This window comes from Dicentrarchus labrax, unplaced genomic scaffold (assembly GCF_905237075.1).
Source record: "Dicentrarchus labrax unplaced genomic scaffold, dlabrax2021, whole genome shotgun sequence".
In the NCBI taxonomy this organism is placed as follows: domain Eukaryota; kingdom Metazoa; phylum Chordata; class Actinopteri; family Moronidae; genus Dicentrarchus; species Dicentrarchus labrax.
Genome location: NW_026136722.1, coordinates 2,667,882 through 2,725,983, shown reverse-complemented (window position 1 = coordinate 2,725,983; position 58,102 = coordinate 2,667,882). Strand labels below are relative to the sequence as shown.

Here is a 58,102-nt window from a genome sequence, read left to right as displayed (position 1 = left end):
TAATTGCTTTTCCTTATATTCTGGGAAATGTAACTGACTGTATTTTTTCAATTATTTCATTTTTCTACAAAACAGAATTGCAGAAAATAGAAGAAAATATTTTAGTGCTTAAAGTCATACATTTATAACTCGACCTGACTGCAACGAACACTATTATAAAATAAATGGAGATCTATGTGGGTATAATGTGTGAGAAACACTTGATCTGTGTGGCTGTGGCTACTGTTGTTTTGTCTGTTAGCAGGATGCAGATGCAGTTTCACATGTGTTTTTTAGTGAACCCCAGAGGAACTATGACTATGTATGGCAAAGTACACGAGAACCACTCGCACACACAAATAAAACATGGCAACAAGACATGGCAGGCGAGAGCCAACGGCATTATCAGTTAGAAAGCTTGCAAGATTATCTCAAATAATCTTTGATTTATAAACAAATAAAACAAAAGAGACCTACTTTAATAAGTGAGTCAGTTTTTTGGCATTTGCCTTTGATTGTACAGTAGAGTGAGACAGGAAAGGCATGGGAGAGAGAAGGGATAACGTGCTCTCGGGTTGGCGTATGGGAATGTGTCCCTAGCAGTGGACTCCCCAGTTTCCACATTATGTATTATGTATAAAGGAAAGCTGCGCAGGACTTGGTGTATTCCTGGTTTTATACATGTGGAAATTTCAGTGCATATGTAGTTCTCAAGTTTTGTGAGTACAATATCTTTCTGAATGAAAGCTGCAGTGTCTTTTATACATGAGGCCCCTGGGCTGGACTCAAACTCAGGCTGCTGTGGCAAGGACTCAGCCTTGGTATGCACTATGGATGTGCTACCCTAATAGTTTGATTTAAAAAAAAATACGCTGAAGGTGATTTCAGGTTTGGTCATTTATTTTAGAAATCTGTTACAGCAAGTACATATATATTTCCAAAACAATTGTTTAGAACATATGAATAATCAAATGAACATACTAATTGACAATCAGGAATCAACCTCTACATATTATGTTGTCACTGATTTTCTGTAGATCAGGATTATCTGAGATACTCAGGTCATAATTACATCTGGTCAGTAAAGAAAAGGAAAACCCACCATGAGTCGAATGATACATTTTGCTTGCAGCTTTTATGTATTTTTTTTTATGAATTCACATTTTTACATTCACTAGACGTGCTAAAAACAAAACAATGCATCTACATGGCTTCAAAGATTTTCATCTCCATACAGTCTTCTCATTTCAAATGTGGAATGATTACAATCAATGAGAAAACAGAATCAAATGAGAAGCTGGATTTTCATACTATGCTGATGATCCTGTGCTTTGTATTTAGAGGACTAAATCCAACTGATGGTACCATCATTTGACTTAATACTGATTCACTGTAACCAGGGATAGTGACGGCCAATAGATCCACAAACACAACTCAACGCAACAAAAACACTCTTGGAAGGGAATGGTGTTTGGCACTACTACTTGATTCATAACATGATCTCAGATTTAACTTTCCCAAATACTCAGACAAATGAGCTATTTACTTCTGCTGGAGTAATGTTTAGTAAAAGCTACTGTACACAGCTGTTGTAGGTGTAAGTATACATTTGTGATTTTTAAAAATTCAAATCTTCAGTATGAACCAGTGGGCTTGTCACTTAGAACCAGAGGCTGTGTAATGACGAGAGTATTGAGAAACAGCGTAACGCATTGTGGGGTTTTGTAGACAAGAAATAATATTGCTAACTTTATCTTTTAAGATAAACATTTACAATTGCCTTATATCAATTTTATTAATTATCCCTCAGGGATTAGAAAGTGTATTTATCTCAGCTAAAGTAAGTGTTATATCAGTGCAAACTTAGACCCAAGTGCTTATACATACACTTAGACCATTCATCATTATAGAGCTGTAATTATTTCTAAATATTCACTTTATTACATCGTGGAACTAGTCCATATTATATCACAATTAAATGATCATTGAAGATGTTGAGATAATTCTGGCAGGCTTTTTGGTGAGTGTTGTGAAATTATTAATGGTAATAGCTTTCCTATGTGTGTTTCTTTCTCAGTCAGTCAGTAATTTCTGCCACACTCATCATGTGACCTCTCTCAGTGTTCTGGTCCAATATGGCTGCCTTCTGAGTGAGTTCAGGTGGTGCTCTGCTCCTCTGTCACACGGTTGGAACAGTAGTCCTTAATACCTGGCGGAGGAGAAAGGAGAGTAGTGTGACGATGATGAAGGGGTGTTTTAATGGACTTGAAGATTTACAAGGACACAAACATATCGGTTATTAAAAGGTGTATGTGATTTTTAATGAATGTCTGCAAACAAAGTAAAACTGTGACACAAACCACTCCTCAACCATAATCTCATGATGCAAGTACAATTATTGAATTTCAACCTCTCCTTCTTCCCCTTTAGTTAGCTGCTTCCCATTTGTAAAGCGATCACTTCTTCTTTCAATACATTTAATCAGGAATTGGGACAGCAAGTAAACCTAGTCATCAAAAATAAAGAAAGGACTTCGCTGGAAAACTCAAAATATGTCTGTGTACGTATCATCTGCGAGTGCATCATCCCTTACTTCCTTACTCAGGAATTTCACAAAACCAATTATATTATAGATCCTGGAGTTGCTTACGTACGTGTTCCTAGAAACACTCACTTTGCACAATATTCTGATAGACTTCAGCAGAAGGAGAGTCAGGTACTTCATTGAGGAAGGACTTGCCCTCGTCACAGCTTCGTGCTATCCTTGGGTCTAGCGGTACCTTTCCTAAAAGGGGTAGATTCAGATCAGCACACATTCGCTCTGCGCCCCCAGTGGTTGGGGGGAAGATCTGCGACGTGTTCTACAAGAGAGGAAAAAGACAAATCTGAGTTATGTATGCATTTTCAGATTCTATGGACTCTAAATTACATGGGATCTGTACTACTCTGTTATTGAAATCTATCATAATCTTGCATATTTTTTCTATAATTTTGTTATAGTCAGTTTCAACACTTTCCACACTTTCTTCATGCTGAAAATTAGAGCTAAACTAAATCATTTGACTCATCTGCAAGAACGGGACTGGAAAATCAGTCCTGTCCACCATCTGCCACACTTCAAATTAATATATTTTAATAACATGTTAATTGTTGTGTAAGAAGGAGGCTGATCAAGAGGTGTCCCACCAAGAATACCATGTTAGGGAACAAAAATACACCTGCATGTGGATGAAAACCTGCGCACTGCATGCTCACGTTGGGGCTTTTTCAGACTGAAAGGGAAAAATTTGAATATGTTGATAGCATCAACCTTGCGGCAATTTAGCTTGCAACTTCTGCTCCTCTTCGCTGTGTGTTCTTTAGTTGTTTGGCAAAACAGTGCAGACAAAGGATGACAATTTCTGTGACAGATGCACCGGAGCTCTACTCTACTCTCTAACACGTACGCACGCACACACGAGGATGAAATCTGCAACCAGTTTATGGAAACATTGTCATGTTTGATTGCATTGGCTGCATGTCTGTTTGCATCATTGTTTATGTGCGCAGCTGTCAGTGACCTTGCATGAAGGACAAACGAAGCCACTCATGTTTTCCACCACTCCGATGATCGGCAGCTTGACCTTCTGACAGAACCGGATCTCCTTCCGTACGTCCTGCAACGATACCTCCTAGAGAGAGACACAGAAATAGAAAAGACAGAAAGAAAAAGAAGGGTGAGAGAGAGAGTGAGTGAGTGAGAGAGAGAAAAAATACAAATGAGACAATTAGAAAAGCAAAAGCAAAAGCACTGGCTTAAATAGTTTTCCCTTTCCTCACAACAGTGAGAAAAACAGTAAATAAACTGAGCTGAGTTAGTGGCTGGGAATGTGTTGGGGAAAAAAACCCTACTCTGTTTGACATCAGCCAACAACAGCTTGGCATCAATTAATCAGTCTTTAACAGACTGGCTTTTTTGCTTGGTTCATTCCCTCGTCTGTGGTTAGTGAGACCTGAAAAAAATGAGGAAGTGATTCTGCTGCTGTCTGACCTCACAGGTCTTGGTCTAATTTAAGTATCAGGAAGTGTTTGCTCAAAAGTTAAATCTTTCACCAAACTATAATAAAATAGGATTGAGGGACACAGCGGCTATACAGCCCCAAGAATATGTATTGTATTGTACTGTATTACTTTATAAATCCCACAACGAGGAAATTTCCTTGTCACAGCAGCAATTACTTGAAATAAATAAATACAGATATTAAAAACTATGATAAAGTGGTAACGCTCTGGTATGATGGTAATTTGAAAAACAGAAACTACAACATTGATCAGGTGTTGTAGAGTCTGACAGCGGCAGGGATGAAAGACCTTCTTAACCTCTCCTTCTTACACTGTGGGTGTAAGAAGACCTCAGTCTCCTCAGCAGGTGGAGGCAAATCTGGCCCTTCTTGTAGAGAGCATGGGTGTTGTCAGTCCAGTCCAGTTTTTATCTGAGGTGAACACCCAGGAATTTATAATTATCTACCATTATCTACAGCAATGCACAGTGTGTTCTGTCATTTTTCAATCAAAACCAGCATTAACTGTTTCAGCAGTTTGAGCTACAGCAGCTCGTCTGTTGGATCGGACCACAGCCTTCAGTCCCCACGTGCATCAGTGAGCCTTTTCTTCTGAACAGCTGCTCTGTATTGTATGTACTGTGTGGCTAACATTTAACTGCTTTTACGGTGTCTTGTATAAACAAATAACAACTAAACATGCTGGATTATAACTTTATAAGCCGCTGGCAGCTTGTGCAGTTATGCTGTTGCCACTGGAGCATAGACTTTTTATAGATTTATGATAAAATAGCATCCTCTTTTGGTTGGGCTGTATTGTAGTTGCATTTTGCAGATGAATAAATAACACCATATAAAAAGTGAGAGGGAAACAACAGCTGTGTGGTGAAACACTCTGATCACTTAACTGCCTATCATTCTCCAGCGAATATATATTTATATAACTTTCAGTGTTTCCTCTATGTTGATTTTGGAGTGGCAGCCCGCCGCTGTTAAAAAAAAAAATCCTAGAGGAAACACTGACTTTATACAACCATATTTAGCAAAATAACATCAATTTAGGGGGAACTTAAAGATCATTCTTCAATGTCTCAGACAGAACTTCCATATCATTTGTTCTGTATCTGCAACATGTTGCAAAAATGTTTTGGTTATCCCTACAATACTGACACGTGGTAATTATAATGTGTTGAAGTGTAGGCTGATGAAGCTCTTTGGTTAAGGTTAGTCTGTCAGTCTGCCTCATGTGCTTACACTTCCCAGAATTACTTTCCATAACCCCCCCACCCCAAATGACAAATAGTAACTGTTTAGTAGTGAATTTCCCTGTGGGTTAAACACGTAGGAGGAGAGAAGAAGAAGAGGGGAGTAGTGACAGTCACCACAGTAGTGGTGTGAGGGGTTTACCAGCTGAGATAAAATGAGCTCCAACCACTTTCACTCACTCACACACACACACAAATAACTTTACTGTCTATAAAAACAACATTGCTGGAATATGGCTGTGTCACAAAGAGCCAGAGATACCATTGTCCCCATGGGGATAAGATCATTGCATTATGTTGCGTATTGAGTTTAGGGTGTGTGTCTAGATTTCTAGCCCGCCAGCAGTTCTCATTCTCTGTCTGTTATGTAATATCGTTGTGGCTTTTAGTGTCACTATGACTAACTATACTTGCTAGAGTTAGATGAAAACCGTTGGCTCAACGAACAACTCCAGGTGGTTGCAAGTCATTCTGGGAAATGTAAGAAATCACCAACTGAGGTACAAGTAGTCAAATCAGATACAGTGAAAGCAGACGATATCTAAGGACGGAATTTCCCTTTACAGTTGCAGCAAAGGCTGTTCATGCTACTTATTGCAGCATCATAGGTTATATATCTGAGTGTGCGTTACCTGTGGTGTGGTGATGATGACAGCCCCGTCGACATGGGTGGCGCTTAGGTACTGGACAATTGACAGGTGTTCATCAGAGGTGCCAGGGGGCGTGTCCACGATGAGGTAATCAAGGTCACCCCAGTCAACATCCCTCAAAAACTGCTTGATCATCCCTGATTTTTAGAACAAAGCCACGCAGGTTATATATTATATAAAGAAAAAAATATTTTCACACACACACACACACACACACACACACACACACACACACACACACACACACACACACACAAACACACACACAAATACCATTCTTCTTGGGTCCTCTCCAGATCACAGCATCGTCAGGGCTACTGAGCAGGAAACCAATAGACATGACCGCCAGGTTGTCGTCCACATACTGTAACATACACATACACACACAGACACAGACACATTTATGTTGTATGCAATCTCTTCACAGAATTAAACATTAAAAACTAAACATGGTTTCTATGCCTTCTTAAATACCAAATTCAAGGTCTCTGAGGACTTTCCAGGCCCAGTTTACTCAAATTCAAGGACCCAAAATGGCATAGTTATATGAGTGCGATGCTACAAGCTCCACTGCGGCTCGTGCTCGTAGTACAACAGGGCAATGTGGAATAAAAAAAACAGCACAACAAGCCGCTATTGTCAGTTTTACAAGTATAACCAAATATGTGTTTCATGTTTTAAGATTTTAAGATTTAAGATTTTCTGATGTTTGTTCTTTTGTTTTTGTGAAGCAACAGATTTTAGCACTGTGCCCAAGACAAATTTCCCCCTCCGAGACAATATAGTTTATTGTATTCTAATCCATAGTTTGAGACCCGAATCAAAGTTAATTAGTGTTACAACACTATACATTTATAATGAGAGCTTGCAGGCTTTACAGCTCACGGACGTCAATTAAAAAGAGTGAGGTTTAAAAAAAAAAAAAAAAAAAAACTCGCAATCACATCTTATTACAATTTCTATTCTTGCACAAATCATGCACTTTCAATGACACAGGCCTTGATTTTTCCTCCCTCAAATTCACAACCTTCCAAGGACCTGTGTGAACCATGCAAGCTTGACAAACTTGAACTGACTCACCACAGGAGACCAGCCTGAGCCACTCTGATGAACCTGCGCACAAGAGGACAGATTACACACCCACTCTGAAGCAAAAGGCATAATATGATTGATGTCAAAGAAAGAAATTAAGAAAGATAGATTGATGTTTTTCATACTGAAAAAAGTTTTTTTTAAATCACTGTTTGTGTATCGCTGTCAACATTTCTGACCAAAACTCACCTGTTCTCCCTCTAAGCCCATGATCCTAGGAATGGATGGACCACAGATATCTACATCCAGCAGGGCAACCTAAAAACAAAAGAGAAAGCACTTTTTAGTCTGTGACAGGCTGAACTGATCTTAAACCTAAGATTCAGTTTTGTAATCCTGTACAAATATCAAGCATCCATGGTCTTGGCATTTCTCAAGAGCAACACAGAAGATTTTTTGGCTGCGTGCTACAACGTGAGACTTTATTGCTGGCTCGTGTCGTGACTGTGACCTGAAGTCCAGAGAGGCAAAACTGGACATCAGAGAGAGGGGGAGGACTAGGCTATATCCACATTTGTTGTACCACAGCAGCTACACAGGTAAAGATGGTTTGTCACGGAGGCAGAGTCATTGTGAGGTGTTCAGTCTTCTTGATATGATATGATATGAAAGAAGTAACACAGGTCTATGGTTTACAGTAAGCAGTTTACATGTGGCTTTAACTCACTGAAGTAATAATCAGTAAAACAATGGGCCTCATGCAAGAACCACTCGAACGAACATCTTCGTTCTCAAGAGGCGTGTACGACTGATTTAGGAGAACTTGCTGCATTCACCATTTTCTCTTATTTAAGGAGCGTTTTTGCTGAATCTGTACGAGCACACCACACGGGGAAAAAAAGCAAGAGAAAGTTAAGGTGAGAATAAGAAAAAGTTCTTTCATGAGGCCCAGTGAACGCAATGGCACTCAGCTGTGGTTTAGAGCTGTGGTTCTAGTTAAAGTAGAAGACGTGGGGGTTTAAAACGCAGCTGTATACTAAAGTTAAACCTGATTGCTGAGATAAAAATACACTGGTCACAAAGCGACAGCTGCTGATCTGGGCCAATGATTTCAGCTGTAGAAATCTCAACTGTATGACTTTAAACCTCAGTTAAGCCACGTCTGCAGTGACCTCTAGTGGCGCTTAGTAGATTTCTACCAGAGATATATACTTTATTAATTCCCTATTGGAGAAATTGTTCTTTTCACTATTTTTTATTTTATACACACACACACACACACACAGGCTAAAATGCACACTTCATGTACTTGTGGACATGCAAACAGAGAGAGAGATGGTGGAGTGATAGTGACTGTACCAGTGGCTGTTCCAGGCACAGTCACTGAGTTTCCACTAAACCTCAGGTACAGTGTAAACCGCAGCTTCAAAGAGGTAAAGAGACCACACAATTGCGTTCCAGACAATATTTAAACTCATTTTGAAACTTCTATGCAGCTACCTCTTTTCTCTTTCAGCTCAGAGAAAATATATCACCCTAGCAGTAATATGTGGGAGTTTGGTAACTGTTGGTGTTGGTGTTGCTCTGTGGTTTTATATTACCTCCTTTGTGCTGTCACTCGCCAGAGCGTGAGCCAGGTGAGCGCTGAAGGTACTCTTGCCTACTCCTCCTTTCCCAGACAGCACGAGGATCTTGTGTTTGACCGTCGACAGCTTGGCTCCTATCTCTGCTATGGCTGGAGAGGAGATGGTTTTTGGGGGAGGAGATCAATGACGGAGATGGGTTATTGTGTGAATCAGCGGCACCAAACTCTCAAATGAGACATAAGACATGGATCCACTGAGCTATTTGTTGATTTAAAGCTGCTAACTTGTCTTGTCCAGCCTCATTTTATATATCAGATTATCATAATATCAAGATATGGGAAGAGTCTTACCAGGGTCGGGGGCCTTGGTGGCTCCAGAAGCACACACTTTCTGGTTGGGACAGCCCTCACATGATGAGGACTTCCCTGCTTGCTCACTTGTTGTACCAGGGCAGTCTGACACAATTAAACAGAGATCAATAATCAGTGTGTTTGCTTTTTACCATCTTGAACTGATCAGAACCCCATACATGTTCTGCTGGCTGAAGTTGTGGTGCAGCCATTAAGGAAACATCAAGTCTTGGGTTTAAATATTTCATATATGAAACAATATGCGGCAGTTCATCACATTCAAACGTTCAGTACTGTTTAAGTAGCTTTGTGTCAGTATTAAACCTCTTGTTCAGACACAAATGAGCAGTTTGTGCAATGTCATCTATCCGCTGACGTTTATCTAACGGCTCTGAGGAAAAAACAACTGCGTCACTGAACTTTAACATTCAAGAAGCGTTGAATTTGATCTAAATGTCACCAAAAGTGCCAGTACAGATGAATATTTAATCATATTTGAGCTAACGTATACCCCAACTACCTAATATACAAACAACAACACCCCGAAAACAAACAGGAACAGTGCAAGTAACAGTGTCGCCAACGGTAACAGCAGACGTTAGTTTAACAACCTCACCGTAAAGACAATGACACAAAACGCTACACAGCGAGCTAACTATTCTGTCTTGGAGGTAAAAGTCCCAAATAAATATTAATTTAAAAACTCACGTTCTGGTGCGTTATCGGGTACGTCCGCCATTTTTACACTAGTGTCCCCCAGTTAAAGTCTTCCCCCTTCGAAGGTTCCGGATACGCATTAAGCCATTGATGCAGATTTTCCAACCTACCTGTGTCCACTAGGGTGCGCTGTAGATTGAGTTATGTTAGCAAAAGCGGCATTCACACACACACACACACACACACACACACACACACACACACACACACACACACACACACACACACACACACAGGAAAATGAGACAGAGAGACAGGCCTGTATTCAAGTCTAATACAGCTTTGGATTAAAGCTGCTAAAACGAACAGGTCTGACAATGTATGGTCTCATGCAATGTCTTTTCTGACACAAATTATGTTGTAATCAAGCAAGATTTTGAAGCTTCTCTATCTGGATATATTTGTTAAGTATATTTTCATATTAATGTGACATTTCAGTACATGACACACAATAAAGATAAGTAGTTCAGTGACTCAATGTCCTCACGAAGCATCGACAATGCAGTTGATACGAGTAATACCAGATTGCTGTGCAAATAATTTATATATATGATAACTATTATACAACAACTTTAAAGTGTGGCACCTTGACGTCTTTCTCCATCTCCCTAACCTTTTCTTTCTCTGGGAACACGTGTGTTCCATATATTGTTCCACTGTTTCATTTCAAACACATTCAAACTTTGTGTTTTATTGGCTCACTGGTCATTATGGGAAAAAGGCGATCGGTTGACAGAGTATTATTTGTCTGGCTTTGAAATCAAAGAGCAAGTGAGAGGGCGAAGAGACGTGCATGTATGTGCACTGTGTGTCTGTATAATGTGAGTGAAACATCACTTGATGCATTACTCACAGATCTTATGTTTCCTTGTCAGTCTATGTTTATACGTACATTTCTGTATTTTTTTTAAATAGGTAGGTTTGTGTATTTAAGTGTGTGTGTGTGTGTGTGTGTGTGTGCGCGCACTTGTATGCGTACATGCCTCCCCTCACTGAATTGTTTGCCCTGTCGAGAGTGTGTAATGTGATATTTTCTTTGTGTTGGCCCATCCGTCACTAACTGACAAACTTATTCACACAAACCATTGGCAAGCTTTAGTCACTGCTCACCACTGCTTTCACAAGGATGGTAGGTTGTAGTCAGCCACAATACAGTGTATTAAAACTAGACTGTGCGGTCCCGGCAACACATATTAGGTAAATTACATCAGCAGTTTTCCATAATAATGCATCTGAACTGTATTTGTAGGTACACATGATGAGGTTCTAAATGGACATTGTTACTGATGAGGTAAGATAAAATGGTTCTTTGGTCAGACACTAAGACAGACACATGCAAAGAGTGAGCAAGAGGTGCAGAACAGAAAGAGAGAGAGAGAGAGAGACCAAAGAGCCGGGGTGACATTAGGTGTGTAATTCATCCCTTGAGGCTGAAAGTCTGAGCAGAGAACAACAACAGTGCAGCCGGAGACTTAGTTTGGAAGAGTTGTTTGTGAAATCATATCCTCTTCCTCTTCCCCCTTTGCTATTGCTCCTATGGCTCTCCACGCCCTTTAAAAAGGCTGAATTAGCTCTTTGAATGGAGACAGAAGACACTCAAAGCTGACATTATCCAGTTTACAATGCTCTTGCTAAATCTCCAGACGGAGAAAACAAACTATATATCACCTTTACCATCGTGCGATCACACATTTTCGGATGGATGTGTATATATATATATATATATATATATATATACACATCAGGTGCATACTGCATATTTGTTGACTACAGGAAGAAAGTAAATAAATGACATACTATGAAAGCAAGACTCAAGATTTTCCTCTAAAACAAATGTTTGAAGTGCACCGACCTTGAGTGGTGAGGTGTAAACACATGAAAACCCAGAGGGGAGAAGCAGTGTTGACACTCCAAAGCATAAAACAACATGTATATTTTGGGAAATACTGTTGTTCTTTCTGGTGGAGACTTAGCTGAAATGATTGCCCTTGTGTCTGTATGTTAAATATGAAACTACCGCTTGCTTAGATTAGATATAGAACAAAATCCACCCACAGCACCTCTAAAGCTCACTAATTAACAGTTTATATCTTATTTGTTTAATTCGTACAAATACAAGTTTTTGCCTTTTTCCGGAGGTTATGTGGCGGCCTGTTTCTTAGCTGGGAGGAGGTCTCCGCTGGTTGCCTGGTAACAAAAGTCCCCCTGACCCCTGTCCCCTGTCTCCAGTTTCTGTGCTAAGCGAAGTCAAGGAGCTGCTGGCTGGAGCTGTTTATGTAAAGAGGAGCTTTTATGCTCATTGACTCTTCCTTCCAAACATTCTTATTTATCATATAATGGCTTTTTATGCAGTGACTCTGTTTCACACTTTTTTAAAAATAATTGTCCAACTTCACAGGAGCCTGCCAGGAGCTGCAGCCACTGCTTGTACACACAGCTTCGTCCTCTTGCCGATGTGCCTGACAGCATGACAGATTCAGTACCTTGGACAAAAGCTATACGGGTGGCACTGAACTTGATTAATTTACTGTTTATCAAGCCATGAATGACAAATGTTGTTCTTGTCATTAACCAAAGTATAGACAAATTGAGATTAAACTGATGATGGCACATGATGAAAAGTCCCGAGGGGGTACACAGCCATGGTCATACATTGAGCATCACTTCGATATTTTAGCCGAAGTGATGGACCGACTGACCGACAGACACTGCATTTTTGTCATACAACTATTTTTTTTGTGGAATAAATTACTGATGTATTGCCTGTTATAGAAGAAGAACCACATCATTAACCTTAACTGATGGAGACAATTCAGAAATGTTGAATGTACGTTCATTTAAGCAATGACATCATCTGTCAAATCTCACACACGCACAAAGTCCAGTTGACTAGATAGTCCATCATGAAGTCAGACACATTCTGTCGATTCAGCAAGTATTTCCACACGCGCACGCACACACACACACACACACCACACACACACATACACACACTAATACTGTAGACTCAGGTCAGATTTTGGTCACTGTTACTCAGCACAAAAGATAAGCCTTGACTGCACAAGCGGCCATCATACCGGGAACAATGCCACACACACACACACACACACACACACACACACACACACACACACACACACACACACACACACACAGACTTAACATAACACACTTTTTCTACAAGGATTAACAGAGGGAGTTGTGTGCGTGTGTGTTTTGGAGAAAGAGTGTGGCAGGGCAGAGATGTCATACAACTGGAGAGGAAAGAGGAAGTGGGTCGTTGATGCTGTTAACGAACTGCATATGAAAGATAATGAAGCGCAGAAGGAAACAAAGTGTTTGTGGATTTCACTTCAATTTATAGTTGTAAAAACAAATGTATGGAAAAAGCGCTACAACTTATTCAGCTTGTCAAAAATTGTGTTAATTGTTAGGGCAGTTCCTCATCTCCATAGGGAATGTAGTTTCTGCACACTTCATATGTAGCTGCTGTATTTGTGAAGTCCCTGTGCGTCTCAGTCCTCCAGGTACGCTCCTGCTCCTTTGGAAAAACAATGTGACGGACTACCTTGGTGGGGGTGTGCACGAGGTAAAGTAACTTGAATGTGCGGTTGAACGTATTTGCGATGCAGTAAAAGTTGACAGAGAACTTTTTTTGCAGGACATAACCTGCGTTTTTTTGTTTATGTTCAAGTGACACCGCCTCTGGCTACTAGTGGTTGTAGTAAATATGAATCTAGTCAAAAGCAAAGAAGGAGGTCTTCTGACCTTTTTGTAGAGTTGCATAGTTAGGGTGGATGGATGGGGAACAACTAAAGATTGGACTGGGAGATCCCTGTTTCCTACTAAATGTTCTCAGTCAATCACTCTTTTACCATGTAGTTAGTGTAACCATGGTTCTTTAATGGTAAATTAACCCAAACCGTGATCTTTCCACAAGCCTAACCAAGTTGTTGAAACAGACCTTAACCATATGAGCTCATAACTGACAAATGACAATAGTCACGTTGTTCTGGAGAGCAAAAAAAATATTTTTTTGTTTAATGTGGAGGAGTTGTTGGGCTGCTGCAGGACCCTGCTCTCTAGTTGAAATCAATGAGAGAGTCAGGGTGACCTGGTGGTTAGAGACACTTCACAGACAAGCAGAATGACAGAATGTCACAGGTTCAGTCCTTTGAACAACCAGCGTCTGTGTGGTTTGGGTTCCTCCTCCATCGCTCCTCTGCCTCAGATCCTCCCCTCTTCCTTCCATCCTCCTGCTTTCATTCCTCCTCTTTCCTCCCTCTCTTATGAAATTCTCAGCTGCTACGGTCATGTGGGGTCATCCCCTCAGGGACTATTTTAGCTGTTTTAACTGCACCTTGTTGACCGACACTCTGGTGTCCGACCACATAATATGTATGTGTCTGCGGAGAGTGACAGAGATTCTGGCACTTGTTTGACATTAAAGTTTAATAAACTGCAAACAGTTTCACCTGTTTTGAGAGAGACTTTTAAAGTTCCCATCTCCCCCACAGAAAAAAGAATGTTTGTTACCCAGTCCACACCTTAACGAAAATGCAAAGTAACACCCACCCACACGCATTAAACATCGTATATGCAAAATCATTGCTCACCATCATAAAGAACATATTGTGCACACGCGCATGCATTTGTGTTCATTGTGTGTGTGTGTGCGTGTGTGTGTGTGTGTGTGTGTGTGTGTGTGTGTGTGTTTGCGTGTGGACACTCCCTGAATGATAACACATGCAAATCTCTATTAGTCACCCATCCTGATCATACTTAAGATGATTTGTTTGGTGCTTCTTTTTTCCAGGGAAAACAGTTAGAGAAACAGAAAACTGAATATGCACACAGACAAAGAAGTTATACATTTCTGGATATACTAGGGAAAATGCCGTATATCAGACACTGAGAGTACTGTCAACTGCAAGTTGGGTCACACCCATAACATCCTGACAGTATCATCACAGACAATGAAAACAATGAAATTAAATTAATTTTCTCCTAATTCACAAATAGCACTTAATCTCCATGCTTTCTCTGATATGCGTGGAGTTGCCAGTGACAAGCTTTAAAAGGAATAGTTTGACATTTTAGGAAATACACTTTCTTTCTTTTCTTGGCAAGAGTGAGAAGATCAATAACATTTTCATAATATGAAGCTACAGGCAGCAGCTGGTTAGCTTAGCTTAGCATAAGGACTGGAAGCAGGTGGCCTGGCTCTGGCACCTCTGTTTTTGTACACATAAAAAAAAACATAATGTGATAATTAGTGAACTTTAAAGACTCTAGTAGGTGGATTTCGTGATGTGTCGATCTTCTCATCTAACTCTCAGAAAGAAAGCAAACAAGCATATTAACTATTCCTTCAACAGGAGTAAGTAATGCTTGTAGAAGAATTAATACACACCCGATCCCCCACAAGATCCATTCTGCTGGGAAATCTGCAATATAAAGACAAGATTAAGTTTTAGCCAAAATAATTCAAAAACATTACGATATAAAAACATTCCTGTTAATAAGCCATGTCCAGTATCTTTATATTGAGCAATTGACAGCATATGTACACACACTTGCAGTCCAAATGGAAGAGGAATTTCTAGATACTTCATGTAGTTATTCTGGTTGGGCTACAGCCAAAGCACCAACTCATGCCTCCATCCCCCAGCCTCCATCTCTCTTGACCCACTCACCCAACCCCTCCCACACCCAGCTTTTCCCAAAAAAACTTTACTCAAACCTCACAACTCAACCTCAGACTGCTCGCATGGTTGGTGAACGTGGACTAACATCTACAACATCTGGCAGATGTTCTTAGTCCTGCTCTGTCCTGCTTAATCCCGTCACTTAACTATAAGTAAGACAACACCATCATGTAAAAAAAAAACACAAGATGGTGTGTGTTGGTGCAGGGATAGTATCCTTGCTTGACCTTTGACAGCCAAAGCCTTCATACTTCAAGCAGCCTTCATAGCAATTCTGAAGGCATGGAAGCTTGTGCACATGTGAACAAACACGCACACACACAGTCTTGAAGAGGTCAGAGGTCAGAGGAGAGGTTGCATGTTGGCTGATGGGAGGTATCCCCTGCTCCCTCTCAGCTGTCCTGACTCACTCGCCTGAACAGAATAACCCTAGATAACCATTGTTATCTCTCTGTCAGTGTTTGTTACGTGTTTGTGCATCGGAATTCCCGCCCCCCTGCAGTTCGGATGATGACGAAAATATCTTTGTTCCATGAAGGGAAACCAGTTGTGTGCGTACTTGCGTGGCGGAGTATTTATGTAAAGGAAGGAAGATTAGCTAGCAGCCTATTTCTGGTCACACAGTTTTCCTCCGAACACGAGGAATGTCGTTACATTTCGAAGAAGTCTTTCAGAAATTGACTCACATTGTGCAAGGGTCTATTTTTAGCTCTCACTTCATTGAATGGTCAAAGAACACAACCCTGTGTTATGTCACTCAGGGATGTAATAATTTATTTTGATAAATGTATAATGTAATATTTGACAGTTTTTCTGTTAATTCGAAATTCACTAGTTGTGTTGTATGTTTTGTATGTGGTATGTTTTATTACTATTATTAATCATTGTTCTTGGAAACAATAAACATTTGTAACATATGATGAACACACCTACACACACTTTAGAATCTTATCTTGATCATAAAATATTTAGATTGATGAGGTGATTAAACAGTGTGTGTCTAAATGAGTGCTGAGGCTGGAGCTGTCTGTGTTTGTGTTCATCAGCTGAGAGAAACAGTGCCGATAAACCATGATGACAGTGTAAATTACAGATCCTTAATGGCTGATTTCTTATCAGTGCAATACTTGTGCTGGTGGTCATTTCTTTGTTGACTTGTAGGGTTTGGGTGGCTCTGCCCTCTTTTTTTATGTGTGTGCTTGCAAGAGACAAACCCTGATATTGCAGGGCTCCAGTCGCTCCCAGGTTCTTTTTCTCTTTTCTTTTTAATGTTCGGTCTCATTCCAGTGTGCTTCTCTCTGCCTCTCTGTCCAACATTGTCTCTTGTGACCAGGTGCTTAAGCAAATGAATGAAAATCTGGGGATGCAAATGCAATGGAAAGTAGCGTGTTTGGGTGTGTTTGATCTCTTATCTTTAGCAGATCTGGTCTGTTTACACACGCACACACACACACTCAGCCAGGGGTTGGGGGTGGAGAGATAAGGAGAAAGGGAAGGTGTTGGCAAATGTGGTGAGAGGTGTGCAGGTTTTTTACTTCTTTTTGTTTGCTTGTTAAAACCTTGTGTCTCCCCCAGGCTGTTAATGCAAACACGGATGCCAACTTAATTACTTAGCTAAATAAGTATCGAGTCAATTTTCTTTCATTTTGTTTCTCTTAGACTACTCCCTCTGTAACGCACACCAGTTTTAAAGCATGTCTTTTACACCAAGCATCTCCAAAGTGGATATATTTTTTGAAAGTGGTTTGCTCATTTGAAAGGAAAGCAGTCTTGTATGATTGTGCTGTAGTATTTATGACCTACCTTAAAACCAGTATTTCATATGCAGCAGAAAAAATCTTGCAATGACGATGCCTCTAGTTCATGTTTTGTATGTCAGCGTTTGCCAGAAAGGATTGCATGAAAGCATAAACACACAGATTTCATTACACTATAAATGGAGGAAGGAGAGATTTACATTTTTAAAAACTGTTGCATGTCAGGGCTATTGATTTGTCTGGACCCAGGAGCAGACACACAGACAGGATGGACAGTTTTAAGGGTCTGTATTTCTCACACACACACGCAGACACACGCACGCACGGGGATGAGGGGCAGCCACAGCAGGAACAGGCAGGTGAAATAGCAAAAGAGACCGGAGACACGGAGGCACAGGAGAGCTGACTCTGGAAACTGAACTGCACGAGAGGGTCCCTGGAGCACAGGAGAGGAACGGTCAGACTGAGGGGCAGGCACAGGAAAATCACAAGTAGACTTGTAGTAGTACGGTAAACACTGAAAGGAGCCACAAAAGTTACCACCAAGTTGGCTGAAAACAATCTGGCGAGGAATGGAAGGAAGACTGGGGTTCTTGAGGGCTGAGACTGATGAATTGATTGAGAGCAGGTGAGACAGCGCACAGGTGAGGTGAATGGAGGCCGCACCCTCATCAGATACACACAGGGAAGGAGGAGGAGTAAAGGGAGTAGGAGGGGAGCAGAGTCATGACATTGCAGAGTAAATGGAAAACTTTTTGAAAATGGCCAGAAGAAATTTCATCTATCTGCGCCAGTATGAACACCGCCTGAGCCTCTCCCTCCCGCTAACAGAGGAGAGGAAGGGAGGGAGGAGAGATGTGTAGAAAACAGTTTGACCGCCAGCATTGTTCCACAGTCACATCTTTCTGACTTGGTCACTATCTCTGTTTCTTTGTCTCCCTATTATTTTCTGAATATTTTTTCCTCTTCAATAATATTGCTTTTTTCCTCCACTATCTTCTATCTGGAGTCTTTGTGTGGTTTTTTCCTGTGCTGTTCAATCTGCCTCCTGCTGATTGCCTACAGTAGCAGGCCTCTGCAGAGCGAGCATGGACACACACACACACACACACACACACACACGCATGCATGCATGCTGTGAGAAACAGGAACAGGGGAGGTGGGGGGGTGCTTCCTGTCTGGTTGTAGATCTGTGCGTGTGTTTTTTATGTGTGTGCGTGTGCATGTCTGGCATGCATCCAGGTGGTGGAAGTCAGAGACGGTGGGGGGAGATTTTTGTTTTAATGGTCACAGAGGAGGTGCTACTGTAGATGCAGGAGGGACTCCAGTTATCGCTGGTCTTAAGTTTAAAGGTCCAGTGTGTAACATTTGGGAGGGTCTATTGGCAGGAATGGAATATAATATGCATAGGTATGTTTCTATTAGTGTATAATCACCTGAAAATGAGAATCATTACGTTTGTTAAAATGAGCGTTTTATATCTGGGCGGCTGGGGGTCGCCTTCCATGGAGTCTCCCATGTTGAACTGCCTTGTTTGTTGATTCTTGTTGATGCTGTAGAAATTGTGTATGCCATTTGTCACAGCTCTTTATTTTTTCATCAAGAAAAAGATGCACAACTTGGGCACAATTTTGTTTTTATCATGCAACACACTAAATGATCCATCCAGATGGTTCTTTGAGCTCCACAGACTCTGGTTAGAAGGAAAGTATAGTTATCATATAGAACAATAAAAGTTGTTTTGCAGACGTTATTAAAAGTAGTTAAAGTAGTTCTCAACCAATTACAACATTAAAATGTTTCTCATATGCACAGTATATGATCCTATTTATCTCTAGTATGATAAATATGATAATACAGCAGGCCATTTTGCATAATAAGTACTTTTTATATTCTCCTAATAGTGCCTATGTTCATGTTAAGTAACGTTTTGACTGCACACTTTTACTTAAATAAAGGTTTCGAATACTTACTTACTTACTTACTTACGAATTACCACTGGTAATGTTTGATGTGTGCATGTAGATTTGCAGCAATTGGGCCTCTTCCACTTTTATTATGCAATCCTTCGCCTCTGGGTCATATACTCCAGAAAGGAGAAAACATGTCTAAAACTGTGTTTCACAATCTTGCTTCTGAAACAGAATATATTTATTTAAAAATATAATTTGCTATTTTTGTATGTAGAATGTCCTCCCACCATAGAAGCCATGGTCATACACATGTCAAAATATATATATGTATAATACTAAAATGAGATGTGCTTTATTTGTAAACTACACTTTCTTTTATTTTGGGTGGAGTTCCTCTTTTGATTAAGGAAGAGCTCCCTTCCGCCTTGTTTGGAAGATACACAGATAGAGGTATGGAGTTATATTCAGAATACATAGTGCGGGTAAATACAGAATATCTTGAACGTGAAATCTATACACAATACAGCACGAGGCAGCAATGATTTATTTCTGCCCCAGGTCAGATACGTACTAAAAAAACATATTACAGGCTTTTTGGGTGGAGATGTGTACACCTTATTGTTTCCACCTATAGGTCTATAACAATGGCAGGAAACTGATATGTGTCTACAGTGACATACAGTGTGAGTGTGTCTCTAATGCTTGCAGTGTGTTTACCTGTGCGGTGGACACCTGACACCTGGCATAGAGGTCAAACCTGTTCTCACTACTCCTGCGTGTGTGTTTGTGCACAAAAGTGTGTTTGGGTGAGAGCAGTGTTGGGAGGGATGGGGGGTCAGTTGCCTGAGGAGCTGAGGATGATGGGATTGCTTTGTTGTTTAAACAGGCACTATCTGTGGGTCTATGTGTGTGTGAGTGCTGTTACATGCAGTGATGCCATGTTGAAATGATCAACAGCGGGCATGGACAGAGACACAGTACAGATATATCTGGTGCAGGGATATCTAGTTTTATGATGCTATTCTGCAGAAGATCACTCTGCTTATAAAAATCCAGAATCTAATTAAAAATATTTAGGAAATAAGGTGTAAGCATTCAAAATAGTATTTTTTTTTATTTTGTGCCATTTTGAAGACATTTATTAGTCTTTGGCTGTAATAAACATCAATAAACACATAAAAATATGTACAAAGTATACAGAAAATGCAAGAAAAAATGTGTGTGTGTGTGTGTGTGTGTGTGTGTGTGTGTGTGTGTGTGTGTGTGTGTGTGTGTGTGCGTGCATGCTTGTCATTGTCTACTGGCAAGGAATCTGATGAGGTTAAAACAGAAAGCGAATGAGAGAGAGAGAGAATCCATTGTATTAAGTGTTAAAATGTGGCATCATCAGCTCCACAGACAGATTCCATCCATTCTTCACATGCCTGAACCACACTATATGTGTGTGCGTTCCTATGAGTACGTATATGTCATGTGTATGAGTATGCTGTGTACAAACGTGAATGTGGGCAAACATTCTGAGACCAATTTGTGGTCGAACGAGAATTTTTGTCCATGGTGACCTGCTACACACAGCAACCCGAGCGGGAGTCCTGTGGCTTTTTCAAAGAATCCTAATAGCTTCCCTGCCTGCTGGACGCTACAAGAACATGCATACGAAGAGGGGTCAAGCTGTATCATAGTAACTGACTCTTTTTTAACCCTCAAAGTCTAACATGAATCTTGTTGTAAACTGATGGATTCAGTCCCGTGTTGTGGACGCCTGCAAAACGCAAAAGAATGATGTGCTACACAACAAGCCTTGACAATGCCCTCTTCATTGCCTCGTGCCTGTCCTGACTAACTGTCTCCTTATGACCCCGCAAAAGAATCCCATCCCGTCACAATGGCAACATCGGACCACTGGCCACAAACATCCTGTCATCCTGAGGTCATAATCTAAACTGAGGCCTATAAAACAGAGCTAACTTTTGCATGTTCGCTAAAAGGCCTTTTTCACAGCAGCCATTCTGACATGATAAGTATGGTCAACAATGATACTAATTAAGTGAAACAGAATCAGGGTGCCGCTATTGTGCATGTTGGCTACGCTAAATGGAACAGAACCCTCAAAAAATCCTCCTCAAACATGTATAAAGAAAAGCTTGGAACAATAATGTGTCTCATATGTTCTGCAAAACATTTTTTTTCTGAATATGCACATTTTGTTGATGTCAAATGTTTCCTTGGTAGACACAAGATGTCTTCTACTTCATTGTAAAGTCCATTCTCAGTGTGTGTGTGCACCGGTGGCTTCAAGTTTTACCATCACACCTGTATAAGTTGCATACTGGACCAGGATTGTCTTTCAAACTATTTGTGATGTCACAAATCATGCCTCTAGGCCCCGCCCCTTAACATCTGATTCTCAATCAAACAGAGAAACTTTCCACTTTCAGCAGGTGAATGTGAAAACATTCTTCTAGTGTCAAACGCTGCACATACATCATTCTGCACAATGAAGCTCAAACATCACACTGTAAGAACAAAAAGAACAACATATATTTTACAGGAGGGGGACTTAAGTTTGTATCATTGGTTACACCTGTGTTTGCCCTACTATTTCATGTTAAAAAAATTACGTAAAACATGTCTATTGTTGAGTGTTGATTTTTCAGATATATGTTATTTGCAAACGGCAAGTCTTGATGGGAGAGTTGTTTGTCGACTATGCCCCGAAGCTGATATGTCTTTAGAGATGGGTGTGGCATTGTATAAACACAGGCTTTTTACACCTTCAGCTGTAAATGAATACAAACAAATTTGACACTGGGAACAGTAAAAAAAACTAAACCCTGAGAATTATTCAGAACAAAATGTTCTTCATAATAGCACTGAACAAGGAAATCATTAATCAGATTCTTGCCAGACCTTTATTGTGGCCGGTTGGTCCTAGTGAGACGATTAAAAAGACACAGTTGTCAGAAAGAGGCTTATTTGCTTTATGGTCACAAGTTGAGAGATGAGAAGATTGATATCATTCTATATGAAGCTAGCAGCCACTCATCACCGGAGCGGCAGGTGGATGTTGTAACCTTAGGACAGAACCAGACTACCGGTTTCTCCCTGTTTCCAGTCTTTACGTTAAGCTAAGCTAACCAGCTGCTGGCTTGTATTTACCAAACAGACATGAAAGTGGTATCTATCTTCTTCACCTCACAAGCCTTTTCCCCAAAATGTCAAATGTTCCTTGAACTCGAATCTTGCAGAAAAAACTTACAGAACTTAGACCACAAAACCACATTGGACAATTGCACACCGAGCAAAAAACACAAAGCTGTGACGAATCAGAAAGCACGAGGAGTGGGGTCATTGCAAAGTCTGGAGCACTCTGACCAAATATGTTCTTGTGCGTAACAATGACAGCAGAAAATGCCATAAAATTAATTTAAGTGCAGCAGCTGGTGGGGCTTGACGGGTGAGGGCAGAGGGTAGAAAAGCGAGGGAGACGAAAGTAGAAAAGAGGGACAGAACGCCTCTTTTTTTCCCTTAATATGTTGATTGCTGGAGCCTTTTTGGTGAATGCGTGTTGCTGCAGGCATTGAAGCAAATCACGTGGCATCTTACATGTCTGGCAGCAGTTGTGAAGAGGAAGGTTTTAATTACAATGAGCTGTGACAACCAGCCAAGAAAAGAGTGGCATCTACAGAAAACCCCAAACTTTCTCAACAGAGGATCCAGATGAACCTCTCTTGGTGCTGCCGACCCCTGCCCTGGGAGGCGCTGTGCAGAAACACCTCAACAATAGATAAAGCTGAATATAAGAATGGAGTAGAGCTGTAGTAATGTCAAGGGTTACAAACACAGGGCAGTGACCTCACTTGTAATATCCCTCCATGCTTCCTCCATGCTTTCCCCTTCATGACTTCTCATCCCTTTTCATCTTTTTTAATTTCCTTTCGTCTCCCTCTCTGTCTGACCTCTGCTTCCCTCTGTTTCCCCCGTCTGTCTGCCATGCGGAGGAAACGCAGGCTTTTTTAAACTTCCCCTCTAGCTTCCATAATGATTGTTTTTTTTTTTGTTTTGTTTTTAATAGATAATTTTCCCGCCGAGATAGTACCTCTTGTCACCAATCCTCTCGCGTGCCATTGCTACACACACGCGCACACACACACACACACACACACACACACACACACACACACACGCCTCACCACCCATATTAAATCCGAAACCACACCCAGGTCCAGCTCTCGAGCACCTCCCACGCGCGCTCACGACTGCCGGGGGAACGTGCGTTTCTAACTTTTTTCCCCCTCGGACCGACTACCAGTAAGATTTCCCGGCTGCCGCTTTCACACCTTTGGTGCGGGTTTCTTGCCATACTTTTTCAATTTATCACCCCCCTAATTTCACCTTTCACGTAGACGTACAGTCACGTCTGGAACTCTACGCGACTTTTGTTTTCTTCCAGTCCAAACTCGGTGAGTAAAGTTAGTATTTTTGTTTTTTAGTTTGCATATTGTTTGAATGCTGCACGGGACTTTCTATATGGGGTTCATGCCCCATTCAAATCCAGTGTGGATGTGAAATGCCTCTTTAACACATTAATAACAATATTATGTTGTATAAGTATGTTTGTGCTGAGGTTTTAGCTTATTTACTGCTCTGGGGAGGTTGTAGCTAGCTTTAAATATAAATAAAATAATCCAGTGTCTTTAAAAATGAAGCTGTATTTATTTAGGTTGTTAATTTATCATAGAGTAGTTTTAATCTTGCTGTCGTGTTTTAACCTCTGGATATTTTTACACATATCACAACTTCTGCTGAGTGACTCTAAGTTTCATACGCTGGAAATGAAAGGGGCGTTGTCAGCCACCAGTGTGTGTGTGTGTGTGTGTGTGGGGGTGTGTGTTAATGTATCTGTCTGAGTGCAGTGAATGAATGTTTAGTGCGTTGCGAGGGAAGATAAACTGTTCTTTTTTTTTCAATGGACACAGGAAATGTGTGCGTGCCTGTCTGTCTGTGTGTGTGTGTGTGTGTGTGTGTGTGTGAGTGTCCGGGATTTAAAGTGTAGGCTATTTGCTGCTCCTTAGACCTTTCACATAACATGGCATTAGTTCATTTGTTGCTACATTTATTGAAGTTCACTGGTGTTTATGTAAGTTTTGGAGTGTTTTAAGTAGGAGGAGTGCTAATTATTGAACTGAACAGAATCAGATTATCACAGACATAAAATTTGTTCCCAGCCAAGTAGTCTATTGCACCATATGGCTGACCCCCCCCCTCTTGCATATGTGACTGAGTTGCAATTTAGTTTTGATGGGGCAGTTGCATCTTCCCTTCATGTGGAGAGGCGCCCTCTTGTGGTTTAAATAAACAACTTTGTCTAAGTTTTCCTTTAAGGAAGGCGATTGTTCAGACTGGGCTGCAGGAATGGAGACTCATCCTCATCAGACAGTGTTTGCATGAAGAGTGTGGTCTGAAGGAATCCCTGCCACTTTGGCAATGGTCTAAAGATTAAATGCCATATGAAATGGGGAGGTTACAAATACACAACAGTCTATTGGAAGCAAATTGGCATCCCACTGTTGACATGCAGTTACAAAGTGTCTCTCCCAGTGCATGGAAAAAGGCAGAGATAGATGAAAAAAGTAAAGAAAGGAGATTATACTGACACAGCTGAACATGACAGTGTCATCCACTCAAACACCAATTTCAGAAGTGAGCTTCTTGTGTGTCCTAGATCTACAGGAGAAACTTTGTGAAAACCGGAAATGAACCCCCCCCCCCCAAATCCTTTTTATATTACATTACATCAACTCTGTAAAAGGTCAAACAATATTTATTAAGAATTTTATAAAATGTAACAGGAGAATGAATAGAAAGCCAGTCTTGTCAGTCAAATACTGCAGACCATCTTCTCCCATCCTCTTCCATCTTTTAATCAGACTTTTTATGAAACATAAAGAGTAAAGTAATGTGTGAAGCAACCATGAAGGCAGGCTACATGGATGGATGGATGGATGGATGAATGAATGAATGAATGAATGTTTAAACTCGCTGCATTTAATGCTGCAACATTTTCACACCTGTTTCAAGCTTCAAAGCAGGGCTTGTGGCCTGTTTACGGCCTCTAGTTGAAGTGTGATCCATGCAAATTCTATTTTGCAAAGTCATTTCTCTATCTTTAAGCATTTTCTAAAGCCTTTTGTGCTTTTCCTTTTTCCTGTGACTGTTTTGAATGTGACGTGACACAAGGCCTGAAGGTTTTAAAGGCAGACTGACAGTGTTAATTTGAAAGTATGTTCAGCCGCTGTGAATGCAAAATGGCGAGAGAGGTGTGTGTTATATTTATACGAGGAGGATTATTAAGGGAGGTTAAAAGGCGCTGACAGATAAACTGCCCCTCCAACCCCCCCCACACCATAAAACCATGTTAGTGTCCAACATGAAGGAATTCCTGTGTCAGAGGGACGTCTTTAAACCCAGCAGGAAAACAGTTGTGTGTCTGTGTGTGTCTGTGTGTGCATTTGTAAATGTTTTAGGCTCCTCATTCCTGAAGGAGGCATGTAGTACACACCATATTCCTTTGCGTCCCTGTGATGAACACTGTATGTGGGTACATTCTCCCCTAGCATTCAGCAAAACTTAACATAGCTTAAATATAATGTAGTATAAAGTTGTATTTGTATTTAACTGACAAATACTAACTACTTTTTAAAGTTTTTTGCTAATATGTATTTTACACTTGCTTTGGCAATGTAAACATCTGTTCCCCATGGCAAAATAAAGCCCCTTTGAATTTGAATTTGTATTTGAAATAGGAAATGTTTTATGTTATTAGACTTGTGTTGTCAGTAATAAAACGGTCTCATGACCACGAAAAATGATGTCTGTAAGACAGTGTTGTTGTCAATTTAGGCTCTGAGTGCATGATTTGTATGCTCTTATAACCCAAAAATACGTTTATAATTAAAATATGCACCACCCTTTTCGAGAAAGGGTTTTTCTTTTTTTTCAGTAAAAAGGCTGCATTTGATGAAGACACATGAAACGGGACAGCCATATTTGTGCAATATTTGGTCCAGAAATGTGGACTGCGGTGGATACATCCCCTTAATTGGGACACAGCTGTCATCCTCTGGTGACACCCTCAGGCCAAACTGTCAAATAATTTGCCTTACTAGTGGTGAAGATGTGCAAATAGCAAAGTTGTCTCAGCCTCTTTCATCCAGTTTTGCTTTGTGCTTCTCAAGGCTGCTAGCTGGTTTCAGTGTGTATAGGCAGCTGGTACTTGTCTGTTAATGGCCTTGTTACAGCATGTAAATCTGTAATGTAAAGGGTTATAGCTGTCACTATGACTGTCCACTCATACATTTAAAAAAACAACCTGCGTGTGAACATGTGTGTCTGTGTTTGTCCACTTGGTTCGCTCAGGGAAGATGTGTCACATAGATGTTCAGTTGAGTTTTTATGGATATGGCTCACTGTCAACACATGACACACCTAAAAACTCCAATGCAAAAGAAATTAGCTCGAAAAGGGACAAATTGGACACTTTTATGTGCGGTTATTGCAAATTGTAGCTTTTTATTGTTGTTCTGCAGAGTGTTGAGTGCTTGAACTCAAATCTATAAAAGAGTTATGTACTCATTATTAAAAAAAACAAAACAGTTTTGACCTTATGGAACAAATGTGAGGTATCAGTTAAAAATGTTGCATTAGTTTAAACTTGTGCTATGAATATATTAGAAGGGTTTAGGCAGAACAAAATAATGCGAGACTAGGTATCCCCTGGTAGTTAATCCCAACAACTGTTCCAGACTGAGGGTTTAGAGGAGGAAATGTTGCATATTGAGTCTCGACTGTACGACCTCATAAGGGGCCAGAGGGCTCCACTGGAAGCCTTCTCTCTTCCTCAATCAGTTTTTCCATGGCCAAAGACAGAACGAGAGGGAGAGAGATACAGAAAAAGAGAGAGCGGAACAGTGAGAGAGACGGGGGAGTGAGATTCAGAGGCCCAGTTAAGTCTGCGGCTTTGTGTTTTATGAAAAGAGTAAAAAAAGGACATTAAAAGTCAGCATTTTCCACCAGGCAAGGGAATCAGTCGGCACACACACACACACACACACACACACACACACACACATACACACACTTGCACTCTTGCACTGAGTCCCCCAGCCTCCTATTATAAGGCTGAGTGGAGAGGAGGAATGGCAGCATTTGTGCCTGTTTGTCAGTGTGTGTCTGTGTGTGTGTGTGTGTGTGTCAGGCGAGGTGGCTGGAGTCTGACAGAATCTACCAGCCTACCTATGAGATTACACAAAACTACAGTCTTGTTATGTTGTTATGTTATGTCCATGAGCCGACACAAAGGAAAACAGTGACAGTGAAACATAGGATAATGTGCTCACTGTGCAGTGACATGGCATGTGGTGTAATGCTGCTGTTGGGGAAAACGCTGCTTCAGCTTTACCGTCTTTCCTTCTTTTAGTAAAGTACCACATTTGCGTTGTCACTTGGATATGTAGAATCTGAAGCTGAATCTAAAGCTCCTGAAACACAGATATAAACCCACTTTTTTTAGCTCTGAAAATATTACCCTCACAGTGAAAAATAATAGTTTGCAGGCTCTGTATGTTTACTAATGACCTGATGAATGATGACTATAGGATTGTCACTAACTGGACTGTTTCCCCTGATTGACACGCTACAGCTGAGGAAAATACTCCTCACTGTGCGCATTTGTCTTTGATGATCGATGAGGCATGAAGATCTGTGAAATATTAGTGTTACGCATGCCAGAGTAGCGGGGCTAACATACACAGCATACATGTGGATATGTGCTCTCTCTCTCTGTGTGTGTGTGTGTGTGTGTGTGTGTGTGTGTGTGTGCAGCTGTTGCCTGGTGTCAGAGGTGAGAATCAGCGCTCTCACACTTCACTATCAGCGCTGAGTGAAGCCCCTGCAAGGCAACACCATTCCCAAGGATCCCTGGGGAATACAGGGCTCCACGTTTAAGTCAATGTTTGGTTTATTACTCAACAGCATAAGATACATTACCCATTTAAGAGGATTGTTATTATGTTTAAAATTGAATTTTTATTAAGTTTGTTCAGTAAAATTAAAGTAATGGCCAAAGGGATGATTCAACATCTACACAGAGTTTACTTTACTTCAATTTTTGTCACCTGACAGATGATGACGATGATGAGTAATGACAATAATAAATCAGCATAATTGTAGCTTTTGGATAATTACCCTTTTGTATGATCATTACAGTTGGGATAATGCGAGTAATCTTTTTATAACACAAACACACACAAAGGGGGCATGTATACATTTAATTTGCACGAGGGCTGCTCTGTCACTCACAAGGCTTTCATGTCTGCACTCAACATAGTTTGAAACTTTAATCATCCGAGCGTCTGTCTGAGAGTCTCTCATTTTTTTGTGAGTTTCTTGGCTGGCTAGATGTTTGCGGTTTAGTGTAGTTTATATGTGTGTAGATGAGAGTGTGTGCGCATTTGCGCTCATGTTTTTGTTTTTCTCTCCCCTCCACTTCTCTCCAATGGGGTTCTCTGTCTCCTCCCTCCCTCCCTTTCTCTCTCCTCCCTTTACTCTTCTCTTTACTGAGACAAGAAGGCAGCTGCAAACGGAATCAGATCCAGCTGTGTGTGTTGTGTGTGTGCGTGTGTGTGTACATGTCTGGGAGATTATTTGCTACCTCCAAAGAATGTTCCTGCAGGTCGGATTAGACTTAAAATCCCAAAGACCTGCTTTGTAATTGATGCTGTGAATACTGTTTATCGCTACCATGGCCCGCATGTCTTCCCAACTCTTTCTGACTAATTTTCTCCTCTCTCTCTCTCTCTCTCTCTCTCTCTCTCCTCTCTCTCTCTCTCTCTCGTTGTTCTTTAAGGTCATACCTAAAGGCTGATTGGCCACCCTAAAGCACAGTTATAATAAAATGTTATAAATGCCTGATTTTCTGGGAATTGAATTTAGAGACCACTGAAGCTATAAAAGCCAGACCTCTTAAATGCTGTTGCCTGTCCTAAAAATAAGCTTGTGTCTCACGTTTCCACCCAGTGTGACCTGGCACTCACACACCACTACATGTTCCCGCACATCCTTTACAAAACAATCCACCAGAGTAACATATGTTGTTAAATGTACAGTGGTTGTGTATGCTTTGATATTGTAATCTTTAATGATTATGGCGGCATCCAATGTATGCTAGTTTAGTGAGCTGTGGAGAACATGTGGAGCACTAATCTACTGTATAAACCATATAGCGTAATGTTCTCCTTATAGGCTGCAAAGTGCTGCACGTTGTTTATGTTAGACACATCTTTGCCATATCAAATGCAGGCTGACACGCGCCCGGTTTCAGCTCCAGACGACATTTAGATTTTTCTCTCAGGGTTCAGGTGCAAATTAAAGTGTTTGTTGCCAGGTTATTGTCTTCTTGAGTTTCATTCTCAGAGCAAGATGATCAGGAGCATCTGGGAAGAAAAACTGCTGCTGTTTACATTCCTCTCTAAACCCTGAACCCCACGTCTCAAAGTGTATGGCCCACTTTTGATGTTATCCCACCTCCGTTTTACTATTTACCCCCCTTTTTCCCCCTTCCCCCAACTCAGACAGGCAGGGCCTATCCTCTGGCACACCCCACAGCCGCATGCTCACACACAAAAACTGTGGCCTGCTTCCTGTTGGCGGAGAGGGGCTGTTTTTACTGTGACTCCATTTTGGCGGAGAGGGCTAATTCCTCTGCTGTCTGGCCCCATGTATGCGTGTGTATTGTATGTGTGTGTGCGTGCCTGCATTCACATGTGCTTTTAAACATGTTTGTCTCTGCCTGCTCAGCTTCTGAACTTCTTTGGTGGGAGTTTAGGCAGTCCCTGAAATTAAACTCATATGTGTGCACATGTCATTTTATGTCCATTATGCCCACAGGATGGTTAGGCTGAGTTTGATGTGCACAGCGCGCACGGAGAGCTGACTGCAAGTATAGCGCTGTCAGAGATGTAGTCTTAATTTGGATTCATATTAAGCTGTAAAACAAATGTTAAAGTGGTGACGATTGTTGGAAAGAATTTTATTTGGGATTTCAGTCCTGTGTGATTATTTGTAGCAGTGTGGATATTAAACAGAACGTTGCTGACAAGACATTTTATATGCTGAGCAAAGGAATTTCTTGGTTAAATAAACAAAAGGGTTTCTGGTTGTATTGCCTATTTTTTAATGGAATATTTCCCCACAAGAAGATTCCTAGTAGTAAATGTGAACAAAAAGAAAAAGAAAAGCAACACAAAAACCACACAGAATATGGGATGTTCCTAGGGCTTGATTTTCAAAAACGTCCTCAGCAGACAATCATATCTTAAGCGGAGGCTCATACACGCGCTTGTGATGACTGTCAACACTGTTGTATAAAGCCAAACACTTCTGTATTTAGTTTGTGTCATAATGCTACAAATTCCAAGGTCATGCTGCAAAAAAACAAAGAAATATACTGGAATTTGACCCAGAACCCTAAGTGTCCTTGATTCCTTCACAGTATGTAAACCTGTAAAATGTAGCTATGACAATGCTCCAGAATGCATGATAAAATGTATGGTGGTTTATGTCACATTTCCCTGGTGGCTGGGCCTGGTTGGGCTGACACTTGACCTTTAATGGGTCATTTCTAGCATCTGAATGCTAGCATTCTTGGCACCAATGGATGAAATTGTCTGCTAATGCTGCTATGCTAATACAGCATGTTATATTCCGGTCCGTCCTGACCGAACAGAGCGCAGACTGCCCAATTTGAAGATGTAAACTGTCGACTCCACGCTTCTATCAACAAGACGTAGTCAGGATTAGGCCTTCAGTCACTGTAAACACCACACACCCACATACGGTCCACACTGCCTAACACACACACATGGTTTGGAATACATATAGACTTCATCTCACATCTCAGTAGCATTTTGTGTCATTTGAGGGGAGACTTTGTGACTGAAAATATTTCTCTGGCTGGTTTCATTAACCCTGCATTTCTCTCAGCCGTTTGGAAATGTCTTATTTTGGTAATTGGTTGCAGAAGTCTGAAGTCTGCATATATGCTGCATTTATCTTAGATATTCAACAAGGTTTTTTTTTTAACAATGCAGTGCTCTGGGGGTCAGAAATACTGCAGCAAAAACATTCAAACTGCACAAAGAAAGAAATCTATAATATGTATATATCTATTTATTATTACATCTTACACTTTAAATATAACTGATTTAAGGGTGTTTCTTCACAGTATAGTCATATAATTCAGTTTGCAGCTCATTTTAGGGTGGAGTACCGCTCTACACTACACTTGTACTACTTACTTTAAAGGTCCAGTGCGTAACATTTTTAGGCATCTATTGACAGAAATGGAATATATACTATATATATCATATATAGGTATGTTTTTATTAGGGTGTTATCACCTGAAAAGTATTCTTGTGTTTTTGTTACCTCCATGTTCTATGTTGAACTTCCATGTTTCTACAGTAGCCCAGAACAGTCAAATCACACACTGGTTGTAGAGAGGGCCTTCTCATGTTTTTTACAGCCAAGGTAGTTTCTCCTATGAGCTTGGAACGGGAGAGTAAGGTGAGGGGGTTGTAATCTGCAGCTACTGCATGCTGCATGTATTTGTGTGTGTTATTAAAGTACATGTATATTGCTCCCAACAGACAGTTTCTTCTGAAGGACCTTGATCCACCCCTGATTATCAGCCTGCAGACCAGCCTGTGTGACAACCAGCATTCACACACACAACTGAAACGTTAATTCTGCACAGTGACATTCAGCTAGTGAGACACAGACAGCCACTGAAGCAGCCTGTGAGATAGTTAACCGGCCTGATCAACGGGCAAACAACCAGCAGACAAGTTAACCAGACAGAAGGGCAGCCATGTTGATCATCTTAGCTTTCATCATCCTCTTCCATCTGGCTGCAGCCATCCTCCTCTTTGTTGCAACCATTCACAATGTGAGTATAAACCAAGAGGGAGCATACAAGTGCATGGCAGTACAGGACATTTTCACAGTCTTTTGTCCCCGCATCATGTAGGCGTGGTGGAGTGTGTCGGTACCCGGACGCGATACGATCTACACTGACCTGTGGTACTCCTGTAACGCCACCTGCTTTCCTGTGGAGAACAGCCATACTGCTGATGCAGGTAACACAGTGTGCAACTATGTATGTGTGTGTATATACTGTAAATTTGTGTATGTAACACCTCCTCTCTTCTCTCTCCTCAGCCTACCTGCAGGCCGTCCAGGCCACTATGATCCTGGCCACCATTTTATGTTGTGTTAGCTTCTTCGTCTTCATCCTCCAGCTCTTCAGGCTCCAACAGGGAGAGAGATTCATTTTCACCGCTATCATCCAGCTATTGGCCTGTGAGTGACACACACACTTCATTTCCATCGTCTCACTGTGTTAATATGAAGCTGCAGCTAGAAGCCAGTTAGCTTAGCTTAGCTTAGCTTAGCGTAAAGACTGCAAACAGGGGAGAACAGCTAGACTGGCTCCGTCCAAGGGTAACAAAATCCACCAACCAGCACCTCTAAAGCTCACTAATTAACAAGTTATAGCTGTCATTAATTGGTTCAGAATTAGTTGTAAAAACAAGTTCTTGGCTCAGAGCACTTCCTGGGGTCACCTGGTTGCCTGGCTACTCAGATATAACGTGTTAATTTCTTAGCTTTATAGGTGCTGGCACCAACTGGTCGCATGAGAGGACTTTGAAATGGAGTATTTCAGAGTGTGAATGAACTTTTGAGTGAAATTTCCATCTTCCTCCTCCTCTCTCCTCCCAGCTCTATGTGTGATGGTCGCAGCATCCATCTACACGGCTCAGAACAAGAGCTTTCACGTGCCCAGCCTTCAGGAAGGCTCCTACGGCTCCTCCTACATCCTGGCCTGGATCAGCTTCCCTGTGACTCTCGTCAGCGGCCTCATGTACCTGGTGCTCAGGAAACGCAAATAGATGTGACGGGCTTGATGCACAGGCATGGCGATATTCAAATATATAAATAGGAACACTTGGACACAAATGCATAAAGACATACACTTTTCCTCAACCTACATACATGCACACATTGTCTTTCTAACCGTTAGATTTTATGAAACCATGGAGGTAAGGACATACACCACAGTTCCTCACTAATGTCAAGCCTCAGGTTTAGAACCAGACAGTTCACCTATAAAGCATTCAGCAGCACATTTCTGTCCACCCTACACACTCAAAACCCCAAATAATCACACACCCTCCTCCTTCCTGATGGTACATTGTTCTCACTGAATGTAGCAAAGATGCCCAACTGACATTTTGTTTTTTGTTTTTTGTTTTTTGTTTTTTTTGTCTATTTACATGTGTGACAGCTACAAAATGTTTCTTGAAACATTTAAGGTGAGAAATACACTATTTACATTTGATGCAATACCTAGTTTAAAAAGTACTAGATCTATGCATTTGCATGAAGTTCAGATCAAATCTACAAATACAGATCAGCAAATGCACCGGACATGCGCCTTGCTACGTTCATCACTCATTCAGTGCTCTGCACAGCAAGGGCTCCTGAGGCTTTCTTGCTGCATTTAGTGAGAACATACCTTCACTATCCTCTCCCCATCTTTCCCTTTAGCCACTACACAAGACATGAGCAGTGTCCCAACATACTGATATGTCTCCTCCTCGTTTCATTGTGTCCTGCTTCCTACCATCTCCATTCATTGAAACCCTTCACAAAGGATAAAAGTTGAAGACAAGTGGGGAGATTTGTCTTACTGGGACACAGCCCCCAGGACTTTACAAAGGGTCCATACTTTTTTTTTGTGAATCTCTAGTCAATGGAATTTTTTTTGTACATATTTGCTGTGTATGTATAGTTAAGGTAATTGCAAAAAAACGTATTTTGAAGACTGAAATACAAAAAGTATATATGAAAAAGATAAAAACTAAGAATCTTATGTTAACCATAGCTTACAGGAAGTGTAGTGAAGTAGTAGTTGAGTTATAATATGTAGGATTTTAACCCTGTTCTTTGTATTCTTATGTACTGACTTGTGTTTTAATGGTGAGAAAGGAACCAATGATGTGCTGTGATGTTTGGGATTTCAAATGACAACATAGAAACATGCAAACTTGAAATAAGAATTTCTTCGTAATTGTTATGCTTTATTGTTCACAGCTTCACTGAGAAAAAAGACAAACTCTATTTATTGTTAAAAAACCACTGTTGTGTATTTTAGCATCATGTGACTGAGGATGTATGAAGTAATCAAGTCTTGCCATGTTTTTCCCTCTCTGGCCGCCTGGCTGCTGTTTATTTGGTCCAAACATTTCTAACACCTCTTATGCACATGCTATGCACTTGTGCTCCGGCATTTAACAACAATAAATTTACTGTATTGTACCTGCTACCAATTCCCAGAATTTCTTCTACTTACAGCTTGAGTGGAGGTATTGTTTGATCTCACAATAGCACTGTGAAAACTGTTTTTATATTCCTCTTTCTTTGAAACAGTTAAGGGAGGCCATCTGGGTATTAACTTTGTAGCTGCTAGAACATGAAACATTTCCAGGACACAAATAATTGTAAAGAATTAACGTGTCATTTCAGCTTGGACTTGTTGGCTCCTTCAGAGGTGCATTGGGTTGTTTTGTTGTAGGAATATGTTCGTGTCGAGCAGCGTTTGGACCACAGAGCCTGGTCTGGTCTGGACTATCTCACCGAATTATGAAGATTCAGGGAAAAGACATGGAAGTGAAGATGTTGCTCTGCTATCTTAAGATGATACTTGAAAATGATCAAAATAACATATTGGAGGCCAGGATTGTGATGTTTGTTGTTGTGAAGTTGTCATCATAAGAGTGTTTCACTAAATAACACTCATGTTTGCATGCAAGTTCTTGTCTTTCAGCAAATCCCTTTAACTTATATTGGGTTGAAAAGTTAAGTTATTGCAGTACAAAAGGCTGAAAAATGTTTTTTTTTTTGGTGGAACACTGTTTATTATAGATTATGTAAAGTTTGGATGTATTTGAATGGCTTTGTTGACTTCAAAACAGATCTGAATTTAGAATTAACTAAGTTTTGTGCAAACTGAATTAAAGAGAAACCACAGGAAGTACCACAGTTTAGTTATTAGAGTCACTCTTGAGTTGGGATTGGAAATGTTTTGGTTTGTGTTTGTGATCATTTCCCAGTAGTGTGTTTTATTAATGTAGTTTATCAGTGTCAATGTAGATGTACCGTATCTTGTAGCTCTATACAGATAACCACAGGACCATAGTGATGAATAATAAAAATCTAAATAATGAGTTGTTTAAGCTAAAACTGTATTCATGGGGAATTGTTTTTTTAAACATTTTTTTGCAGTTGGAATATTTCTAATGCTTCAAGAAGTATTAACTCCACATTCATTGAGAGGCTCATGATGCTTAATGGAGACATGTTGAGATGGTCAATGTTTTCAGAACCTTAAATTAAAACAATAATTTTCCTTTTATAGGATTCATCCAAAGGTCTTATATGTATGGGTTTATATGTCATGTTAAATGGGAGTGTTTCTGCCTGTTAGATGCTCCTTTATTTTTTCATATTTTAGGGAAATTCAATAACAACATGCTATTCATTTTGACCTCTATTGCAACATCTGTGGCAGTTTCAGTCATCTGTAAGATACAGTGTTTTCATGTACTCACGTCATCAAACTAAAGTGTTTGTCTGCTATTGACACCCAGTGGACTGAGAGAAAACTACACAATGTTTATGTAGCTGCTAGTTTTATAGTTTCAGGTAATCTGCTCTAATCTCAGAACAGATTGGGCAAAAAAAAAAAGGACTAATTTCCCCTGCAAGAATTTATTGGTGCTTATTTTTTCTTTTTTCTTGTTGCCCCCACTCATCAGATGTATATCTCAATAAATGTATTTTACAATAAATACATTTTCTTTGTGTGTGCCAAATTTGTCCATCTTTACTTGTTATACACGGTTAGAGCCTGCTTGCCCTCTTCCCCCTCACTGCACTGCAACATTACTGCTTTACTTATTTTTAATTTTTCAAAAGCTACTATCTAAAATCTGGTAATGGTCTGGCTGACATAGTCCATAATTACACTTACACTGTAACAAGACTAATTAATGAGGAGTTTTACTATTTATGCCATTCTCTCTATAGGTCCATTATCTTTGATCTCTGAGCTTGCTTTGTTTGTTTTTTTATCATGTAAATGTGTTTCGATGTTGTGAAAGAAAAACCGGTGATGTGCTGAAAGTAAAAGCAACAATCAAAAAAGCTGTCACCATTGTACAGTGTGGCAGGTTTTGAGGGCCTGTGTTTTTTTGTTTTTAATTTACACAGCTAAAGACAACAGTTTATTGTGGGAAATGTATGTTTGCCATACTTTGTTATAGCAAGGGCTCTACGGCAACACTGGGGAGACATACCCAAAAGAATGACCTGATGCCAAAAAAAATCTCTCTCTCTCTCTCTCTCTCTCTCTCTCTCTCTCTCTCTCTCTCTCCCCTGTACACATCAGCACATGCCAATTGCGTTACAACTACATTATAGAAAAGTAACGGCAACAATTTGCAACATCGTGTACCAAAAATATATAAAATTAAAGCTGCAAGCAGCGTTGGGCGGGACCTCGCGCTCCACGCAACTCGGGGCGTGCTGCGGCTGCGTCACGTGCCGTCGTAACACATTCGGACCACAACATGAAATTTTCACGTCATCCAACTCAAACCCTCACCGCCAGAAGCTGAGGGAGAGCACTCTACGTTGTCACACGTTTCAGACACTGCAAAAGACTTACGCTTTCATAGAAACTCTTCACTGCGAAAGGTGGAAATTCTGCGCCACGCCACGGACACACAGTTCAGTTCACACAAAAATCTGTAGGAGTTAGTAAAAATAGAAGCCCTGAAATGCCGGAAATGGCATCACAGTGGCCGACTTTGACGGCATGCCATGGACACGCCCTTCAACGTACAGTCACAAAAAGCACAACTATTAATCAGCAACATTTTTCAAGTGTACTGTCCAGTTTTGAAGCAGATCCGATAAATTCCCTAGGAGTTCGTTTGTTCAAATACAAGACCACAGAATTCAAAATGGCCAACTTTGACGGTACGCTTCAACGTACAGTCACAAAAAGCACGGCGTTCAGTCAGCAACATTTTTTGACTGTACTGACCAAATTTGAAGTCAAGCCGATAAAACCTGTAGGAGGAGTTAATTAAAAGAGAATGCTGAAATGCCAGTAATGGCATCACAGTGGCCGACTTTGAGGACATGCCACGGACACGCCCTTCAACGTACAGCCACAAATACCACGGTGTTCGGTCAGCACTATGTTTTGACTGTACTGACCAAATTTGAAGCAGATCCGATAAATTCCCTAGGAGTTCGTTCAAATACAAGGCAAAAATTCATCAAAAATGACCATGGAAGTCAAAATGGCCAACTTTGACGCCACGCCACGGACACGCCTTTCAACGTACAGTCGTAAATAGCACGGCGTTCATTAAGCAACATTTTTTGACTGTACTGACCAATTTTGAAGCAGATCCAACGAATTACCTAGGAGGAGTTCGTTCAAATACAAGCCCAAAAAGTGAAAATGACCACAAAATGGACGCCGTGAGTGAAAATTAAAAATGAAAATAGCCGACTTACTGTGGGTTTAGGGCATGGATCCAAGAGGCTTTTTTGTACGTCTCGGCACGTTACACATGCCTACCGAGTTTCATACATATCGGCGAAACGTGGCACCGGGGCTGCTTTTTAAAAATCCTGTAGGGGGTGCTACAAACACGACAAACACGATTTTTGGAACGTGACCTACAAGCACCAGTCTACACGTGTCCTGTGAATTTCATATTCATAACTATTACGGTTTCCGCAGAGTGATTTATCCGGCCTAGTGGCGTGATTTTTTTTCCTTTTTAGGGGAGCCTCAGGGAGCAATGGGCAAGCATCGTACCAAGTTTAGTTTTAATCACACTTGCCGATGCAGAGATATAAACTTCTTAATTTTAAACAGCTCCACCTTGTGGCGATGGCCTGAAATTGTGCACGATCCCTAATGAAGACATGGGGAACTATTGACCCAGGGTTGGTGTCAATCGGACATACCAGTGTGGAGAGATGCCCCACTTCCTTTTTTGACGAAAAATCAACAAGAAGTGCTAATTTATAATGTGCTTATTTTTGGAACTTTTTTTGCCAGGACGGTCTCCAGATGCGTGAAAAGTTTCATGCGAATCGGACAAAAGCGCATGGATGGAACATGGATTGGACATTTCGCGCTCTAGCGGAAAAAAAAATCTAGGCGGAAGTGGGCGTGGCCAATATAGGGAGATGCAACTCTATTCACAGAATGCGTGGGTATAAGGTTTTTGAATGTGAGACAAACGATGCGGGAGTTATTAGCCTAAACCTACTTTTCTAAATAGTAGCGCCACCTAGTGGCCGAGCCGAATGTGACGCATAGAATATCAAATTTTTTACCAGGCCTGACCACTTTGCCAAATAAAATTCATCCGATGTAAATGTTCAGGGGGTCAAAAATGCAGTGAAAGGGGCTAAGCGTAATAATAAACATAACAAAAACAATAGAGACCTCACAGTGTTTGACACTGGCTCAGTCCCTAATAATATAATGTTATTTCTGGCAGACAGCTTGGCACTGTTTGGTGGACTTGATAAAGTTACAAAACATCCAACACATCATTAAAGTGCTCTTTTAAGGCAACTGGATTATAAGAATCAGAAGAGTTGATAGAAGCATACAATTGTGTATCATCTGCATAAAAATGAAACAGTATACCAAGGGGAAGCATGTAAAGTGAGGGCCCAGAATCGATCCTTGAGGTACACCACAAGAAGGTTTTGCAGATGAGGAAATTAAGTTCAAAAGAAAAATGCCAGTCGGAATGATCTGAGCCACATATTTAATGTTAATGTAAAGACCTATATGAAGACCTAAGATATGTCTCTACTCAAGAAGACATCATAGAGCCGTAAAAGTATCACTATTCTTCCAACAATCGCTGCACTTTTAAATATACTAAATTTGTCTCCTTCCTAAAACATTTCTCTTTCTCTTTCTCTCCAACACACATTTTACTCTCCATTGCTTTCCAGAAAAGGGATTCCTCAAACACCCTTTGGGATAAAAGGTAAATGGATTGTCAGAAAAAAATAGAAGAACTCTTGTGGTTCCCCTAATAAATGTTTAACAATCAGAAAAAAATTTCTGGTTACATAAAACATAAAAGGTGTAAACTTTACCTTTTCAAAACGCCTCTTCATGTGCTGGATGATGTTTATTACATGGCGAACTTCTTCATGCCAACTTCCTTTCAATCTCAGCCTAGCCTACAGTTTTTGTACTAAAATATAGTGAGAAATCAGTGGCGTCAATATATGAAGCCATCGGTCACTAGTCTGTTGTACAGTTTCATGGGGCTATGATTATCCTGGAAGTCACAATAGCTCATTTTAACAATGGTCTCACTACAATGAAATGGTTACTAGGGGAACAAACATCATCACACATGAATACAATTGGGCTCATTGGAGAGTCTAGCTTTCCAGTCGCATCCAATTTATGCAATTCCAATACTGTTTGAGGACCGTAGTATGCAGAAATATACAAATGCACACCTACTGCTTACAAAAAACTGCATAGGATTAGCATAAAGTTCCTGTTTGTAAGGGGGACTCGTGGGAACCCATATAACTAATTTTTTATTCAGACAGGGGTCAGAGGTCAAGGGACCACTTTAAAAATAGCCATGCCATTTTTGCCATTGCCAAAATCCAGCCTAACTTTGGACCATTATTGCAGAAACTAGGTAACTATCATCATTCTTGTTGAATAACTGGCATTATGACCGAAACCAACCTTAAACTGCGTTCAGGAGCTGCTCCTTGTCACCGGGACCAAAGTATCAGAGGATTGTTGCAACACAGACCTTTTCTCTTGTAACACACGAAGTGCTGCAAATGCTTATTGTACTAGCTGCTACCACTAGCTTGTTAGCGGCGCTATTAGCTGGGAGTGCTAAAACAAGCCAGACGAACCATATTTTGTCACAGATTTCTGACTCATGTACAACTGTCCTGTTACGTTTGTCGTATTTACACAAATACGACAAACAATTTATTTTTATAAAAGTTACCTGTTAAAGGATGTATTTCAATAATTGAATTAATATTATAAAGGTTCAATGACTAGTGGACTAGATCAATCTGGGGCAGCCTTATTTTGCTTGAGGGTAATTTAAAGCATCTAGCTATACACTGAGGGAGGAAGATCAAGGGAGAGTAACGTAAAATGTTGCTGCTACCAAACAAATTAATTATTTAATTTCAGTAGGAACATCATGTAGAGAGCAGTGACTGGTCCATCAACGAAAATCTGATTGGACTTTGGACTTTACCGTATATTAAACACACATAATGACAGAGAAGACTAGATAAAATACAGTTTAATTCAAATTCTCCAGCCTGTATGCAAGAACCTGAGAGCCATAAAGCAGTTCTCAGTCAGCCTGATTGGACTTGAGAATATTTTCCAATCCTGTGGCAAAACCTTACATTAGAGACAATCTAATTCCCTACTTCAAGCCAAGTGAGAGCAGAGAACCATTAGTGGCATTGTGGAAATATACCTCAGGCTCTGCACTTAAATTCTACCTATCTATCTTTTCTTTCCTATAGTTTCTTCACCTCCTCACAGAGTCAAATAAACTGTTCGGTTTACAACGAACAGAATCTGTTCTAATCAAACTGCTGAACAAGTTTTTATCTTCTGCTCCTTGAAGCATGATGTAGCAAAAAAGAGTGATTTATACAACTTTCCTCCCTCACTCCTCTTTTCTCCTCCTCCTTTCCCTTATCAATAATAAATCCTTTCTCTGGCCAGTTTAGCTCTGTGGTGGAGTCTAAAGGGGAGAGTGAGGGATCAGATTTCCACTGCATAGAGGAACAACAGGACGGACAGAGGGTGGAAATGGGTTTCTCCTGACCAGGTTCACCCTCAAGGGGAACAGGATCACTGTCCACATTTCCATTTTTCCTCTGACTTTTTCTGGGAGGTTTGTTCATACTAAAGATACAGTGTGAGGCAAAGGGCACAGGCGCATGCAGGTGTTGTAAAGACAACAGGTTGTTACTGTAGTTTGACAGCAGGGGGAGCTGCAGCAGAGATGCACAGCTCCTGTTTGAGATATTTTAAAACACTCAATCATACTCAAGAATCCTAACTCAGCCAAATCTGAACACGCAACTTTGTTATTCAGTGTGACCAAGGATAAAAGTTCAATATAAACCAATAATAATGTAATATTATGAATAAACACAAAGCAAATCCCAAATGACTCGCAACATATACATATCCAGGTCAAACAAGGTAATTTCCCTTTCCTGCACTTGACTAGGCGGCATGCTCCGACAACTCCAAACAAATCGTGTTTTCAACAAATTCTTGTTCAAATAAATCTTCTCTGGTCAGTGGTGAGTGAATTCTTCCGTATTTTTTTTTTTTTATTGTAAACAGCTCCAGCTTGTATTAAGTTAAGTGTAAATCTTGTAACTTGCTCACATTACTCCAGCTAGCTTTGTGGGAGCCGCAATACAAAACTCCCATAGGAAAACAGCCAACTTAAGGCAGCTTGAGGTAAATGAGTTTAATAGCATATTGTGTTAACCTTTAGGGTTCTTTTGCTTACAGCCCTGCATGTATTTAGGTTATTATTGATTTTATTTATTGTGTTTAGCCGTTAGTCTGAAGGTGTCTTCAATCTGACCTGTATATTAATGAGATTTTGAATCAGGTACAACATGAGATTAAGAAATTAAACTTCATTATTCTTTGTGACCCTTTTATAGGTCAAGTTTTTGTGTATCTGATGGTCCATGGACAACTGGATTTGTTTTAATGGATAACCATGAACCTGGATCTCTGATGTCAACCCAGAAGAAAAAATAAACTTGCCAGAGAATCATCACGTCTTCAAGTTTTCTTCTGTAATTGATATTCAGACTCTGAAAGTTTAACACCCCATGTTCTTAAAACAGTATAACATTCATCTCTTATAAATATGCCATCCTACATTTTATGTAAATATTGCTTCTTCTCTTCTATCTGTTACACTGTTCAGCCAGTCAGCCTGAGAGCTTTAAAATCCTTTTTTCTAAACTCCACTATTTCTTTAGTTAGTGCTCATTGAGGACTGTCAGCCTGAACTTTTCTCTAAATAACTCTGTGTTTACTACTTTAAAATAAAGATGGGTTGGGGATTTATCTGCGTCAGCCTGCAAACTCAGTAACTCTCAATCTTAGATTCCCAGTTGTGTTATTATGAGCCATAACACATGACCTAACACATGATCCCTAAAAAGTAATTCCTGTGACAATGTGACAATTTTTCCTCCTCACTGATGTAGTCTGTGTCTGTTGGCAGGAAAACACACAGAGCCGTTAATATACAGCACTGAGGGAAGTCAACATTATTTCCATGATCGAGTCATCTGCTCATTTTTTTTGATATTCATCGTTTGATCTATAAAATGTTAAAAAAATAATGAAAGACGTCCATCCCAGTATCTCAGAGTCTTGTATTGTAAGCTGTCCTGAGAAGTGTTTCTTCTTTTACAAGTAGCAGTATTACGCAGCACACAGTCGTATTGTCAAAACAAATGTCTCACTATTATGAAAAATCTGACTAACAATGAGATCTCTATCTCTATATATTCAACATAGACAAGCCTAGCACATAGAATATCTAAGTATGTTTGTGCTTTTAAAGATGTTTCAGTTCATAAATGCTTTTTAAAGGTTAATGGTTACGTTTACAGTAGAGCACATAACACTGTGGAAACCTTACCATATTAACTAATTTAAACAAAACAATGAGAAACACAAAGTAAAACTACTATAACGACGTTTAAACCAATACGACACGAATGTGTGATCCATATCTGGGAACCTAAGAAGTGCTTCTGTAATTGTTACTGTAAAATGATCTGAGGGCTGATCCAGGACCAGTGTAAGACACAGAGTCAACAAATGACATCTGGGAAACACAAAACACAAAACATAAACCACAAAGGTAAAAGGTGATGTTAAAAACTATGTCAGTGCTATCCAATTACACAAAGCGATGCAAATAATCCAACAATCATTATTTAGTATCTGATTCTGTTCAGAATAGCTTCCTAATAGTACACTGGGACCAATATAGGACATTTTCAACACATTAACCAACGCTATTAAGGTGGTGAGTTACATTATTGAGCTGTTGGACTGCAAAAAATATTGTACAGCTATTTTTATTGATTTGTCAAAGGTATTTGACAAAGTTGACCACGACAGACTCTGTTGGCTTATCTAGGCATATTGTAAATTGGTTCCTAGCTGAACCAAAAAATAGGTTTTCTTTAGGAACCACAGTGCTCATGATTTTACAGGCCGTTGTGCACTGTGCAGCGCTCTCTGTTGATGATGCATCCTTCAGGAACCAGAACTAATTTGGTCGAAAAACAAAAGGTGTGCCCCAGGGTTCACACTAGGACAACTGCTATTTGACATGCATGTAAATTATATTTTTGATAATTTACTAAATGCTGCATTCCATTTTCATGCAGATTATACAGTTATCTATTGCTCGCCTTTAGTAGTACAATCCCTCTTATGCTGGTGTTAAATGCAGACGAATCCAAATGCATGCACGACATGGTAAAAACATAATGTTGTGATTATTCTGATAGATATTGCGATATGATTCACAATTAGTGGGAATGATCATGTTTGCATCACAAATGTATTTTTACTGAAAAAACTATTAAAATCACGATGGCGAATGATGAATTTATTGGATGTCTGTACCAAACAAACACGTTACAGCTGCTTGGCAGAGGGACGTCACGCACCTTCAGTGCTACTGGCTACCATGAGTCCCTCCCTCTGCCTTTTAGCTCTGTACTGTCTAACTTTTATTCCTACTTTCTCCTCCTGGGCCAAGCTCTCAGACCAGGTACCAATATGTAGCTGCGATAAACAGGGCAGAGGGTAAAAAGTGGTCAGGACATAATGTGTTCATCAGTCATGTCCCCCAATTGCTGATTAACTAAGTGTAGAAAATGCCAGTCTGTCTGAAAGAGTCACCAAACTGATCTTTCCTCTAACTTTCTCCCTCCCTCTGCTCCATTTATTCATCTTCTTCATTCTTCCTCAACATTCACTCTCTCACTTGATGGCTTTCGATTTGTCTTTCCATTTTCTCCCCCTTTAACCTTCCCCCTCCCTCCCTCCTGCAATCAGACAGATCCTCTTTCAGTGTACAGGATTGGTAGCTCCCCGGTCTGAGCTGTGATATTGGCTTGTTGTTCAAATACAACACGAAAAGTTCATAACTATTACGGTCTCCGCACAGTGATTTACACTGCCACCAGAGCGCCACCCATTGGCTAGATTTATTTTCCTTTTTAAGTGAGCCTCAGGGAGCTATGGGCAAGCATCCTACCAAGTTTCATATTAATCACACGTGCCGTTGCAGAGATATAAACTTCTTCATTTTAAAGAGCGCCACTTAGTGGTGATGGCGTGAAATTGTGCACGGTGCGTAAGGAAGACATGAGGAACTATGGACCCAAGCCTGGTGTCAATTGGACATACCAATGTGGAGAAATGGTTCACTTCCTTTTTTGACTAAAAATGTACAGGAAGTGTGAATTTTATAGTGTGCTTATTTTTTAAAATTTCAAAAATGTTCAAATTACTTTTTTTGCCAGGGCGGTCCCCAGGTGCTAGGTGAAAAATTTTGTGCGAATCGGACATAGGGTGTAGGAGGAACACGAAAACGTAATTTAAGAACATTTCGCGCTCTAATGGAAAAAAATTACAGGCGGAAGTGGGCGGGGCCTATATGGGGAGATTCAGCTCCATTCACCGAACACGTTGACTTAAGGTTTTTGAATGTGCGACAAACGATGTGGGAGTTATTAAGTAAAAAAAAAGTCAAAATACTTTTCTCAATAGTACTGCCACCTAGTGGCCGACCCAAAAGCGACACATAGAATATAACATTTTTCACCAGGCTTGACCACTTTGCCAAATAAAATTGAGTTTGCGTATTTGTTAAGGGGGAAAAAACGCAATCAAAGGCGCTAAAAATAATAGGTATGAATAATAATAATAAGAAACATAGCAAATGCAATAGGGACCTCCAGCGGTCGCTGGCTCGGTCCCTAAAAATAACAGTAGGCTATTTGTCGAAGAGAGAGTTGTTTCAGAGCTTGGGCATACCTGTTTTAAAACGCCGCTCACATCAACGGCCTTTCTGTGACGCAAAGAGGTTAATCACCATGTCAAACTCCACCCTGCTGTACCTCACCATCAGCTCACCTTTCAGTTTCTCCCTGCAGATCATTGGGTAATGTGCACATCCGAAGACAACAAGTGCCTGGCTTTCTTAAAGTGAGCCTTTGACTTCTCGATCATTAAGTCACAGCCCGGTGAGGCTACTGACACATTATCAGAGCGCCGCATCCTGCACGGCGTTACAGCGGCCGCAGCTGTGTCCGCATCTGGATGTGGCTGGTTGTCATCTGTGGTCAGCAGTTCAGATATGAAGCACGAAAAATTCTCCAGGGCCGGCCTCGTTTAGAGAGAATCTGTGGTCTTAGACGTGTACTTTGCAACCTGTGTGTTTGAAAGGTGATCGGCTAATTGACTGTCTAAAAAAGAGAACTGGTCCCCGCTGGAGTGAAGTGGGAGATTCGTCGGACCCCCGCAGGACAAGCTCGTTCCCCCACAAAATCTAATACAGTCCACAGTTTGTGATAGTGAATGCCTGTTTTTTTTTTTACCAGCTCGTTGTGTCTCTGTACAGCGATGCGGTGACCCTCAGGCTCACTTTGCCCAGCAATGACAGCTTTACAGCATTTCCAATGTGGCTCGTGCTGCATTCATGTTTCCTAATTTTGTCGGATAAATATTTTAAATCCACAATTCCTTGTCGGGTCCAAAACAAAAAGCAAACATGGGAAACAGAAAAGTGAATTCCTAGCTACACTTGCTGTTAGCCAGTCAACACAAAACTACGATTTTGTTGTTTGTCCTTTTGTGTTATTTGTACATCATTTGGATGATGTGTTCCCAATCTCTGTATCTCCACTTTTTCCTTCAAAGACTTTTGAAATTGAAATTGATTAGAAAGTAAATAATCCACCTTGTTCATGTTCATGGTAATGCCCGCCATACTACGAACTAGCCTCACTGTACTGTAGCTACTGCGCTGTGATTGGTCGAAGGTGTAGCTACTGCGCTGTGATTGGTCGAAGGTCACTGTACTGTAGCTACTGCGCTGTGATTGGTCGAAGGTCACTGTACTGTAGCTACTGCGCTGTGATTGGTCGAAGGTCACTTTGGGCTGAATGAATTTAGCCCAAATGGGCAGTATATGAAGGGGGCGTGTCAGGACACCTGTCAATCAAAAGTCAATGGAAGTTTGCTATGGTGCTTGGGCTGAATAAATTTAGCCCATTCACTGGAAAAAACCAAAGATATATCATATATCCTGGGTTTTTTCTGTCACTTTTTGGTGCTGTTGCTGCTCTAGGTTCTACCAAAATTCAAAACAATATGTTCTAAGGGTTTTAATAATAGTTTTTCATCTTTTCTGTAAAAGATAGGGGGGGCTTAACCCTGATAGCCCATATATACCAGCCGTCCCTGGCCACTGAGATAGATATATTTAGTTTTAAACAGAGTTTCTTGAGATAGCGCTTTTATTCTGAAGGAATCAGACCGGACGTGTTACTAAGTGCTGGCGGAAGTTAAACCGGAATAGCTGTAGTATTGGGGTTACACATACGGGACTGTTTCATGAAAGTTTTAATGGTATAAGTTAGTCCAGCCATAAATTGTACCGTACGCGCATTTAAAACTTTTATTTTCCTTCTTTTGAACACTGTTCAGTATTAGCTACCTAGCGTTAACCTCAGCTAACGTTAGCTACAAGTGAAGGTTATTTAACGTTTTGTCTTTGATGGAGGACTCCTCTGCTAAAAGCTTCGTCTGAAGGTTGGCTCACACACTGACACTCTAACTTAACATTAAGTTTTCAGACTTGCTTGTTGCTCATCAAAACATAACTTATACTTATTTACCGCTAGCCTCTGACGCTCGCAGTTGTTTTTAGCCCACACATGCCGACGTATGATGATGATGATGATGATGGTCAGTTACCTTAGCTAGTAAAATATGTGGGTTGGTTTTGTTCATATTTAAGTAGCTAGTCTGTAGAGAAAACAGCGTTTATTATTGTTTCCTGGTGAGTGAAAATGTGTCTTTTAACTACATGGTGCCAAGACAGACATACCGTTACATTAACAATAACTTAAGTGAGCCACCACGCTGATCTGTGTTTGTTTGAGTTACCATTTAGATACTGATGAGATAAAAGTTTACTCTTTAAAGGTATTTGTTTGAAACAGTCATGGAGACATGCATTACAAGTTGCTGTTAATATAATATATACTTTGTGTGTTTTCTGTTGATAGAGCAGTTGGCAACATTACAGAGAAGTTAAGGACCTCATTGCTGTGCAGATGAGGAACAAAGAGGAACATATAAAGAAAAAGAGGTGGGACAAATAGCTGATATGGCAACATATGCCACTATGGCTTTTTGAAGGCTCGTGCACACAGTGATGCTTAGACACACAGAACTAACAGGAACTGCTGTTGTTATTGTCAGGTTTCAGCCTTCAAACTGTCTTTGATGGATTGAGGACAACGGCAGCCCCCTCACTCACCTGCTACATTCCCTGACGATCCCCCACTCTACAAAACCGTTTTCAAGCAGCTTCTGTCTTCGCAGTATACTGCAAGCTAAATAAAATATGGCAGGTACTCAGGCTCCAACTCATGGTTGCAAGGGATTCAAAAGACCAGCTCAAAAGAAAGTAAAGCCTTCCACCAAACACAAGAAACCCAAACATTTGTCTCAGAACCTCAGAAGCAGTTCGGAGCGAGCTCGAGTGAACATTGGATTGGCATTTCGAAGTTGGCGTGAACTGAAAGCAGAAAAAGGATTGAGATCTGATGCAGAAGTCGCCCTGTGCCTTCTGGATCAGTGAGTTAACCATAAGTTTTGCAGAACAGCTTCATATATATCATGCTGCTTGTGAGTTTAATTAATTCAGAGTGGCTTACAGCTTGACCAGTTATATAATCTGCATGCATATAGCTGTTTTTGTTAGCCCAGTTTCAGCTTGCCTTGCAACTAATTTTGCTTCTAGCTAGACCAGTCACGCAACTGGTTTCGGTGCTGAATGAAAGATGGATAGTGTGAAAGTGTTTTTGTCATCCCAGTGAAGCTCTTTTCTGGCTGTGGAAAACAGTGGCCGGCAGCTAGTGCTCCACCTAACGATTATCTTTCATTATTCAAGTGTTGTTCTGTCCACAAGGATATTCAGTTTACTGTCATAGAGGACTCAAGATTCACATTTGAGAAGCTGAAATCAGAGAATTTAGATTTTTTTTCTTAAAATTACTTAAAATGATTAATCAATTATCAAAGTAGTTTGGTATTAATATAATAGTTGACAACTAATTGATTAATCGGCTAGACTAAGCTCTACTGGGAAATCAGATTGTTTTGCAGGATTGCGTCTGTCTACACCTTCCCCTGGTCAATAGAGGGAGCTAGTTACCTGATGATAAATGACAAATAGAATAGAAATTGTATTGCTTTGTTGTGCTGCCTGGTTGATCCAGTTCATCGTTATACAATGTTAAAATAAATCTATAGATTATTAGTGCACCTATCTGTCTCTTGGCTGTTTCTATGTAATTATTCTTACTGCCTGCCACACGGTCGGATTCGGTTGGTTTCTCCTTGAAATCAATAAAACGATGTAGTAGAAACACTACTGACTGTCAACTGGGGTCGCCATAATCAACACAAAATTAAAGTTTAAGTAATGAATATACACTTGGCTATAAATTGTCAATTCTTCTCCTTTGCTGCCACAATAAATTCCCCGGTGTGTAAGCCACAAAAGCGTTTGTATAGCATGGAGCGGGATCTATAGGACACATGGCAGCACTCCTTATGGGAGTTGTAAACGTCATCACTGCATAAGTATTTTGAAACCTTAATAACTTGCTTGTAGCGGTGCCGACGGCCGTTTCAGGGTGCTCCAAATGTCAAAATGTAGTTTGGGAGCAAGAAGCGATGCTCAGTTGAGTGTGGACATGAGAATTCAGAATTGACTCCTTTACCAACTTTGCTTTATTGCTGACCCTGAGGAAGTTTGTCATTCTTTTTTTTACTGCTGCTCCAGTACATTTTTCTTCTTGGCACTCAGCTGCTTGTACAACTTATTGGAATCCGCTATGTGGCGTTTCTGCAAGTGGTTTATCAAGATTGAAATGCTGCACACTTTGCTTTCTGGTGTTTAGCTTTTTCTGACAGCTACTGAGCGGTGTTCTCTTGCACGCTATATGTGTGTTTACATGTATATTATTTGGTTCTCTTCTGGTTCTGGCATGTAATGACTCATTGAACCATTTTGCAGATGAGTGTAATTATTATGATGATAGCATAATGTACGACACTCATTTGGAGTAACATGGAGTATAAGATTTTGTTACACCCAGTCAACCCTTATTCTTATCCTCTTATCTGTGTCTGTTTTATAAAGTAAAAAAACACTTCTGTGTTTCTCTGCAAAATGCTTAAATGGGTCATTTGATGTATATATACCAGGTTAATATATCATAATCTGTATCGTTATCCGGGTATAAAATGACCTGTATCGGGATTTGAAAAAATTTTGGTCATATCGCCCAGCCCTAAAAGAGACTAATGGCTGCTTTGGCTATAACATGTTAATCTTTTATGTTGCCAGATATGACAGGTCAGGTGTTAAAATGCGTCAGACGTGCATCTTTCTTGCTTTGCTCAATGTTACATGTTTCAAAGAATTACAGTCCAGGTACCAAAGTAAAAAAAAAAAGGGGAATAAAGGGGGGAATTTTGTAACTCCTCAATGTAGAGTAACAAACTGAAGACCAAGTTTATCTTGACTTTCTTTTTGTGTGTTTGTCTGTATGTATGCATGAAGAAGGAAGAGGTTGCCCTCAGAGCCAGCCACCTCTGGAGCCGGTGATAAAAAGATTAAATTCTCCCAATCTGAAGTAAGTGACAATATTGGAAACTTAATATACACAATATATCCATATACTGAGTTATAACTATAAAATGCAGCTCTGCCGTGTGTGTGTGTGTGTGTGTGTGTGTGTGTGTGTGTGTGTGTGTGTGTGTGTGTGTGTGTGTGTGTGTGTGTGTGTGTGTGTGTGTGTGTGTGTGTGTGTGTGTGTGTCCCCACAGGTGCAGACTCTTATCGTGCAGGAGGTTCGCAATGCGGTGGAAAAGAATGAAACCAAGCTGCAGGGTTTAATAGAAACTATTCAACAGCTGGATCGTGGAGTCGACTATGAAAGCTCAATCCAAAAACTGGAGGTTGGTGAAAGTACTGGCACACAAACAAAACCAAAAACTAACCTGCAGACTGCCATCTTGTTCCCAGTTCTTCTTTAATTCTGCAGGGACTTTCGACCACAAATGGTCTTCCTTGTGTGTGGGTTCTTTTTTTCTTCCTTATTTTTGTCTTTCCTTGCATAATTTTATTTATCAGACTGTTTTAATATCTGTCCCATGCCTATTTTGTCTTTTATTCTGGCATCTGTCTTTTCTAAATATGACAGCCGCTGGTAAATCTTTTAAGCATCCATTCTTCTGCTGTCTAGCTTCTTCCATTTTTCATTGTTCAGTTTTTGTCCCCCCTGTTAGATTAAATCCTCTTGAATTGTACACAGATGCTAACTATCTTAACATTCACCTTTTTGTCCATATTTTTGTTATTCTGCCATTTCCTATCACTTTAAAACAAAAGTAACCAAACATGAAAATAAATTGTGTGTGTGTGTGTGTGTGTGTGTGTGTGTGTGTGTGTGTGTGTGTGTGTGTGTGTGTGTGTGTGTCTGTCTCTCAAAGCTAAATGGGGACACAGAATACCCTAACCTAATAAATCTTTACAGAATGTTCCTCTCTCCCTCAGGCTCGAATTAACACAATAACGGAGAGAGCAGAAGCGGCTTTAGCCTGTATGACAAAGACAAAGGTTTGATGCAGACAAACATACACCGATCAGCCATAACATTATGGGTTCTGACAGGTGAAGTGAATAACACTGATTATATGGTTATCATGGCACCTGTCAGTGGGTGGGATATATCAGGCAGCAAGTGAATATTTCTTTCCTCAAGTCCTAAGGAAAAAATGTGAGGATTTGAGCGACTTTGACAATGTCCAAATTGTGATGGCTAGACGACTGGGTCAGAGCATCTCCAAAACTGCAGCTCTTGTGGGGTGTTCCCGGTCTGCAGTGGTCAGAACCTATCAAAAGTGGTCCAAGGAAGGAAAAAGCAGTGAACCGGAGACAGGGTCATGGGTGGCCAAGGTTTACTGATGCACGTGGGGAGTGAAGGCTGGCCTGTGTGGTCCGATCCAACAGACGAGCTACTGTAGCTCGAACTGCTGAAAATGTTAGTTCTGATAGAAAGGTGTCAGAACACACAGTGCCTCGCTGTTTGTTGCGTATGGAGCGTAGCCACAGACCAGTCAGGGTAGGCGGGGGGGGGGCGGGGTCATAATAATATGGCTGATTGGTGTACATACACATGAATGCACGTGATCTACATATGCTGCATGTTCATTCAAATTTATAAACAAAAACGTTTGACTTTCAGAGCCCGCCGTCATCTGTTGTTAACGGGGACATCGTCAGGTATGTAGAACCAGGTTCAGTAATATTCATCTTTAGTAATAGTGAGGCCCTGACGTGAATTTTTGGCTTGGATTTATTTGCATGTAATCAGTTTTTGAGATGAGTTGACGTCCTCTTTCAACTCTGCAGGTCAGAATCTAAAGATGAAACCGTGGAAACCGTTTCACAGAGTAAGAGCCCAGCAAGCATGTGTGCACTAATGAGCATTTGTGGGTCGCCTTAGTATTTATTCTATGCAATTTTGTTTCTCTGTAGACAAAACGAGCATGGAGCGCGTGGACAAGAGTGAGGAGCTCTTTGAAAAGATGGTAAATATTTAGATTGTTTCACATTGTTTCACATTGTTTGTGTGATTTGAAATAATGTTGAATTTACCTTTGGAATAATGGCTTAAAATTAAAAATGTATATCATAGTTTTTCCTATAGGTCACTGTTAATTGTAGTTGAGGAGATTATGGTTAATAGTCTGCCATGTACACTGAGGAAAGAATTAACGTCAAATGAATTTAGCTTTGAAGTTATGGTAAAATAAAACAGAGTAAACATTGATGTTTAAGTTGATCGACCCTTTCTGTCCAGGAAACCACAAAAAAAGAACTGAAGAAGATGCGTGCAGATAATGAAGGTAAGATGTTTTTTATATGTACAAGCAGATGCTTACCTATGTTAAATATCTATCTAATGTAGCTTCTGGTGACATTATATTGCTATGGAGCGAGAAAAAACTGGCACGATAAGCTCTTATAATGTCCCAAATTAAATAATATGTGTCAGTGAGTACATGAATAAATAACTACATCCTTTTTTTTTTTCCTCCTCTTCCCTGTCCCTTCCTCTGTTACTTGTCATTGTACATAATCCGTGTTAAGCTTTTACGGCTGCCATAACAAATTTAAGCAAGGAGCTGCCTCCTCCAGTTATTCCTCCTCACGGCTCTCCTGAGCGGAAGGTAGGATGCTTCATTATTTGGTGTATCATTTTCATACCACACATGTTATGTGTAACCAATGACAAGTTTCCCAAGCAAGCAAATAAGTAAATTGGTATCAATAAAGTCCTATGTTACCTACCCTTTCGATGTTATTCTGATTGTTGTATGCTGTATGTTTCTTCCTTTTCCGCACTTTGTTATGCTGTGTAATTCAGGGACTTGTCATAAAGATGGAGCCAAAAGATCAGCAGGAACAAGAGAACAGTTTTGAAGAGTCCAAGCAGTTTGAGGAACCAAAGGCGGAGAGGCTAAAAGCAGAATGTCTTTCTCCTGGTAATACTAACCGCTCCAAGCACACAGACACATATGAGGTAACTCACACTAACCCCACAGTAGTAATTCACTCGAGTGTTAGCTACTCGCATTAACCTCCACTGCCTCTCCCTTTTCAATCCCCAAGGACAAGCTATTGTATCCTCCTCTTCCGGCCACCCCCTTCCCTTCTATCCTCAGCGCGGAGGCAACCGCATACAACATCCCCCAGAGAGTGGAGGTACAGCTGGCTTTGATCAGGAAGCCCGCTACACTCTCTGTGCTGTGGAAATTGGGGGAGATAGACCCGTCCGCTCCACCGATGGATAGTTACAGGTGAGAAACTGTGTGTGGAGTAAGCAGGTTTTCAGCTCTGCTCCGTACTGGATGATATCGCCATTGAAATCACCATTCTGAACAATAACAGAGTTATTTACCATTAAAGGGACTGCTTCTTTTCATACTGTCCCATGCCATGGTAAAATGGAGCTGAGAAACACACAACTCTTTGCCCTCTCAAGCTTTGTTCCGGCAACAATAAGTGGTTGAGCTCAATATATTTTTAGTAGTTCAAATTGCATGTTTTGGTTGAGTATAGTAAGGTCATGGTTTCAACATGCTGACAGTGTGTAGTGTGCTAGGTAGAGTTTTGGATTTGGGGGGACCAGAATTATTCAGCTGATTATTGTTACCGTAATTATCATTCAGTTTATGAAATATTAAAAAAAATGGTAATCCAAACTTTGAGGGGCCCACATTGACGTCTTTACATGTCTTTTCTGACCCTGAAGGCCACAACCCAGACGCATTCACTCTACTATTATATGTATGATAAAGAAAAGCAGTAAATTCTGCCATTTGAAAAGCTTGAACCTGAGAATGTGAAGCATTTTTCTCACAATTTTTGCATGAAAAATATCTGAAACTGCTAATAGATCATCAGAATCGCTGGCGACAACATTCTGTCGATTGACTAACTGATTAATCGACTAATCGTTTTGGCTGTAGTGATTTTAGATGGGGACTAAAATCTGGCACATCTGAATCAGATCCATATGTTGCCATCTGCTTCTGATATAAGCAGCTATTCTCAACCAGGTTGATAAAAGGAGTGATGTCTTTTCACTATATTGCTTATGTCAACATCTGGCCACCAGATGGAAGCAGAGTTCAGCCAGTCAGTGGTCTTAACTACAGCTCTGTTTGCCTTTCTAGTCCTTTTTTACTCATTCTCCTCCTTTCTCCCTGCGGCAGCGTCTTCATGACCACAGAAAAGACTAAAGGGAGCTGTGTCTTCACAAGTTGGAGATCCCTCGGAGAGATGGTTGCCATCTCTCTGCCCATGTGTGCGATGATCAGCAAGTACAAGCCTGGGCACAAGGTGTGTGTGGCTGTGGTGGGCAAGGACAAGTTTGGCCGGTACGGACCCTACAGTAAAGTTGTAACCGCAGCACTACCTGACTAATTGGGAGCAGGGTATGGGCTCAAGGGAGAGACGACAGAAGCAGCTTCTGTCAAGTGGGCTTTACACACTTCCCATTTGTTTCATCCTCAGTTAAATTGTAAGTTAACAACATGGTGCTCACCAGCAGTGATGACGGTTCCAATGGAAGCAGCATATATAGCTGTGTTTAAGGTGGTTCTTTCTCAGTTTGTTAACCACTCATTCAGAAGATCAGTACGATGACTATCATGTCAGTTTTCTTTTGTTTTTTATGAGCTAATAAAGTTGACCATGTTAAATGTACTCCCTGTTTTCAGTTTTTGTCATTTAGCTAAAAATGTCAATACATTGGATGTTACAGCTTCACAAAGTTTCTCGCCTTCCTATGTTTCGTTGAATAAATTGAATACCTATTATTTGGCTATTGGTCAGACTAAAACCATGTACACAACCAACCTCTGAGATCTCATAAAATATGCTTATGTTATCTTTACACTTTTTTTTAGTGAGCTTTCAGTTTTGAAATGATTCAAAGTCTGGTGGCAATAACTGCTCTTTGACATCTACGAACAGTGATTAATATGTCCAGTGTGTACACCATAATCACTGCATTTGAATTTGCACAGTACCATTGATCAACCTAGAGGACGGGTCTGGATTTACCCATACATCCAGCTGGTAACACCATGGGTTTGTCTCTGACAAGCCACCCTCGCACCAAACTCAGCAGTCCTTTGCTCCACTTCTAGCAAGCAGTTACGAATAACAATTCATTTTTAATGCGTCCGACAATTTTTTCTGGTGCGCAGTAAGCATTGCTACCTCAAGGGGCAGCTATAAGGGCGCTGTACTTTTAGTCAGGTTGACTTTGGACTTTGGATGTCTTTTACACTCAAACTCATGAGGTTCAAACCTACAGTGTGAAATCTAAAGAATACAGTGCTTCTTTTCTTTCACATGTACACACTTAAGCTACTAATGTGCTCCAGACTTTCTTTTCCTGCTTGATAGCGGTCTGCTTTCTTGCCAGCTGGCAGCAGTCTCTCTCGCTCTGCCTGGAAGTCTTACATTCCAGATGTGTAAGTGAAGAAGACAGGGCACAATCCTTTTCAGTCACAACAGAGGCTTGGTATACTCAGGCGAAAGTGACTTGTGAGCCTAACTCGCAGACCTGGCTGGAACTTAAAGGGACAGTTCACCCAAATCGCACATTATGAAGGCATTTTCAATACTTGGCAGTTGATTGGATGAACCTTCTGTCTGTCACAAGCCAACTTTAACAAATTCCATCCACGAACCATATAACATAGTCAAACTCTCTTGTTAGTCAGTCAGCAGAGAGTGACCAGACTTTGCTTTGCTCCTTCTTCAATGAAGAAATACTCTCCAGTTCTGATAGAACTGATGCTAGCTGTATCTATGCTAACTGCCATTGTTGTTCAACTTTTCATTGTGTCCACCCCCGTAGCTGCTGGTACTTCCTCAAAGGACACCGGTTGGTTCGGTACCACTATATTGGCCACAAAGGCAATGATTGAAGCCTGGCATGATGGCATAATCTTGTGATTTGGTAGTGGTATCCAATTTTTTTTTTTTTTTTTTTTTTTTTTTTTAATTTAAAATTTTTTTTAAAAAAATTATTTTAAATTTTTTTAAAATTTTTTTTTTTTTTTTTTATTTTTTTTTTTTTTTTATTATTGTGTTTTTTTTAACTTTAAAAAAGGAAAAAAGAAAAAAAAGTAAAAATATATAATTTTTTTTTTTTTTTTTTTTTTTTTTTTTTTTTTTTTTTTTTTTTTTTTTTTTTTTTTTTTTTAAGGGGTTGGTTTTTTTTTTTTTTTTTTTTGGGGGGTTTTTTTTTTTTTTTAGTCGAGGGGGGGCAAGGAAAAATCCCCCTCCTTTTTTTTTTTTTTTTTTTTTTTTTTTTTTTAAGGGGTGCTCTGGGGGGGGGGGGTCCGGCCCCATTTTATTTTTTTTTTTTTTTTTTTTTGTTTGGGGGGGGGGGGGTTTTTTTTTTTTTTTATTAAAAATAAAAAATAATTTTTTTTTTTTAATTTTAAGCGGGGGGGGGGGGGGGGGGGGGGAGAAGGGTTTTTTTTTTTTTTTTTTGTTTTTTTTTTTTATTTTTGGGGGGGGTTTTTTTTTTTTTTTTGGGGGGGGGGTGGGGGGGGTGTGGGGGGGGGGGGGAGGTGGGGGTTTTTTTTTTTTTTTTTTTTTTTTTTTTTTATTTGTTTTTTTTTTTTTTTTTCTTCCCCCCAGGAGAAAATTTTTTTTTTTTTAAACGAGGGGGGAGAAAAGTTTTTTTTAACCAACCTTTTTTTTTTTTTTTTTTTTTTTTTTTTTTTTTTTTTTTTTTTTTCTTTTTTTTTTTTTTTTTTTTTTTTGGGGGGGGGGGGTTTTTTTTTTTTGGGGTTTTTTTTTTTTTTTTTTTTCAAAAAAAATTTTTTTTTTTTTTTTTTTTTTTTTTTGTTAAAATTTTTTTTGTCCCCCTTTTTTTTTTTTTTTTTTGTTTTCCAGTTTTTTTGTTTGTGTGTTTTTGTTTGGTGTCTTGGGCAATTTTTTCTGCAAATCTCGGCATAAAAGTGAAAATCCAGCCATATATCTGCCAGTTCTTCTACAAGACATCAAATTCAGTTATTTCACATAGATTTCAGTCAGGTTTTGTGTATGATATGTTTTTAATATTATGTGCATTGATTTTTTAAGTTTCCTGTGAGGTCAGGTGTGGTCTAACCCTAACCGATCTGGATAAGCAGGTGTAGTGAAAACACAGGATAAAACATAAGAGAGGAACACAGAAAAGAGAATCTAAACCTGTTTTTAAATGTACGTCAGGTCTTTAGCTGGAGTGAGATCCACTTTAGAAGACAGATTTAATAGCTAGCCTCCCAGCTTGATCCCCTGGAACTGGAACCTTCCGCTTGAACACACATATGTTAAGGGTGCGACTAACTAGACCCCTTTCACACCCTGGCCCTGTCTCTCTTTGGGTTACCTGGCTTGACTGTTACATTTGTCTTACCTGCATTACCCTTCGGAGTACATATGACTGCAGTTATTTTCTCTCCTCCAGGCCACAATATGTATGTAATGCATGTATATCAGGCACTGTTTGTAACCATTTAGGCTTATAGGTTTCAAAGGAGGTCTGCTTCTGTGCTGTTGGTCAGGCACAGTTTGATATTAGGCTGTGTATGATGGAGTGGGAGTACAGCTGTAAAGGGAGTCATTAGACCCACATTGAATGCCTGCTCCCAGCATCAGCAATAGTCTGTGTGTGTGTGTGTGTGTGTGTGTGTGTGTGTGTGTGTGTGTGTGTGTGTGTGTGTGTGTGTGTGTGTGTGTGTGTGTGTGTGTGTGTGTGTGTCGACCAGCAGGACTCAGTGGGGAAGCACAGCAGAGTTATGGGCCTCCTAAGACCACTTAAACACACACACACCCACATTCACGCTGACACACACATACATGCAAACACAGTGGCCTAATTAGAGCTGACAGTAGAGGAGAGAGAGAG

The 58,102-nt window shown here is 40.3% G+C and overlaps 3 protein-coding genes across 5 annotated transcripts; 2 read left to right on the top strand and 1 right to left on the bottom strand.

Annotated features, from left to right (window-relative positions):
• Positions 1-861: 861 nt before the first annotated feature.
• Positions 862-11,277, bottom strand: nubp1 (nucleotide binding protein 1 (MinD homolog, E. coli)). Its single transcript, XM_051388985.1, has 10 exons — positions 9,611-11,277; positions 8,903-9,007; positions 8,568-8,701; positions 7,216-7,284; positions 7,015-7,047; positions 6,208-6,298; positions 5,917-6,071; positions 3,540-3,650; positions 2,654-2,840; positions 862-2,188 (listed from the first exon to the last, which is right to left on the bottom strand). Exons 1-10 carry the CDS (start codon positions 9,639-9,641, stop codon positions 2,136-2,138), a joined length of 969 nt encoding a protein of 322 aa, XP_051244945.1. The 5' UTR covers positions 9,642-11,277; the 3' UTR covers positions 862-2,135.
• Positions 11,278-23,263: 11,986 nt separating this feature from the next.
• emp2 (epithelial membrane protein 2) lies at positions 23,264-35,991 on the top strand. Its single transcript, XM_051388986.1, has 5 exons — positions 23,264-23,460; positions 31,705-32,003; positions 32,085-32,193; positions 32,276-32,416; positions 32,837-35,991. The coding sequence occupies exons 2-5, from the start codon at positions 31,926-31,928 to the stop codon at positions 33,004-33,006; spliced, it is 498 nt and encodes a 165-aa protein (XP_051244946.1). The 5' UTR covers positions 23,264-23,460; positions 31,705-31,925; the 3' UTR covers positions 33,007-35,991.
• Positions 35,992-46,863: 10,872 nt separating this feature from the next.
• On the top strand, positions 46,864-54,891 carry atf7ip2 (activating transcription factor 7 interacting protein 2). 3 transcript variants are annotated; one of them, XM_051388982.1, is made up of 14 exons: positions 46,864-47,126; positions 47,606-47,688; positions 47,802-48,179; positions 50,176-50,248; positions 50,442-50,573; positions 51,172-51,234; positions 51,863-51,900; positions 52,030-52,070; positions 52,156-52,208; positions 52,481-52,526; positions 52,771-52,850; positions 53,048-53,203; positions 53,293-53,480; positions 54,399-54,891. In XM_051388982.1, exons 3-14 carry the CDS (start codon positions 47,947-47,949, stop codon positions 54,607-54,609), a joined length of 1,314 nt encoding a protein of 437 aa, XP_051244942.1. In that variant the 5' UTR covers positions 46,864-47,126; positions 47,606-47,688; positions 47,802-47,946; the 3' UTR covers positions 54,610-54,891. The 3 variants fall into 3 exon arrangements, with proteins under 3 accessions (XP_051244942.1, XP_051244944.1, XP_051244943.1); XM_051388984.1 differs by lacking the exon at positions 47,802-48,179 and having other exon boundaries at positions 46,866-47,126; positions 47,611-47,688; XM_051388983.1 differs by lacking the exon at positions 47,802-48,179 and having other exon boundaries at positions 46,866-47,126.
• Positions 54,892-58,102: the final 3,211 nt, after the last annotated feature.

Excerpts from the sequence above, each read along its gene's own strand:
- nubp1 (XM_051388985.1), bottom strand. The coding sequence starts at position 9,641 with ATGGCGGACGTACCCGATAACGCACCAGAAC. Across the intron at positions 9,008-9,610 it reads ACCCGATAACGCACCAGAAC|ACTGCCCTGGTACAACAAGT; the intron begins GTGAGTTTTTAA and ends TAATTGTGTCAG. Across the intron at positions 3,651-5,916 it reads TCATCATCACCACACCACAG|GAGGTATCGTTGCAGGACGT; the intron begins GTAACGCACACT and ends GTCTCTCTCTAG.
- emp2 (XM_051388986.1), top strand. The coding sequence starts at position 31,926 with ATGTTGATCATCTTAGCTTTCATCATCCTCTTCCATCTGGCTGCAGCC. Across the intron at positions 32,004-32,084 it reads TTGTTGCAACCATTCACAAT|GCGTGGTGGAGTGTGTCGGT; the intron begins GTGAGTATAAAC and ends CGCATCATGTAG. Across the intron at positions 32,417-32,836 it reads TATCATCCAGCTATTGGCCT|CTCTATGTGTGATGGTCGCA; the intron begins GTGAGTGACACA and ends CTCTCCTCCCAG.
- atf7ip2 (XM_051388982.1), top strand. The coding sequence starts at position 47,947 with ATGGCAGGTACTCAGGCTCCAACTCATGGTTGCAAGGGATTCAAAAGA. Across the intron at positions 50,249-50,441 it reads TTAAATTCTCCCAATCTGAA|GTGCAGACTCTTATCGTGCA; the intron begins GTAAGTGACAAT and ends GTGTCCCCACAG. Across the intron at positions 52,071-52,155 it reads CGTGGAAACCGTTTCACAGA|ACAAAACGAGCATGGAGCGC; the intron begins GTAAGAGCCCAG and ends GTTTCTCTGTAG.